The sequence below is a fragment of the Kogia breviceps genome, chromosome 2, assembly GCF_026419965.1.
Source record: "Kogia breviceps isolate mKogBre1 chromosome 2, mKogBre1 haplotype 1, whole genome shotgun sequence".
Classification (NCBI taxonomy): Eukaryota; Metazoa; Chordata; class Mammalia; order Artiodactyla; family Physeteridae; genus Kogia; species Kogia breviceps.
In genome coordinates, this window is record NC_081311.1 from 135,666,994 (window position 1) to 135,739,082 (window position 72,089).

General features: G+C 38.0%; 1 protein-coding gene across 2 annotated transcripts; it reads right to left on the minus strand.

Moving 5' to 3' along the window:
- Positions 1-480: 480 nt before the first annotated feature.
- On the minus strand, positions 481-47,968 carry GALNT3 (polypeptide N-acetylgalactosaminyltransferase 3). 2 transcript variants are annotated; one of them, XM_067027523.1, is made up of 11 exons: positions 47,446-47,968; positions 22,178-22,801; positions 18,014-18,186; positions 13,962-14,111; positions 11,866-12,100; positions 11,124-11,241; positions 9,505-9,705; positions 7,365-7,496; positions 7,055-7,156; positions 2,822-2,974; positions 481-1,996 (listed from the first exon to the last, which is right to left on the minus strand). In XM_067027523.1, the coding sequence occupies exons 2-11, from the start codon at positions 22,690-22,692 to the stop codon at positions 1,874-1,876; spliced, it is 1,902 nt and encodes a 633-aa protein (XP_066883624.1). In that variant the 5' UTR covers positions 22,693-22,801; positions 47,446-47,968; the 3' UTR covers positions 481-1,873. The 2 variants fall into 2 exon arrangements, with proteins under 2 accessions (XP_066883624.1, XP_058908378.1); XM_059052395.2 differs by lacking the exon at positions 47,446-47,968 and adding an exon at positions 47,138-47,386.
- Between the last annotated feature and the right edge of the window lie 24,121 nt (positions 47,969-72,089).

The following is a 72,089-nucleotide window of genomic DNA, read 5'->3' on the forward strand; positions in this document are numbered from 1 at the left end:
CACAGAGGGAGCTCAGATTTGTTTTTTTGGTTTTTTTAAAATATGCTTGACTTAAGCTCATAATTTATAAAATACCTTTGGGGATTTGTTTTGTTTTGTGAGATACAATGAACTCTAAGAGCAATATTTGCTCCTGGATGTTCACTCTAGTTAATGAATTGAGAAACAGAAATTATACATGTATGTGGGCTCTAGTGTATATTTCAGAATACATATTAGTATTAGAAAAAGTAATAAAGAAATACCTTTACTTACTAAAGAAATATTCAATATGAATAGTGAACTGTCATTTGCATCATAAAATATAACATCATAATGTCACTCACTGTGCTATTTCAAAATTATTTGTCTTTCTGCTCCATAAGACCTAAGCTCAAAGGCAATATAAGTCTTACTAGGCCTACCATAACTTCTGGCACAAAGTTAGACACACAATAAATATCAGTTGAATTAAAATAAAAGTTGGCATTGTAATAAATTAAAGAGTGCAGAGTTTTTTTAAATGTAAGTACAAACAATGAGAAGATGTAGCCAATAATTTTAAAATATTTTCTTTGTACAACTGAAGCCAGGTTTAAAACATAAAGCCGATCATACATTACTTCTTCAATAAGTATAGATCTATATATAAAATGACCAAAAATTGTTAAATCTTCTCAGTAAGCATCACATTTTAAAAAAATTACTCTAGCATATGCTCAAGGAAAGTTATCAGAAATTGGTACAAAATTTTCTAAATATCTAACACAGAATCTTCTCCATTCCCCACTTTTTATGCCATTACTATTAAATGTTTTTTCCCCTTCAGAAATATCTGATGACTCTGCAGTTGGTGCTTAGAAAATCAGGATACAAAATTAATGCTCCCCCTAGCTATTATCAATTATATATTTTATCCAAAAAATAAAAAACTTAAATCATTACAATAGTGATAAGAATTTGTTTTATTGTGTTTTCCATAGATAGTAATACGGTTTTTTGGTGAAAAACTTCATTACAAAGACAATCTATAATTGAATCAGTAACAAAAAAAATTTTGCTTTAAATGAGTCAAGTATTCTGCATTTGAAATTCAATTTCATAAACATTCAAGATCAGTGAATTTTGATAGGAAAAAAGACTAACAGAAAGGAAAAAGACACCTTTTTAACAGATAGTGACTTAGAGGTTTTTTAAAAATTTCTTTGGGAAAACACACAGTATAGTTATTTTTTTAAGTCTTTTGCTTCAAGTCAAGTGAACTTTAAGAAATATTTTTAAATTTGCCAAGAAATTGAAGTGTTAAAAATAGTCTTCTCCTTATTCATTTAATTTCATGTTTAAGGAAATATTTGACAGATAAGTTAACAAAATGCAAAAGAAGTTTACCTGTATTTTTATATAATAAATTCTAGCTCTATAAAAATTTCCTGGTTTTACACAAAGGCCAATTTTTGACCTTCACTGATCCATTTCTATGTAGTTAAAAAAATACAGTATCAAATCTTTCTCCCTCCCCCCAAAAAAACTAGAAGAAAAATTTTAAATTGTGAGTGTGTGAATGTAGCTATGCATATTCTCAAGTGTACAAAGCACACAAACATCGCTTTACTTGGAAAATTATTTTCATCATTCTGTAAACATTTTTTCCTCTGCATCTGGACATTTCAAAATAGTCTTTGGTATTACTAGCTATTGTGCTTTGAAGTGGAAAGTTAAGGGATTTCTGTAGCGGTGCTACATAGACATTTTAAGATATAAATAAGAAAAATGCACTTGGAATAAGTTACAATTAGCTGCTTTTGCATAATTTTCAAAAACTACAGTGTATGCCTAGTCACAGTTTTATAAGAAAGAATATCTCCTTTTTCAACTCCTTAATTTTAAGGAACACTTAACCATTTTGGCTAAAAATCCATTTTTGGAGTGGATCTGATGGATTGCATGACACTAAGCTTGGATGCTCTCCACTTGCTGAAAGGCACATTTTAAAGAATGGATTATATAGAAGTTGGTCCTAGAATAAAAAGAAATACAACAGACATTAAGTTTCAAAACTCAAAGTTAACAGAGAAATATAAAAACACTTTATGGTCTCATGGAAGCCAAAGGGAGACTTACACAACAAATATACACCATTCTTAACTTTTAATCTTTCGTCTGATAAAATCTTGCCACCACTGTTCAATTCACAGAAGGTGTTATGTAAATGAAGAGAGGTATGCAGAAAAAGGTCTCAATCAAGTTCTCAAATAACAAATATTTCATTGATATAAGTGATAAACTCTAAAAAATCCTGTCATAAAAGTCAGTCTTATAGTGTTCTAGAATTGCACAAAACAATATTCAGGTAAGAACTGCTAATTTCCAGCTAAGTTTTAAAACATATGTTTAAAAACAGAAAAAAACCTTTCACATATTCTCTCAATTCTAGATTCATGAAAAAGTACTAAAATAGGGAAGGAAAGAATTAATTACTTTAGGTAAGAAAAAATAATTATTTTTCTCTTCTCTGCCAGGAAAACAAAAGTTATGACTGTCACAAGAAGCATCATAAGAAATTCTAAAACATATACAAACAAGTATTACTAATAATCCACAGACATGTTGAACTGCATAAATCATGCTCTAAGATATTTTACAACTATTTTGCTCCTAAGAGTATTTAATTTATAGATACCTTCTTTCTTACCACATGGGTAGACACACATAATGACAAAGTTAACAAAGACAGAAATTCTGACAGATATCAATATAGTATGTTTCATGTATTTTCCCAGATAAGCAATAAGAGCTAATCAAAATAATTACATAAAGGGGTAAATTAATTGTACTGAGGTACCTTCTGGATCTTCCATATCTGTTCTCCAGTGACAAATGTCTTGTGACCTTTGTAAGCACATGCCTTCAGCTGAACAACACCTTGAGCAGCATGAAGACATAATTCCTTCTGGATGTTATGCCGAATTTCATTTTGAACAGAGTATTCAAAGTACTGTGAAAGGAAGAATGCTGTTACTGACGAGAGCACTCTATATCCTCAGTTGCAAAATTGTCGGCCAAAAAAATCAGCAACTCGCTGAATAACGGAGTCATGTGTACTTCACCAAAATAATACAATGAAGTATCAGAATCGTAACCTGAGTTTTGGGGACAGAAGATATTATAGCCTTTCTCCAGCCTATCACCAACAGATAGTTACTTAATTAAGAAGGTATTGTGGGCTTCCCTGGTGGCGCAGTGGTTGAGCGTCCGCCTGCCGATGCAGGGGACACGGGTTCGTGCCCCGGTCCGGGAGGATCCCACATGCCGCGGAGTGGCTGGGCCCGTGAGCCGTGGCCGCTGAGCCTGCGTGTCCGGAGCCTGTGCTCTGCAACGGAAGGGGCCACAACAGTGGGAGGCCCGCGTACCGAAAAAAAAAAAAAAAGAAAGAAAAAGAAGGTACTGTCTTCCTTCCCATGTCAGAACTTGGAAGCTATCAGGTAGGATGGAGGCTAGAATAGGTTTGCCACAGAAAAGAGCCTGGAAACGTTTAGCAAGCCCGTTAACTACCTCTTTCTCTCCACAAGTGTTTCTTCTCTTTTATTCATCTCAATTAATGGCATTTTCATTTAAACTAGAAACATTTGAACAGGGTACTCTTGGGAATTCCCTGGTGGTCCAGTGGTTAGGACTCATCCTTTCACTGCCATGGCCCAGGTTCAGTCCCTGGTTGGGGAATTAAGATCCTGCAAGTCGCATGAAGGTGGGGGGCGGGGGGCACACGATGACACTTTCCCTGCCTCAGTTTCCTTGCCTGTAAAATGGGTAATTTAATAACTCTTACCTCATAGGGTTATGAAGACAAATGGTTTAATACATGTAAAACATTTAGACCAATAACTGGTACATGGTAAGCATTCAATACATTTTTAGCTATTGTTACTATTATTGATGCTTCTCTCTCCCCACATGTCCAGTTAAGTAGCCCCTTAGTCTTACTGAATTTTCCTCTCAGATGTTACCATCCCACCCATCCTTACTTCCACATCATCACTTCTTTTGTTCAGGCACTCAAAATCTCTACTGCAATACCTCCAGGTACTTCCAATTTCTGCTCCTATAATTCAGTCCACTCTGTTGCCAGTTAGTCTTTTGTAACATTGATTTGATCCCTTACATTCCCTGCTTAGTGATTCACAATCACTACTGTTGCTAAGATAAAGTCCACACTTCTTAACTGGTACGTGAAATCTTCCACTTTCAGTCTAACATCAACCATTGTCCCAATTATACACTATGCTCCTTTCACACAATTCTACCAATGCAGAACATATGTATCCATAACTCCACTTTGCTTTACTCTCTAGAATATCTTTCTGGATCCTTTTCTGCCTAGCTAACTCCTTTTGATCCTTCAAAAGCCAATTCAAGTATTACCTTCCTTCTTTAGTTTCCCCTGAATTTGTCCTATGCACAAAATTACACTCTTCTCAGGCTTCCCATAGTCCATCAGAGATAACTTTCATAGCACTCTGTTGGAATTGTGTGTGTAGCTAGCTGACTTCACCATAGACCAAAGTCAGGCAGTGTATCTAGTAATAACATCCATTATACATCAAATATTTCATAATGTTGACATTCCAAAGAAGAAATGAGTGAACATAATTGATTTTCAATAGTGAAATTATTAGTCTTAGCATTAATATTTATTGAGCCCTTATTATGTGCTAGGTGGGGACTGTTCTAAACCCTTTATGTGTATTGGAGTAGGCACTCCACAAACATTAGCTGAATTAATCTTGAGTTCCCCTGGTCTTAGCCTCATGCTTAATTTATCTCATTCCACAAATATAATATCATTTTTATAACTAATAGCGCTTCAGATGGAGACATTGAAAAAAAATCAGTTTAGATCATGAAAACAGCACTCTGGCTGTACTTCTTTAAGAAAGATAAACCTTAGGATTTCAAAGATGATAAGAAAGGCTGACCAGAACTTTAAATCACTCATATTATTTTTTAAAAACCATTAAAACGATATTTATAAGGAATGGAGAATAGTTGAAGATACTCAGACAACCAAAGAGTATGGTATTATCTAGCTGAGAACACTGGAGAGAATTTTAACTTAGAACCAGGACAACTACACTGGAAGAGAAAAAGGGGAAGAGGCAAAGCATTGTGTTACAAAGCCATAATGCATTAAACTGCACTGCACCAGTATATTAGTCAATTTAGTCACATTATCAAAATACTTATTTTCATTTGGCATAGTGCAATACTGTTACAATGGAGTTTTATGCTATAAAAAAATATTATCTGGTCAAAACAGTAGAAGGGAACATGAGGAAATGATCGAGTTAGATGATATCTCAAAAACATCTAGCACTCAAGGAACTACAATTCCCAAACTAGTTTAAATGCAATGCTTGATTGAAAATAACATTTAAAGGAAATAAATCAAAATAAAATCAATGGCTATGTCAGGGATGATAGAAGCCAGAGGTATCTTCTTTTTTTTTTTTTTTTTTTGGTATGTGGGCCTCTCACTGTTGTGGCCTCTCCCGTTGCGGAGCACCACGGGCCCAGCCGCTCTGCGGCATGTGGGATCTTCCCGGACCGCGGGGCACGAACCCGTGTCCCCCGCATTGGCAGGCGGACCCTCAACCACTGCGCCACCAGGGAAGCCGTATCTTCTTAAAGTATAAACTAGAAAATATAATCCTTTAGGTCAAAATCCTCAGGTGGCTTCTGTCACACTTGGAATTAAATTCAAGTTCCTTAACGAGGCCAGCAAAGCCTTATATGACCTGGCCCCTAATTCATGTCTCTGACCTCATTTTCCACCCCTTTCTTCCTGGACCACTCTGCTCCAGCCACACTGGTTTTATGCTTGCTCCTTTTACCTGCCGCTGGGCCTCTGGGCTTGTGTCCTCTGCCAAGATGTTCTCCTCCTGGAACATGGTTCCTCTCCCAACTCCTCAGGCCTCCACTCTAAGGTCACCTTCTCAAAAACGTCTTCCTGAACCTCCAAAAATAACTACCCCCCCCTTGCACACACATTATCCCCCTACTCTGCTTTATTTTTCTTTACACCTAAAATTACATATTTATTTTTTCCTTTCCTTCTAGAACACAAGCTCCACAAGATAGACTTTGTCTTTTTCACTACTATAAGAGTGTGAGTTACATTATAGGCGCCAAACAAATACTTGTTGAAGGAATATGTGAATTGTTTCAGCATCCCCAAATTTCTAAAAGATGGCTATATGCTATTTATAATTTAAAAATTATTTTAGAGACAGAACTATAAAAACATCTTTATGGCAATGGTAGGAGAAAAACAGAACAATGTATAAAATATATCTTCAACTTTTACGATAAAATAGATGAAATGCAACAGGAAGCCTGAAATAAATTTATAAATATTTACATTTACTGATAAGATTTTTACAAATGAGGAAATATTTCTCATTGCTCAAAACCTTAATTTTTACTAGGATAGTCCAGTGGTATTTCTAAAAGAATGTAACTATTTATATAATTATTTTTTCTTCAAATATATAGTATGTAAGGAAAATTTTAAGATATGAATATATATACACATCATCGACATATATGTACATATATGTATATGTATCTGTATATATCTGTGTGTGTGTGTATCTCCATCAAACTTTTAATATAATGGACCACAAAAATGCAGCATGAACATGATGTCATTTGCCATCAAATCCAGTTAAATATAGCCTTTACGTATAATTTAGCAAAATCACCATGCTAATTGTCATGCAACATCAAAGATTCACATAGAAGATCCTGTTTTTCATTTCAAATGGCATTATTCTATTATTTTCTCATTTGCCTTTCTACTAAATGGGTAAGCAACCTCAAACTGCTTTCAGAGGCAGAATAAAAGTCAAAATAAAGTACTCTGCAACTTCTATATGAATTGTCAAACTTAATCTAAAAACATTTCACATGCCAGTTTACCGGAACATAAAATCGATTTAGGGATTCTGAAAAACGTGCAACAACTTACTTCTGTTTGTAGGTACTAAAGAGAAGGGAGGATTTTTAGTGCAGTGCTCACCTGGTTTCCCCCAAGTCCATGACACGTATACAAAATTAATGGTTTGCCTCCTTGATTATTTTCTCCAACATCCAGACATAGAGGCTGACCAAAACTCTTAATCTAAAGGGAAATTTTCAAGTTATAAATTTTTTTAAAAAATCCATGTGGTTTATATTTTTTCGCAATTAATTTCAGGAAGTGGTGTTAATAATAATAATGTAAAATCTCAAAAGCAATAAAACAGAAAATATTTCAGCAATTTTTCTGAACCACATAAATATTGGTGGAAGGGAGTATACCAAGAAAAAAGGAACAGGAAAATACTCACATATCCAGCTATAACAGGATTAAGGTCTGGCACATATGCTTCTGGATAAATATTGTTCAGATACCATGTAAAATTTTTACACTGAAGGCGGTGCTTTATTTCAAATCTTTTTGAAAGATCACCAAATGACTTCTGGAGAAAGATGAGAAGTGAAGGCGGATGCTTAATTAAAACAGCACTGATAAAGTATTTCGAATGCTACTATTTGTACTTACATTTAGGTCTTTAAAAAAAAAATTGTGGGCCAAAATGTAAGATGCGATTTAACTACAGTCACCATTCATTCAGGCAACAAGTATGCCTGGCTGCTCACTTCTGGCTTCAAAGAGAATCAAGGACCACCGCAGTGCCGACCTAGTGCTATTTTATTCTTCCTTTGTGCCACAAACCTCTGTCATGGGACAAAGATCCCTAGCGAAATGCTGAAGGCAAAAAATGGTAGTGGGGCCATCCAAAACTGATCCTAGTTTTATACACAAAAGTGGTCTTTATACGTAAAGTATGGTGTGAGAAAGCAGGTATAGAGAAACAGTGCCAACTGTGCATAATGTAACATATCTCTTCTCCAGTCAAGACCACAAAAAGCAACGCAGTTGGGAATCTTTTTTTTTTCTAGTTTTAAGGGTGTTGCTTACTCCTAACAATATTTTCTAATAATATCCTAACAATAACAATGTTTTAGTAGAGAAAGTCAAGTTTTTAATCAATTGTATCTTATTTTCCTTTACCTTATTTAAAAGGACTAAGAAAACTTAAAAAAAAAGCACTATTAAATTGAAAAGGTATTTGGTACAGGCAAAATTTTAAAGAAAAATTACAGTGGGTGCCTAAATATATGAAAAAGTAAATACTCAAGCTTATCAGTTCAACTAAGGAAAATATTTTCTCTGCCATCTTCAATATTTTGAACCCAGGTGTTTTAGCAAAAAGTATGAAACTCTGAAGGACTTCTGGGTAGCTTATGCATTTTACCGTACGGGTCTACTTGCCCTATGTTAAAAACAAGGGTTTGCTGGCTCACTTGCCCCTTTGTTGGTGACAAGAGAGCATAAGCTGTATTTAGCATCCACTTGCCTGGTTAGCCAAGTACTTTTGTGCAGTACACAATCTGCCCGATTTGTTTTGGTGGCCCTGGGTAAAAAGTTAGCAATCTGACCCAGCAGTGCTCTGACTTTGCATGGTACTGACATGTTACAGGGAGATACCAGAGACCAAAGAAAAAGCGAAATGAGTTAACCAGATCTTTCTTTATGACATTCGAAATGTTGATGCCCTTTAATCCCAATATATACCTGCTTGCAAATCGGCACCGTTTCTTACAAAGAGTTGGGTGCCATTTGTCGAAGCATGTCCTTAAACTGTCTAGTTTATTTACCATATCCAATATTGAAACTGTTGGGACTCAGTTCTAATGCATTAGGCATGATGATTCTGCAGAGCTTTGATCTAGGACAGGTCAATAACAACCACAGTGCCATGCATTTGTTAGCACTTGTTTCCTTATTTCACAGCTGCTCTGGGAGACAGGCAAGTATTTTATCTCAAGACAGGGAGGGAGAGAGAAGAAATGTGGTGGAGCGCATGCTCCATGTCTGGCCAATCTGTCAACCACCCTATGAAGCACCATAACCATTTCACAGTCTCAAGGGACTTTGCCAAAGTCACCTCTCCAGGGAGCAGTGGAACCAGAACTGGAAATAAGAAAGCTTGATACTTCTGGTTCATTCTCCTGCCCCATTCTGACACCGTCTAGCTCTCCCGTTCAAAATGCCACTTAGCACCTTGATTTAGGTGCTAATCACATCACCTAAAACCAGTTAAAAGCAGTTCCACTTAATCTTATTTTCTTTGAGTAAAATACTAAAGCAAAGCAGTTACAAAAACTAAATATCTTCCATATTAAAAGGGTAACATCAGGTAGAATGCCTCAACTTTTAAAATTCAGTTTACTTGACTTTTTCAAAAAAAACAGAAAAGAAAACTGACATCAATGAGTTACATATTTTTGAGTTCAAAAGCCCAGCTTTAAAAATAACTTTAAAAAAAAATGTTTTAGGCTTGAGTTGACTCAAACAGGTAAAAGGACATGTGAACTTGTTGTGGATTTTTACCGTAATTTAATTATTTAGGCCTAACTTACTTGTTTAACAATTTTTGCTGCATCTGTGTTTCTCCTATAAAATATTTCCTTATATTCATCCATCCAGACTTCTGCAAGGCGAACTTGGTTGCGAGCAATCACCTGAGTGCCTTTTGGAAAGGTATGAGGGCTTTTGCTGCGAAAAACATGTCCAACAACAGAGCAAGGCATAATCTCCAACTGCCCACCACATTGCCACACCTGATAATTAATGATATTTGTTTAAATTTACAGTATTTTAGGAAAATCAAAGTGTTGCTTTTAAGTTCACCTTTAAGATACTAATAAAAACAAAGAGATTTATTGCAGCTTTACCAATAGTCTCTGTTCACTGCCAGTTCAACTTAAGTTCTCAAAGATAAAGAACTATTATTAAATGGTACAGACACAAGAGAAAAAAAAACCCCACATTTTCAGAAATTACTTGAACAAAATAGTGATTTCAGATCTCTCAAAAAAGTAAAGTCCACAATTTCTTCTTTTTTGCAAAAATTATGCAAGCTCTCTAGTATCCACAGAAGACCAATGGCTCTTCTGCATTTGACTTCCACAGCAGACTTGGAGTAAGTGAGCCCAGACTCTATTTATCTCTTGTATATTCAATTTTGTGATCAAGAAACAAATTCAAGACAGTCATTATTACCAAAGCACAATCTATTAAACTTGATCATTATAAAAACTTCATACTATTTAGAGATAGAGGGTCAAAAAAACTTATTTGCATTAACTCTAAAATGGCAAATCACTAAATCAATACCTACTCACTTAAATATCTTGACAGTTTGTTCTGCCATAAATGAAAAATCTAAAAGTCATGTTTAATAATATGTGCTAATATTAGGGCAGTGGTTGTATTCTCTCTCTCTTTCTTTTTTGTTTAAACAAGTGAGAAAGCTTGGTGATATGTTCAGTTCAACAGACTGCTTGAGATCCAACATGTGCTGGGGGTTAGGAATACTTAAATGAATAAAACAAGACCCCTGCCCTTAAGCAGCTCAAACTTGACCAAGATCATCACTGCCATTATGTGATGAAGCCAGAGCCAAAACTTAAATCTTCCAACTCCTAGTTCAGTTCTTTTTCCACTACATTGCAGCCTAAGTGATAAGAAATGAATGACAAAATCATTGTAGAAAATGAACTCATGAAATCAAATACGTACACGTGGAGACCATCCAAAACCTTTCTTTTATTTCTCATATTAACTTTTAATATGTATAGGGAAAAAAAGCTTGTTTAATCCGACGAGTTAAGTTCAATGTCCTTTAAAATTATACATAAATGTTTTTCCATTCTGACTCGCTTGATAATCAACCAATTTCCTGAAGCACTAGATTTAATTGTATTTATCTTGGCTGGAATTCAGTAGCTACAAGTGCATTAATTGGTGTTACTGCCTGGACACAGGCGTTTAACTGATTCTTCTTGTTACACTGGCAGCAATAAATAAATATATTAAGTTACACTTTAAGAGGAAATATATTTATTCTAAAATTTCTAACAATTAAATTTTAGAAAGCACAAAAAGTAAAGACTACATTCATCCATGATAATCTGTATCAGCCAACTAGAAATATATATTTCATTGTTTAGTATGAGCGCTATATTTATAAACTTACTCTGAAAGACATTTCTATATTTTCACCTCCCCAAATTTCCATTTCTTCATCATAAGTTCCAATATATTCAAAATAGTCTTTTGATATGGAAAAAAGGCCTCCTGCAAAAGTGGGTGTTCTGAAAAATAATCCATTGTTAAACTTTGTTATAAAAACCAAATAAGAAAAAAAACATTTTAAGAGCAACTGAATCAAATGTACAAATAAATTAAAGAGAGATGACAATTTCAAGGCTTTATATAGATTAATAAAAACTAAAAATGCTATCTTCAAAGTCAAGTTTTGGAGGATGGGGAGGAAGTACTTTAAGTATCCTTCCCTAGCAGAACAAAATTATTGTGTCTTCTAACCAAACTTAAAAGATTCTCAAGGGAATTCCCTGGTGGTCAGTAGTTAGGACTCCGTGCTTCCACTGCTGGGGGCCCGGGTTCGATCCCTGGTAAGGAAACCAAGAATCTGGCCTCACGGCTAGGCCAAAAAAAAAAAAAAAAAAAAGATTCTTAAGTAATGATTGTAAGGAAGACATAAGAGCTCACTTAATTCTACTTCCTACTCAGTAACATTATGTATAAACAAGTACATAAATATATAAATGACTTTCCTGTTCCTTCCATGCAGAATATGCGTATTCTTTATTTTGTTAATGTGAATTACCTTTGCAGAAATTACTGTAAAAAGCAAAGAATGCATACATATTCAAATACTTGAACTGTATATAAGACTTTGAGAGCAATCATCTTACTTAATTGGATAAGTTTCATCCTTCCTTCTTTGCTTCTCATGATCGGGAAGTGACTCCCAGCCAAATGAAAGGCTCCAGTCAAAATTCCCACGATTGTGGTTACTTCCATAAGGAGAAGGTTTGTTGAATTCGAACGTGTTCAGATCTATGGATGCAATATCTGGGCTCACGACAGCAGTGTAGTTCTCAGCTATTCTGGCCAACAAAGGTTCTAACCAGCCATAGAAACACTCACCTAGAAGGAATACAATTTTAATTAATTCAATGAAAACACTCAGGGTTTTTTTTCCTTTTGTGTTTTGGAAGAGGGTTTATGGAGAAATGAGAATAACCAAGTCATTAGTGTTTTGAACATTTATATAGGGGAGATTTCTTAAAAGTTTCTTGTGAGATAAGGGTAGGATGAAAAATATAAGACAAAATTAAGCATAGTTAGGAAATGACTTTTTTAACCTTACAATGGAAGCAAAATGATACTGATATATTTAAGTTTCAGACTGTGTATTTTTCTTTAAAATGGGCTATGGGGCTTCCCTGGTGGCACAGTGGTTGAGAGTCCACCTGCCGATGCAGGGGACACGGGTTCGTGCCCCGGTCCGGGAACATCCCACATGCCGCGGAGCGGCTGGGCCCGTGAGCCATGGCCGCTGAGCCTGCGCGTCCGGAGCCTGTGCTCCGCAACGGTGAGAGGCCCGCGTACGGCAAAAAAAAAAAAAAAAAAAAAAAAGGGCTATGAATCAAGGATAATGTTTTGCTGATCCATACCACCTAGCTCCAGAAGTGTTCTGATTTACTTAAACTTGTCTCCCTGAGTAAGGTATAGTAACTGAAATCTTCATTTCTCTGATAGGGTCTTAAGAGAAAATAAGTAAAGGAGTCAGAATATTCTGATTTCAGCAGCTGCAGACAAAGCACCATTCAAACCTGCCCAGCCCTAACGAAAGAGAGTGGAGGAGTGGCATGAAAGGTCTGGGTTCTGGCCCCAGGCCAGGCTGTCTCACATCACACATAGAGTTCAGGAGATGTGGCATGTACAGTGCTACTCAGGGCTTCCCATCATTCAGTGGAGTTTGGCAGTCATGGTCCAGGAGGACCATCAGACACACTTGCTTGGAGAGGAAGAATGCCCAGTCTGACAGTATTGTAATTTTGGACCAGGAGAGGGAATGCTGGAGAAGCAGCCATTTCCTTTTGAAAACACCTCTCCTGGATTACCTTTAGACCTTTCTTAAATGCCGGGTATTAAGAGAATACTGAATGTGAAAGCTCTAAAGAGACTCAAGCAAATCCAAAAGCCCTTCTGTAACAATTAGCGTATGCTCAAAACCATTTGCTTGGTCAAACATAACCTAAAGGCTGGCCAATCCAAAGTTAAACACTCATACAAAGAGTAAAACTCACTAAACTTAGAGCTCGAGGGAATAAGTGACATTTTAGTAATACCTAACATGTACCTTAAACATTGACTCTAAAAATACTGTCTAAGTACTTTATTTAAAATCACTGACACTGAAAAAAAATTAAAATACAAAGAAAAAAATCCCAGCAGCAATAAAAACAAACAAAAACTAACAACATTCATGGGAAAGATACCAGAAGCTGTAAAGGGGCAGCCCTAACTTGGCACAAAAAGGAGTGTGTGAATCTTTGGGGGAAAAGAAAAGAACTGAAATATAAAAAGTAAAAGTGCTAGGACTAGGACAAAGTTTAATGCTAGGGTTGACTACACTTAAACAAACAAAACTTTCACTCACTTTAAAGTGTAGTAATCAAGAATAATAAGGAAAACCACATTTTTTTTGATGAAATGAGCATATGAAAAAATCCTAGGCATGGATAACTCGCTGGGGAAGCTGGTCACTGGAGGCCATAAAGTTAAAGGGCCTCAAACAAAAGGATGTAAGATCTTTGAATAAGTGAAAGGAATTTCCTACCCAGAGCTGTAATCTGCTTGGGCTGTCACTGCTATAATCACTAGCTGAAAATGATGTTAAAGAAAATGCAATTAGGTATTTAAAGAAAAGGCTTCCTTACATTTTAAATTAGAGGGAGGGGGAGGGAAAATGTTACAGCTATGCCCATACATGTATACTTACAGTGAGCATCTAAAAATGTGAGCGTTTCAGCTGTTGCTACTGTTGCTCCTAGCAACCTTGCAGTGATCAGACCTTTTCTCTCCTTTTGTCTGACTATTTTTACGATAGAAAATTGTTTCATATATTCCTCTAGTTTATCATGCAAGTACTCTGTAAGAAAAAAAAATCAAGATTAACTCCTTTCTAAGTATATTTTCATATATATGAAAGCTAATAAAGAAACCACAGGGCAATGAGTCCTCCACATGCAAAAATCTTAACAGTTGTACACATCCATCCTTAAGACAAAAATTATATCTTCTACTCTTATTGGAAAAAAAAATTATATATACAGATCTTAACTTCTGAACAATTATAATGCATGACATTACCACACATAGTTATCCTGCCCATGTCATATCAGTAAACACAATGTGTTTGGTGGGGAGACTTCCAAATTCATAGACACCAGGAGTTAAGAAGACTCATTTAGAGGCCAGAGAAAAGGGACAAAGGAGTGAAAGAAATTGAATTTGGCCAAAAAAGATATTTGATTCTTATTTAAATTGGCATTTAAATCTGCAAATGTATAGAAAAATAATTTAAGACCAAAATCTTGAGAGAAAGATGAGTAGGAAAATCCAGGGCTACAGCAGTTTGGGAATATTTCTACAAAGAGTCAGCAAAAAAATTTTGAAAGCTCTAGAGTCTCCTGACACAGAATTTTTTCCAGTAAAAATATGAAGGAAGAAAAGAGTATGTAAATCAGGAATGAGGTTAGAAACAGGCAAAATTTTAGTCATGGGTGTGTATAATTTAAGATACTCAATATTCCAATTTGGATGACATACATACTAAGCAAGAGTTAAAATAGCAGGTAAAAGAAAAACACATCAATCCAGTCAGTCAAGTGTTGTCCATATTTTTAAACAACGTCTTTTTTTTTTTTTTTTGTGGTACGTGGGCTTCTCACTGTTGCGGCCTCTCCCGTTGCAGAGCACAGGCTCCGGACGCGCAGGCTCAGTGGCCATGGCTCACGGGCCCAGTCACTCCGCGGCATGCGGGATCTTCCCGGACCGGGGCACGAACCCGTGTCCCCTGCATCGGCAGGCGGATCCTCAACCACTGCGCCACCAGGGAAGCCCTTAAACAACGTCTTAAGCCTGCTTGTTCACCATGGAATTCTTGACGCTTTATTGAGTATATAATGCAGTTCTTCAAGTGGCCTTCTTGGACCCATAACACAGACTCAAAAAGATTTGGGAATATTGAGAACGCCAGCAAACATCCTGGGTAGATGTTTGCTTCTGTCAGATTTCAGAAGCAATTGCAGGTGACTTTGACTTTATCTGTAATTACATATTTTTTAAAATTCTCCAGTGGTGCAGATAAGAGAGTTGCTTATTTAAAGCTTAAACATTCATGAAGGAGGTAAGAGTCCAGGAATAACTTTTGTGGAAAAATAAGCCTATCTAAACATTATCGTCTCAGAGTAACAGATTGACTTTTTTAACACCTTCTAAGTACCTCAGAATTAATACTCTGAAAGACAAACAGGATTCGTAATTTGTCTTAAAAATATAATCATAGCTATTTCTGCTTTAATCATAGACTTATAGAGCAGCAACTTATAAAATAGAAACATTTTAAAGGTCTTAATGGGAGTTGATTTTTAAAACGGAGTCACTGCAGATTCCTTCAATAAACCCTCCCACTGTTCATATGTTAAGAAATTTTTATTCACCCACAACTTCTGAACTTCTTATAAATTCTTACCTGCCCTTTAAATTTAGCCCCCATCCACACCCTAATTTTATGAAGTTAAAAACACAAAGCCATGAAATCAGATTTCCTGGGTTTGATTTATAGCACCATTACTTTTAGCTATGTGACCTTGGCAAGTTATTTTACCTGTACCTCGGTTTCTTTACCTATAAAGTGAGATGATAGAAAAAATGGGGCTAATAGGACTAACTCTCACAGGGAATTGTTAGGAGGATACAATGAAAGATTATTGTACAAATAAAACATTTAAGACAAGGACTAACTAGCACATGGTCTATGCTCTGAAAATCTTAATTATATTTTGTTTGCTACCATTGGGATTTAGCTATCTGTTAATTGATTACCTACATATTTATGCTGCTTTTCCTTAGGCAAATTGAAGTCAGGGACTATGGTTTCTACTTCACAAGCTCTTCTATGGTAATGAGGGACACATTTTCCACAGTGGTGACTCATTAGATAGGTCTTTGACTGATTCAATAAGACAAATTACACTACTATTCAAAGATAGCCCTTGCCAAGAAAACTTTTCCAAATCTATTGTTGATTGCTATAAAGAATTATAAAAAATACTCAGACCCTTTGACCAAGCAGTCCTACCTCTCCTAACTTATCTAAGGATATAATTCAAAAAAAGGAAAATAACGTAAGCACAAGGATATTTATTGTAGTATTACATATAGTAAGGCTAAGGGGTAAATAAAAGTGAATGGTTAAGTAAAATGTATCTAGTCCATTTTTGTCATTAAAACTAAAGTTTTGGGTACACGGGCCTCTCACTGTCGTGGCCTCTCTTGTTGCGGAGCACAGGCTCCAGACACGCAGGCTCAGTAGTTGTGGCACATGGGCCTTGTTACTCTGCAGCATGTGGGATCTTCCCAGACCTGGGCTCGAACCCATGTCCCCTGCCTTGGCAGGCGGACTCTCAACCACTGCGCCACCAGGGAAGCCCAAAACTAAAGTTTTGAAGGTAACAGAAAGAGGCTAATAATGTTATATGAAAATGTCAGATTTCAAAACTAGATTTCTAACATGTATATAATTAGATAAACATTATATGTTTATGTAGACAGTGATTAGGAAAGAAAAGGAGAAGATTAAAATGGTTGAAACATTAGGTTGAAACATTAGGTTAAAACTGTTATGCTTTATTCACTTACAACCACGTCTAAGGTCTGGATACATCTTATAATTAATTGAGGACATGTCACCTAATAGGTAGTGGGGTTTTTTTTCTCATGGTCTGTAAAGTAATGATTTACCTTACAGTAGACGGTGCTTTGGATTTGACGGAAGAGTGTTATCCTCAATTTACAGATATAAGGAAACTGCTCATTAGTGCTGGAGCTAGAATTTGACTTTAAGGAATCTAGTTCCAAACTTGGGCTCATTCAGGAATAAATTTTGCAATCATTGAAATAATCTGTATCTGTTTGGTACTTAAAATACTTGTAATGTTTGAAAACTCAGCAAATTATAGTATTTGTCTGATTATCCTTGTGAGTCCAATTTAAAATGTGTAACTTAGCAACTGATTACTGACATAAAATTAAGTGAAAATTCATTAAAGATTTTGGCTAGCTTTGTAAACAGTACTGGAATATTTAAAAGCGCCAAAATAAAACAGGATGTGGTAACTCTTCAGTAAGTTTTAACTACTCTTTGATATTATTTATTAATTAATATATTATTTATATTAATTCTTCTAACCTTTAAAACAACACTAGGAGTTATGTACTACTTATGTATTCCCTCATTTCTAAGCTATACAATTATATACTTCTTATAAGCAATGGCATGTTCGTTTAATTGGCTGTAAGGGTCTTTTATTCTACTGGTATGTAAACTAATGATGTATTATACAATAAATTTGATGAAATATGGCATTTCCCCCATTTTACAGATAACGAAACTGAGGTACAGGGGGATTAAGTAAGTTTCCCAAATTACATAGCTGGTTAGGACCAGAACTGGGATTCAGATCAAGGCAGCCTAACTCAAGGCTCAAGTGTGTGCTCTTAACCACTATGTCTTAAAATAAAAGTCTCATATTGAGGACTACAAAGTTATAAGTAATTGTGTTTCACACATTTCACACATTTCTGAACTCCAAAATATTTGAATATGGACTTCCTTGGATTCTCCCTTCACTCATCATATATAGCATCTGAGACACTACACTCAAGATCTGAGGTGGCACACAGAGAGCACAATATACCCAAGTAGACTTTGGACAACGCCACATGGATTTACTTAGGAAACAATCTAATTTACATGTGCTTTCTTACCATCTACACTAGCATCATCCACCAAAATGATCTCCTTCAGCAATATGGCAGGTGAAGAATAGAGCACGCTGTGGACAGTTCTAAGCAGTGTGGACCATGCTTCATTATGAAAAACTATTATGACACTGGTGGTAGGCAAGGGAGGACAGCGCTTAAATTTTTGTTCAATACATCTAGAAAAAGTCAAAGTAGAAGAACAATTATGAATTTTATTACTTTATTTCACAGCTATACCATTACTAAATTATCATTATTTAAACCTTTAAAACAATAGAAATGATAGTGGACACTTTATTTATATGTAAGATGATCTTAATGCTATATAAAGGCAAATAGATCAAAACAAAATTTCTTACAAATAGATCACTCACCCAGAGATTATGTCCACTGATACTGATCACATGTCACGAATTAAAACATGCTATTGTAAGCTTTCTCCATAATATAATTTTAAATACAAATAACATTTTAAATAAGAAAAATAACCTAGAAGTGAGACAACCTGTAAAAATAGCAAATACTTGTAACTGCTCAAATACAAACCAAGTTTTTTTCTTTCCTTGTAGAAATCATGCATTTTTCTTAACATTTGCAATTTTTAATCATTAAATGAATATTCATCTTTGTAGAGATTATCTTAAATTAGATACTTTCCTAGGAATGTAATATTTTCTAAGTTTAATCAATTTCCTTAACCTGTAACTGAACCAAAAGGGGAAAAAATTGCTTACTATAAAGTCTATTTCCTTCAGCAAAAACTTAAGTACCTACCATATGTCACGTGCCATGCTGTGTGAAAGATTTTGCTCCACTAAGGAGAGAGACCCTAAATAGTTTTTGACTGATTAGTGGTATTACTCATTCACTAAAAACTTTAGTTATAAATTTATCTTGAATTCATTTTGGTAGCAATGTCATCCTCAATGTAAATAATTTTCATATGAAGCCATTGGGGTGTGTGTGGGTCTGTACAATCTCCAGGCTTTGAGAAAGGAGATGACCACAGTCCCTCACCTGCTGAGTTGAGGTGAGGATCAAATGAAATAACATATAGGAGAGGGCTTCAAAACACTGTAACATCAGAGTGAAGCTGGGACATAAAACATGTGTGGTCTATGGTAAAGATAAATAAGTAAAATAACTGGATCTTTGATAACCATAAATAGTTGTACAATTTTAGACAACAGACTATGAAATCCTCCTACACAGTCAAAAGCCACTATAAGTAGTGTGTGAACAATCAAACAGTGCTGTTCAAACCCAAAGATAAGGAAGTAAATCATTCACTCATGGAGACAGGAGCCCAGCACACTTTGGTTGCCCTGCCAGGGCCAATGGGGAAACCAGAGCCCCCAAAATGGTGGCCTGGGAAAGGCACCCTAAAAGAGATATTCTACAAACTCTTATTAATTACTACTTTTACAGCCATACCTCAGTATGAATGTGTTTCAAATCCTTTCCTGAGAGGACGTCTTTAGGTTGAAATATTTGTAGTGATAAGAAAGGAATTAAATTAGGTATAAAATATTGAGAGGGTGTCAACACCACTGAGTAGGAAAATATGAGGAAGGTGAAACTGATTTTGCTCTCTAGGACCATCATGATTTTAAAGTGTAACATACATGCATAGCCAGAGGAAAATAATCACATTCATCCTCACTGGTAGAGGAAAGCAAATGATTTATTCTAAAGTGAATTTTGGATAAACTATCAATTAAAAATAAAGTCCAAACACAAACTACCTATTTATCTATCTTTGAGTTAAAATTACACGGAAACAAATGACTAAATGTAAGATTGTATTTTTAATACATAAAGTCTTATAAGCCAACATAAAAGTATAAGTAAAAATTATGAAAAACTCCACACTATAGTATTTCTTTTTTAGGAAAAAACTTTATAATTTTGTCTTATAAGCATTTGGGAGAGGGAGTTTTGGGATTAAAAAAAATATATTTCCAATATTTATTTAACACGTGACTAATTAATATAGTATTAATATAGAATTATAAAAAGGTTTTGAAGATTTAAAGTATGACACTTTAGGGCTTCCCTGGTGGCGCAGTGGTTGGGAGTCCACCTGCCGATGCGGGGGACGCGGGTTCGTGCCCCGGTCGGGGAGGATCCCACATGCCGCGGAGCGGCTGGGCCCGTGAGCCATGGCCGCTGAGCCTGAGCATCTGGAGCCTGTGCTCCGCAATGGGAGAGGCCACAACAGTGAGAGGCCCGCGTACCACCAAAAAAAAAAAAAAAAAAAGTATGACACTTTACAAAAATTCACACTAATAAAGTGTTATCTCTTTAATCTCACAAGGCTTTCCCTCAGTTTAAGCAAGGATTTATTTGCTTAACTGATAAGTACTAATATCAAGTAAAAGTGTCATGTTATATCAATGCAAGTGATAATAAAATTTCACAGTATGATTTCATAAACCCCATTTATTTTGAAACAATTAGCATGCTCAACTTATGTTTAAAAGTTGTTTCACATGTCATTTAAAGTAGTGAAATTCAAATAACTTGCCAAAGTGATTACAGATTCCCAGTCAAACCATTTGAAAAATTTGGCATATAGAAATGTGCTTAAATTATCAGTCATAAGACCATCTGGCTTCGGGAGAAACTGGATCTATATTTCTAATGAGCATGTAAAAGATTAGCAGTTCTTCAGAAAATGTGTTCCTTGATGATATAAGTTAAATTTAAAGTATGAAACTATTAAATCTTCACAGTTCTAGGTACACATTCCTGTCCAAAAAAAAAGGTTCTTTGTGTGCATAGCTATTTTGCAGTTAACATATTGATTAACATTATTGAATATTACTGCAGTTTCTCAAAGCTATATTGGAGAAAAGGCTTATCCTGAGCTCCCTTTGTCATGTCAAAGAATAAAAATCATGCTTCTTGATTTGTGATGGGGATTGCTTGTCAATCAAGACCTCTCCCCAAATCAGTAAAGGGCCATGTTGCATTTTAACCTATTAGCATAAAAAAGGAACTATACTATGCCCTGTCAGAACAACTAGACTATTTTACATTCATTTGTTTCTTCACACAATCATTTAAAATGATGAGCTATTTAACCTTGAATCACACAGATTAGAATAGAGCAACAGAAATCTAATTTACACAGCTTCAATATTGAGGAACTCATAGTTGGAGAGGTATTCATGATCATAAACCTAGAAAAATATGAAGGAAGCCATAGACCTAAGTCTACCGAAGTACTTTTCTTCAGGTTCACTTATAAATTTAATTCTCTTATAACTAGAAAGCAAAATATGTAAGCACTGTTTGCTTACAGTTTGTCTATCTTGCACTTTTAACTAATCTACAGATTGTTTGAAAGTGCTGAAATTCATTTTAGCTATTTCAGTTCAAATAGCACATTTGAACACTACCTCAAAGATAGCAAGATGGTTAACTAAGAACAAAGAGACAGCACAGTAGAATCGGGGGCTGGGGGGGATTTTAATCAAAATACTGTATATTTGAGATAAGCATGTAAACAAAGTGACAATGAAAAGCAATGTTGGCCTCTCAGAGGAGAAAGGGAGAAAACTCTATAAATACAAGAGCTTATTCAACAAAACTCCAGAGAAAGAATCACAGTTGAACTAGTAATTAAAACAATACTGTCTCTTAAAAGAAAGGTTACAAAACACAGGACATTCTGAAATGTAGTTATAGCACTAAAAGTAGCCACAAAGTCTATGACTTAGCTCATAAACTATCACAGCTCCAAAATCTTGGCACAGTTGTTAATATTTCTATTCTATAGCAATACACAGAAGAACAGAAACAACTCCTCCACCTCCCACATTTCCCAAAAAATCCACCCCGTATTTCCTCCTTAATGGATGAGAAAACTAAAGCATTTAAGAATAAAGGATTTCCTTGTGGTTCTATAGAGGTCGGATCTAGAATTCCATTTTCTAATTTCTAAGATGATAATTTTTCACATCTGCAATGCCTCACTAAACATCGATATAGAAATTTAGCCTCAATAACAATAAGCAAAAAGTAATTAAGACAGGTTAAGTAAATGGTATTTGCCGATTCTTTGCCTCAAAGTGGCTAAAGAACAAGCAACTTCCTTAACTAATGCCCCTCCCCTGAAAACCCTCCTGATAAACACGAAACAATGAATATTCTTCAACATACTCAGGAGGTCGAGTGTCTGGTCCAAGATCTCGGTGTAAAGAAATCCTGTCACTTGCAAAAGCGTTAAAACAGTGTTTTGCTTCTCCACGTTCTTTCTCCTTCTGCTCTTCATTACTTAAATTGGTTGTCTTGAATGCTTTGCCAGAAGCGCCAGGCGCATTAGAATCCTGAGGCGGACGGTCAAGAACGGGTTTCAGTTCTGCTGCTGTGTAATATCCTTGCAAGCAGGGTCTCTCACCAGCATCAATGTTTTGCCTGACAGGTGCTCCTATTTGCATTTTTGGCATTGCATCTTTAATATTGTTTACAGCTTCTAGCATTAAATCAAACATCTTGTTTTTGTTTTTCACGTTTCTTTCCATCCTTGATTCCTCTTTGGAATATTGAACACTTACTTCTCTTTGCATTAAAATCAAAAATATTATAAAGAAAAAAACTACTGCACCAAGCTTCCAGAACTTTTTATGGTAATGTCTTTTAAGATGTAGTTTTACTAGTCGTTTTAGGTGAGCCATTCTGACATTAAAAGCTTGTCACTCGACAAGTAACAGTTACAGTTTCCTCTGTTACATATATCTTTTATCATAGATTTGCTGGCAAGAAGGTTTCCTTAAATTGCAATACCTATAAACAGAAATGACAGGTTAGTAGCTATTCATCCTATAGGCATGGTTCACTTCATTCACTCAGCCAACAACTGAACATAAGCTATAAACAATGTACTCTTATGGTTAATAACAATACAAAAATATCTTGCCCTCAAGAAAATTACACTTTTGGAAGAACACAGTTGCTATCATTAACTATAATCTACTGGGGTTATAAAATATTAGAGACTTCTCTCCAGTAAAAAATACATTGTTAACTCTGCCTAATATCTGCCATATAATATGCATAAATGAGTTTTATAAATATATTTTGAGTTTTAAAAAAAATCTTAGCTCTGGGGCTTCCCTGGTGGCGCAGTGGGTGGGAATCTGCCTGCCAATGCAGAGGACACGGGTCCGATCCCTGGCCCGGTAAGCTTCCCGCATGACGCGGAGCAACTAAGTCCGTGTGCCACGACTACTGAGCCTGCGCTCTAGAGCCCCTGCTCTGCAACAAGAGAAGCCACGACAATGAGAAGCCCGCGCACCACTCTCTGCAAATAGAGAAAGCCCGCACACAGAACAATGACCCAACACAGCCAAAATAAAAATAAAAACAAACAAATAAATAAATATTTTTAAAAAATCTTAGCTCAATAACCAAGGGTCTAAAGAAGTTCATTGAGCTGATTGTAAAGAAAGGGGTAATCCATAAGAAAGCAAAGGTACACTGACAGGTACTGTCAGGCATACATCTCAAACTGTGGCGTGTGTGTGTGTGTGTGTGTGTGTGTGTGTGTGTGTGTGCGTGTGTGCTAGGCGGGCCTCTCACTGTTGTGGCCTCTCCCGTTGCGGAGCACAGGCTCCGGACGCGCAGGCTCAGCGGCCATGGCTCACGGGCCTAGCCGCTCCGCGGCATGTGGGATCTTCCCGGACCGGGGCACGAACCCGCGTCCCCTGCATCGGCAGGCGGACTCTCAACCACTGTGCCACCAGGGAAGCCCAAACTATGGCTTTTAAGAAGTTCACCATCAACCTATGAACTTCAACTAAATCAATTAAGATGATAAAGCAGCTTCATCACCAAGTAAACTGGCATTCTCCCAAATTTGCTCACCTGATAGCACTTGTTTAATTTAACAGAACCAATAAAGATTGGAAAATTAAGATAATGTGTTGTTATATAACAGCTATTTTCAATAGCTCACACAAATACAAAACAAAAATAAAAAATAGAAAAAAAAATGGCAGTGAGCATCACTTGGAAGTGTCTCTAAAGAGGCAACAGAGATCATTAAGTTATAAAAGCAGTATCTGGTGCAACAAAATGCTGCTTGCAGTTGATCCTAAGAACAGAGCAGCATGTTTACCAAACCCTAGTATGGGCCATCAGGAGCAAAAGAAACGAAAAGTTAAAGAGGACATTGACTACTGCCTGAATCACAGTGAAGATGGACTGTCTTCGTGATGCCTAAAAAAATGTAATGTGAAGGGTTCAGTACATGATTACATACCATGCACCATTATAGCCAGTCAAGTAATTAGCAGAGACAAAAGGGCAAGGAAATGCCTTTGCTCCCTAACCCTAAGCACATTTTAAGGAAAATGTCCTTTATAGGAGTAAAAATTAACACTTTATTTAACTTCTTTTCCAAAGTTATCACTAAATTTAAAATAAGAAAACCAAGTTCTAAGATGGATTCTCTAGTCTTCAGCAAAAAATTTGAAGCTGAATAAACAAAATAGGCAGAACTTAAAAACTTAGTTCTACATACTATTTCTAATTGGACTGCTCCATATGTGTTCAGTACAGACTGGACACTTTGGTTCCAACAGAGACCTCATTTATGATGTTTTGCCCATAAAAATGAGATTCCAATATTTCTGAGCTTTGGTTGCTTCAAGAGCCTCATGTAAGGATTAAAATGACCTCTTAAGATTTTAACATCATTTAAAGATATATTGTAAGGAGTTTCGGACCACACAATTGTGGTTACATCATTTCCTACGTGTCAAATGTTGTGCTAGGCTATGGCTATGAAGGTACCTTAAAGGTAAGCTTCCAGGAGCAGAGGTCAGTATGAACGATGGCACTTCAACAGACAACCACAAAGCAGCGTGATATGATGGAGACTACGAAAGCACATGGAGGATATGGAGAAATGTTAGGGAAAATTTCCCAGCAATGACACCATTGAGCAGAATCTTGACAGATAAGCAATTTTTAGGCTGGTGGACAAGACAGAGGAGAGAGAGGGAATGGTAGATGCAAAGGTATACGGCAAGAAAAGATGTGGTCAATCCTTGGGTACAGCAGAAGTGGAAGGCACAGGCAGGAAAGGGCAGGAGGTGAGGCTGAAAGGTCAGTTAAAGACCAGCTCACACAGTGAATTTGGAGTCTACCAATTTTGTCCTGAATGAATAGAATGGAAAGTACTGAATGATTTTAAGGAAGGATCGTAATCATATTTATGTTTTAGAAAAATCACAGGTTCCTTGGCGCCAGTACAGGTAATGTATACCAAAGAGTTAAGGGGAGCAGGAAGGATGGAGAGAGCTGACTCGAGAGTCCAAGAAATGAGATCGAATGGGACTTGGTGAGAGAAAGAGAAGAATGGGAGGTGGATGGGTAGAGTGATGACATTGACAAAGGCAGGGAATATAGGAAGAAAGATTTGGGATGGGATGTTCAGTTTTGGTCATGACAAATTTGAGGTGCTGGTAGGGTTTCCAAGGTGAGTTCCCATGAGCAAAAAGATACATAGGACTGAAAATTAGGGAAACGCTCTGTGCTAAAGATGAACTTTGACAGTCTTGGGGTACAAAAGAGTTCACCTACAGTATATAAAGTAAAGAAGGCCAGAGAAATAGCTACAATTAAGGGTTAGGGGAGGGAAAAAGAGAAACTGGAAAGAAAGAGCAAAAGGAATGAGAAAACAAAACAAAGAAGAATCAGTGGAGAATAGATTGTCAGATAATGTATCCATGTCAAGTGGATACAATCTACATCTTACCCTTGAGAGATGTTGTTTGACAGTGGTTGATCTTTAAAAGTAAATTTCACGAAATCTGGTCCAATGGGCTTTAGTGCAAACCAGAAATGAACTTTGGCAAAGAATCCAATAGGCTAGTTGTAGTCATGCTCCCAAGATACTAGGGCTTAGGATTCAGGACACTTTCAGACTAATTGGGCAACAATGATCTAAGAGGTTCCAGGGAGATAAGGATGGCCAAATTGAGTTTTCATAGGATAATGGTTCCCCAACCTATGAAATACAACCTGATCACCTTTCTCTCTTCTAATGGCCTCATTAGTTCCACCCTTCTTTCTAATTCCCCATCCTACCCACAAATATGATTTCTGGCATAAAATATTCATGCTTGACAACAGATAAATAGATATAAATTAACTTATGTTCATCCTTCTTTCTGTCTCTGAGACAACCATCAAATATCCCCTTCTCCAGTGCTATTTAGTGATACTAAATTTCTTCAGTAGCCAGGATAAGCTAGATTAGGAATTTGAGAAGGAATGAGGTGGTCTCCTTAGAATGTTTTAACACAATATGGAACAGGAAAGAGTCCCGGGAAAGTATAGAGTAGAAGGAGATGACAGAACGAGATCTTTCTCTTTTTTAAAAAAAAATTATTTATTTATTTATTTATTGGCTGCATTGGGTCTTCATTGCTGCATGAGGGCTTTCTCTAGTTGCAGCAAGGTGGGGCTACTCTTCATTGCGGTGTGTGGGCTTCTCATTGAGGTGGCTTCTCTTTGTTGCAGAGCACATTCTCTAGGGCACACGGGCTTCAGTAGTTGTGGCTCGTGGGCTCTAGAGCGCAGGCTCAGTAGCTGTGGCTCACGGGCTTAGTTGCTCCGTGGCTTGTGGGATCTTCCTGGACCAGGGATCGAACCCATTTTCCCTGCATTGGCAGGAGCATTCTCAACCACTGCGCCACCAGGGAAGCCCCAGAATGAGATCCTTCTACAATAGTGATGGGTTTTCCAAAACATTTTATGCCAGAAATCATATCTGTGGGTAGGATGGGGAATTGGAAAGAAGGATTGAATTAATGAGGCCAGTGGAAGAGAGTTCTTTTTTAAGGATGCATTATAAACTAGAGGAATTCATCAATAGGGTAATAATCCTATACTGTGTGCATGTTTATCTATTTAAGGGAGTCACTCAGTTAGGTTTTAGTATAGGTTATCTCTAATGAGAGAGTCAAGACAAGCTCATAAAGGACATGAATAGTATCTCCCTTACTCATGGTTGTTTTTTTTGGCACTTACCACAATGTTGGTGATGTAATGGGTACCCAGTAAACGTTTGTTGACTAGAAAAGGGATGAAAGAAGACCAAGATTTCATTTACTATCGGAAATAACAAATAGTTAACTTTTGTTAAATGTTGATTAGGTTCCTGATACTTTAACACTTACTACATAAGTTCTCTTTTAGTCTTTACAACAATCTTGCAAAGTTTATGTTATTCGCATTTTACCGACAAACATTGAGAGCCAAATAGATTGAGTGGCTTGGCCAAGGTCATTCAGTTTAAGTGAAAGACCAGTATTTCCCCAACTGTATTCCAACTCAGGTCTGATGTAAAATCCTGAGATTTTCACTGAAGTTTTCTGAAGTAAGGTCTTTATAAAGGAGTCAAGAATTGATGCTATAAATGTAAGGAAGTAAGGGGAAAACCTAGGAGAAAAAAATTACAGATAGCCTCACATCACCTCAAGTGAGGTTTTCTGGACAAATGAGTTAAAAAAAAAAAAACAACTATTTTCAGAGCATGTTTTTGGAAATAAAGATCGAGGAGGATGAGACTGTAGATTTTGACAATGGCGGGTTAAGAAAGTGAGACTGCTTAGTGGTAGAGTCTACTAAAGTAGGAACATGATGCTTTGCTTTATTCAGATTATTTCTAAGGGAATAATTTTCTTTTATTGATTGCTGATCAGTTGTAGATTCCAACATAGATCCCCCAGGGACTGAGTATGACTTTTCTTTGCTGCTAATGTACAATATCAGCCTTGCATTAATAATAAATTACACTCAACATTAAGCATCTCCATCAGTGGTCTTCAACTCTGGATACACATGAACAGAAAGCTCTTTAAAACTGCAGTGCCTTAGGCCCCATCTCTACAGAATTTTATTTTATTTATTTTTATTATGTATTTATTCATTTATTTTTGACAATCGTGGCTTTTATTGAGAGGAATGAACTCCAGCTGTTTGGATCACTATGTATTATTAAAAAGAGACTTTTAAAAACTTTTTTTTATAGCTTTACTGAAGTGTACATGATGCACAAGTTGTACATATTTAAAGTATATAATTATTTTTATTGTTCTAGGGATGGGGCTTAGGCCCTGCTTTTGTTGTTATTTTCAACTCTCCATATAATTCTAAAGGGTGGCAAGGGTTAAGCATCACTGGTTCAGGTAACAGGACTTTGGGCAAAATTAGCACCTGATAAGAAAAGGACTGCATCTGGATCTAGAGACTGTGATACAGAGTGAAGTAAGTCAGAAAGAGAAAAACAAATATCGTATATTAACGCATGTATGTGGAACCTAGAAAGGTGCTACAGATGAACCAGTTTGAAGGGCAGAAATTGAGACACAGATGTAGAAAACAAACATATGGACTCCAAGGGGGGGAAGTGGTGGGGTGGCGGGGTGGTGGTGTGATGAATTGGGCGATTGGGATTGACATGTGTACACTGATGTGTATAAAATGTATGACTAATAAGAACCTGCTGTATAAAAAAATAAATAAAATAAAATTAAAAATTTTTTAAAAGGGACTGCATCTGACCAAAGGCAACCACATTATTAATTTCTAATACTCCAAAGACAGGTTTTCAAAATAAACGCTTGATGTAAATTAAGCAAGTTATTTTGACACGGAGGGATAAGATTAAAAATCCAAAGCAAGAATGACCCAAGGATTCCTGAAAAGTCTAAGGGATTAACTGCTGATATAAATGAGGCATTGAGGTTATATTCCAAATTATGATGTTGTAAAATCATTTTTAAAATATTTTATTCCCATCATAAACATGGAAAAACTGAGACTCTGAACAATAAAAGACATAATCCGAATTAATTAATGAGATAATCCTAATTAATTAACTAGGATTCTTTATTTCTATTCCTGGGAATAATACCATGTTCCTAGACCACACTACTTGCCAAACTTGAAGACCAATATAAAAACAGCAGGAAGAGAAAAACAAATACCATATGCTAACACATATATATGAATCTAAAAAAAAATGGTCCTGAAGAACCTAGGGGCAGGACGGGAATATAGATGCAGACCTACTAGAGAAGGGACTGAGGATACGGGGAGGGGGAAGGGTAAGCTGAGATAAAGTGAGAGAGTGGCATGGACATACATACACTACCAAACGTAAAATAGCTAGCTAGTGGGAAGCAGCCGCATAGCACAGGGAGATCAGCTCAGTGCTTTGTGACCACCTAGAGGGGTGGGATAGGGAGGGTGTGAGGGAGGGAGACGCAAGAGGGAAGAGATATGGGAACATATGTATATGTATAGCTGATTCACTTTGTTATAAAGCAGAAACTAACACACCATTGTAAAGCAATTATACTCCAATAAAGATGTTAAAAGAAAAAAAGAAAAAAAAACAGCCAGTGAAACAAAACAAATCTCTCCAAGACCAACTTCTAATTGGATTATTAAGTTTGAGAATTTAAAAACTCAGCACAACAGCAAGCTCAGGATAGTTGCACATTAGAAATGTTGTATGTGCACATTAGAAATGATTAGCAGACAAAGGGTTTGTTCTTCTTGTACTCTTTCTAAAAATCTTTAAACACGCCTATCCAAAATGGTCAATTGTTAATTATAAAAGATCACATTTGCAGAAGAAGAGAAGGGAACACCATGAAATAGTTTTTTAAAACTAGAAAAAAAAATTAAAATTCGGAGATTTTCTAAATTCCAAATCCCTATAAATGTCTAAAGTTAGAAAAAAATTAAAATTCAGAGAACTTCTGGTCTTAAAAAATATTAATCTATATCTTAGTATATATGTAGACATTACAAAAAGGCATTAATAATAAATAAAGATATCCACAAAATGATACTTTGAAAGGTTAAAACAATATGCACAATTCTAACAGTCTGTGAAACTGGGTTAAAATCAATGAATTGTTCTCAGGAGTAAAAATATGCTTCCATCTGAACAGAAAAAACCCAAAATCTCATAAATTAAAATAATATAACTACAAAACTGTGCTTCCAGATATCTGGACCATGGCTTCTTAAATTATGATGTGGCAATAAATCATCTGGGGATATTGTTTAAATGAAGATTCAGGTGGGAAAACATCAAGATAAGATCCATCATCCATCATTATAGTCATGATTGTCCCTCCACATGAAAAAGCACACACTGCAAGATTAGTTGTTAGTTTAATTTTAAAATTCCACCTAAAAAACTCTTCTAAAGCAATGAAATGTAGAACTTCATAACTGCACATGAGAGTAACATTTAATAAAATAAGCAGACAGTGGTTCTTTCCATTTCTTGTTTCTGTGTTTGTGACAATAAACCTTTACAACTCCAGGGATTTAAGGTCTGGTTCCAGTTGAATTTAATTGGCACAAAGCCTAATTGTTATGTGAAACTTGCTTACAACTTGGGTTAAAGCATGCTTGCTGTAAAGACTTAAGAATTACACAAAGCAAGAAATTACAAAATTACACCCTCAAATCACAGTGTAGATTGTAGATTAACAAAAGTACGCTACTGTGAATTAATACTCATTGGATCTTTCCTATGTATTATCATCTGGATTTTCTAACTGAATTAAAAAAAAAAAAAACAACAACAAAACTTGCCTTGATAATAAACCCTTAAGTGCTTGGGCAGAAATTTTAAGTGCCCCTCATCTGCTGGTGAAAATATTAGGGAATGGAGGAGTGGTAGGAAGTCATTTCTGTTTGTATTTATTGGTGGGATGAAATTTCATGGTGATTTGCTACTGTGGTTTGTTAGTTTTGATTATGTTTTAGTCCACGTTCACATCCTCGCCAACAATTCTGAGAGGAAGTAACTTCCGGATGTATGACAACTGACAGACACTGACGCAAAGCAAACCGCATTGAGAAAGCCCTACGCAGCGGACATACCGCAAAGATCCCAGCTAAAGATCAAGCAAAGCTGCTCTGGGTGGCTGGAAAATGCCACCAGCAGCCAACTAAATGCATGCAATTGTCATAAAGTAGGATGACTTTTGTCATAAAGTAGGATGACTTCTGAACCTAGGTATCTTCAGGTTATGAGACAAAAAACCTACTGACAGATATGACTTCCAGCAACTGTAAGGCACAGGTTAATAAGGAAAAGAGCATGGTCTGACATCCAACTTCTCAGCCACACCTGGTCAGATAAATATCTCCATTAACTTTCTCTTAGGTGAAAGGCTGTAGACAGGATCTTGATTTGTGGACCAGCCAATCTATCTTTACAGTTTGGAACAAACAAGTAATTACAGAGCTACACTTACCCATGGGGGTAACAGGGTAGGTGGGGAGGGAGGCTCACATAATATCTCCTGCCACATCTGCACCTATGAATGAATTTCACATAGCATATAAAAGATATACTACATTATTTATGGCATACTAGAGGGTAGAGGAATTTTTCCTCTACTGGAGTGATTCCAGGGGTTCCACAGATTGTCAACTTAACTGATTTTTCCCCCAGGCAGAAGCACTGCATTTTGAAAGATCTGTCCGTCTAACTATTTACCTTGAAACATAGTTGATGGCTTTGGATTAGTAAGGAGACAGAAACTACATAGTGATTTGAACAAGGAAAGTTTTATCTATTATTAAGAGAGGACTGGAGTAACAGGGAATTGGCTAGTAAGAGTTAACAAGAATGCTAAAGAACATAGGAGTGGTAGATATAAGGGGCAACCACCGCCCCTAAGGCTGAGATGAAGGCCCAGGGAAGAATCATCCCCTCTTGAGGGCTGAGATCCAGAGATCTTAATGGAGATGGCAGAGCACTGGCTCCCTGATGGTGGAAGAGCCACAGAGATGCCTCACTGGTGATACTCCCTTCTGGATCCTGAAAGAAGCCATTCAGAGAGAGGTGTCAAACCCTGGAACTTGCTAGGTGCTGAGGAAAACTGCTGGCTGCTGATGGAGTTGAAAAGCTGTCCTCTGTAGGAGTCTAGTGCACTTTCATGTGCATCTTAGGCCAGTGTAGCTCCAGGCTGGTACCTGAGATAAAATCTGGGCAGCGGGCTCCCTAGACACCCAGTGCTGTGGGGCTCCCAGTGTGTACATGCATAGGGCTAAAGAAAGAGTATGGGGAGCGGTAACCTCGGCTGGGAATAGGTCCATGATGCCTGGGCTCCAGCCAGTACACAAGTCAATCTCTGGAGAAAAGTGCAGAGGGCCAGAAGGTGCCAACTCCAGAGAAAGCTGTGCCATGCAGTTACCTAGCACTGGAGAAAACCATGTGGTGCAGTAGAGGAAAAGTATGCCCAGCAAGAAGGTGACTAGTGAGCCACCCTGAAGCCAGGAAGAAAAGCTCCTTCTACCTTCAGTGTCCCTCCAGTGTCCTCTACTGAAAAGGCTCAGGAGAAATGTTTACAGGGCCCAGTCCATCATTACAAGCAGGCAAACAGAATGACTTTGGAGCTGAGAGGAAATAAATTGATAAGCAGCACAGTCTGCCCCTTTGATGACTCAGCCTCTCTGCCACACATCTGAACTCCTGGACAATAACAAAGTAACTGTTACTTACTATCTCCTGCCACATGTACGCCTATGAATGAATTTATATTCCACCTAACAAGACGCAAGCATCCTTCTCACCAGTGAAGGGGAGACCTCAAAATGAGGAGACACAGAGCGCCAACAGCCATTTTATACACTGTTGTGACTATGTGAATTACTTCTCAAATTCTGTCACAGTCCCACCTAATATTCTGTCACCTAAAGACTAAACTGTAACCTCTAACAACTTCTATGTAATATTTTTTAAAAAAGAAAATGGGGGGACTTCCCTGGTGGTGCAGTGGTTAAGAATCCACCTGCCAATTCAGGGGACATGGGTTCGAGCCCTGGTTCGGGAAGATCCCGCATGACGCGGGACAACTAAGCCTGTGCACCACAACTACTGAGTCCGCACTCTAGAGCCCGTGAACTGCAACTACTGAAGCCCGCGTGCCTAGAGCATGTGCTCGCAACAAGAGAAGCCACCGCAATGAGAAGCCCATGCACTGCAAGGAAGAGTAGCCCCTGCTCGCCACAACTAGAGAAAGCCTGCATGCAGCAACGAAGACCCAGTGCAGCCAAAAAAAAAAAAAAAAGAAAGAAAGAAAATGGGAAGGAAAGAATAAAATTAGTAGCATATACAAATAAACACATACATATAAAAAGCAAAGGAAAAATGTGCAAAGTTACTACAATCCTCATTTATCTAATTGGCCACAGGGCCATAACTGATATCTATGTCTTCCTTCTTCCACTACCCATTCTGAATTTACCCTGTCTTCAGGCATTCCATGCTGTTGATGGAATAAGGCAAATCCATATCCAGAATATTTGTCTATTTTAATGAGGAAAAATCTGCTCCCTCAATGATGGAAAATGTCATATATAATCAACCTGCCACCCAGTGGCTGGCTGGTGCCTGTAGGCACTCAATGTTGGTTTCTCATTGACTATGAGGAACTCAGCAGTAGTGCTAGCAAGGTCAACTTTAGAAAGAAGAAGTCCACGTTGCTTAATCCATGCACACATAGCCTCCACCTCTGCCACTATGGCCACTATTCATGGGCTCACTGAATAAGCATTGGAGTGGCTGGGAAAAAGGCTGACTGACATCCACAGAGTGTGTAATTTTGCCCACTTGATTATTAAGAGCAGTAGATGTCTTATGGTAGGCATTAAGATGGGACATGAATTTCTTCAGGGTCTACTCTTTTGAAAGGTCCATCCTCATACCTCTTCCTCAAAATTCCTTGTCACCAATCTTCCAACCCTGTTCCTCCCAAGTCCCTGACTATATAGTCAAACCATTAGGAACTGCCCATGGCCCACTACATATTTTTATTTCTAGCCCTCTCTCATTCCAGATATTGTATACAAATCATATCTACTATTCAAAATTCTGCTGACTGGGAGAATTTTCCTTCTCCACTGTCCTTCACGATTACTCATGAGTAGGGCTGTAGTGTTGCAGCTGTCCACTCTTGAATGGTACCAGCATAACCTGTAGACTCTTCTGTAAACCAGGCTTGAGGTTTTTCTTCTTCTATCAACTAGACTAAGGAAATCCTCAAGAGGCCAAAGGCATGGGTTGGAGGAAAAGAGGTAATACAACAGGAGTTTCTATCAAAGGAGTCTGAGTCATTTGCTCGTACAACTTACTTGTACTTTCCAGAGCTGCCCAAGCTCTGTCTCTTACATACTACTGGGGCCCAGGGCAGGTCTCCCCCAAAATATGCCTCAATGGCATACATACAATGCAAGAAGGGCACTTTGACCTTCCTGTCTCCCAGAAATCAGGAAATAAATCTCTCATGTGAACGGTGCACTCCCTGAATCTGGTGGTAGAAGGACACCTTTATCGCCAGAGACAGGGAATTTGGGGCCAAGAAGCCTGTATTTTTAAAAAAACCAAACACTTTGTTACTTCTTTAATTTACTACTCCAAGTCCAAACTCTGTTTAGATTCTTCACTAACTAAGCACCCAAAGCCTAAGTTTCTTTGTCCTGTCAATTCCTCACAAATTCATTGTTTGTCTAAAAAGTATAAAAACTGCCTGCTCTGGCCACTTCTTAGGTCCCATTTGCTATGAGAACTCCATGCACACGAATTAAAATGTGTTTCTTTTATTCCTATTAATCTCTCTTGTGTCAGTTTTATTATTAGTCCAGGCACAGAACTCAAGAGGAGTAGAGGGAGATATTTCCCCCTCCCCAACAATACCATGTTCACTTGTTGGCAGACTGCCGCTGGGCATGGCCAACCTTGTGGCCAGGTAGGTCAGACAACACCCAGTTAATGATGAGAAGCCTGGTCCACATGATAAACTGACACCCCATGGCGATGTATTCAGGATCTACCTGGTAGCAAGCCAAAAGCAGTTTGTCAAAGGGTGAATAGTTAGCTGAAGAAGTCAGAGATTTTCTTCAATATCTCAGAGATCTGCATTGTGATTCTGCTATTGGTTCTTGCCAGAGGCTCTGTACAGCATCCCTATTTGCTACAGACACTTAGATAATCATTGAATCTGCTATATCTTAAAGCCAAATTGGTAGCACAGCATGCACTGCGTCCTGGACTTGCTGCACAGCCTTCTCCTCCTCTGATCATCATTCAAAACTAGCAGTCCTATGGGTTACTCTGTAGAAAGGTTGAAGGGGCATGTTCAAATGTAGTACATGTCGCTTCCAAAATCCAAAAGGGCCTTCTGAGCATAGGGACCACTGAATATCCAGAAATGTTACTGAAGTGCTCTTGAATTTTTGTGGGGCTTGATTATTACCCTTTGGTTCTCATATGCTTTACTAAGACATCTAAAGTACTTGCTACTTTCTGCTCATTGGATACAATCAACATGATATCATCAATAGTAGACCAGTGTGATGTTTTGTGGAATGTTGGGATGATTAAGATTTCTAGAACAGAAGAACCAACCTGACCCTGAGGCAAAACTGTGACAATGTATGGTTGGCCCTGCTAAATAAAAGCAAATTGCTTTTAAAGAGGGGATATATGTATACATGTAACTGATTCACTTTTTGTTGTACAGCAGAAACTAACACAACATTGTAAAGCAACTATACTCCAATAATAATTAATTTTCAAAAAAGGCAAATTGCTCTTGGTAGTCCTAGTAAATTCATGAAGTCAATAGCCACACACCAAAAGCCAGGGGATGTGTTGATTTGATCAAGTAAAGACATTGTATCTGGGTCAGCAACTACAGTTGATCCTTGGACAACATGGCTTTGAACTACATGAGTCCACTTACACGTGTATTTTTTCAATAGTAAATACTACAGTATTATGTGATCTGAGTTTGGTTGAATCTGCAGATGCAGAACTGCCAATACAGAGAAACTACATAGCTGGAGGGCCGACTATAAATTATATTCAGATTTTCAACTGCTCGGAGGGTTGGTGCCCCTAATCCCCACATTGTTTAAAGGTCAGCTGTATAGTATTTGGAATCAGCCAATGATTAGGTTTATGATAGTCCAGTCATTCTCTAAGATCCATCCAACTTCTACACAGGCCAAATAAGTGAGGTAAATGGAGACATGACAAACATCACAAGTCTTATTTCAAATCTTTGATGGTGGCATTAATCTCATCAATTCCCTCCAGGATATGGCATTACTTCTGATCTACTGTCTTAGAAGGGAGAATTTCTAAGGTCTTCCACTTAGCTCTCTTTCCACAATGGTCCTAGATCCATGATTTAGAGAGCAAATATAGGGATTCTGCAAATTATCTTATATGTCTATTCCAATTATACTTTAAGGAACTGGGGAAATAAGCACAGAGTGGATCTTCTGACCACCTGGGCACACTGTGAGTCAGGCTTGAGCTAAGACTCCATCTATTCCTTGGCCACTCTAAATCCCCATTTTGACTGGTGGACCACAAGGATACTTTGGGTCCTCAGGAATAAAGTATGAAAGGTCTGATTATTTCCTTTACCCCAAAGTGCAATCTAACAAATGGCTACAGGTCCCTTTGGGGAAGGCTTAAAGGAGGGTTTATGGTGTATGCTTCAGGCAGTGATGCAGTGTTCTTCCTCAAGGGGAACAGGCCTCCACTTCAACAAATGACTCTGGATCTGTGAACTGACTTGGGTTTGGAAACTGGATGAAAGGTCATGACTCTCAACTGTGGCAACTAAAGTCAACTTTCTTGCTACCAGACCTAGATTTTTTCCTGTTATATACACAAAGTGACACTGGAGACGGCCATCTATTTCATTCATTACCTGCCACGAGAAGTCTGCTGATGAATTTACCTTAGACTTTACCCACAGAACCATCTGTGGGCCAATGCCTTCTGATTACACCTATGTCTCTGCTTTCCATTATTGTACAGACAACCTACTTCATCTGTGTTGGTTAAGTGCTGCCACTTGGTTTCTGCTACTATGGGATCCCACCATCTCCACCGAAATCAGGAAGCCAATCTCAATGGGCTACCAAGGAGAGCAGCTACATAATTTTTTCACCAATGCAGGGGCTCCTTCATTGTTTTTTCTCAATACTTTAATGAGGGAAGTGTGTACTGGGCCTTGTCATGGAATATAGTTGGAAGGTGGATGTGCAAGTTGCATACAATAAATCCAGTCAAACATTCCTTTTTTGAAGGAGTCCCAAAACTCACAAGTAGTAGACAATGTCTGTCCACTCATTCTCCTTTTGAGGCCTCATAGCATTAAGGGATAGGGGAGCAGGGGAGTAAGATTGCTTGCTCAAATTGCTATCACTTTGCATTCACCTTTCTATAGGTTTATGCACAGCTCATTGAGTAAATGCTCATTCTCCACCTCTCAACTTGCATTCCCCTCTAGAAAGTGTCAGCAAACTTCCTGTAAAGAGCCAAACAGTAAATATTTTTTGTTCTGTGGGCCATATGGTCTCTATCGCAACTGCTCAACTCTATTTTTGTGGTGCAAAAGCAGCTATAGACAATACATAAATGAAAAGGCGGGAGCTTCCCTGGTGGCACAGTGGTTAAGAATCCGCCTGCCAATGCAGAGGTCACGGGTTCGAGCCCTGGTCCGGGAAGATCCCACATGCCACGGAGCAACTAAGCCCGTGCACCACAACTACTGAGCCTGAGCTCTAGAGCCCGTGAGCCACAACTACTGAGCCCGTGTGCCGCAACTACTGAAGCCCGCGCACCTAGAGCCCGTGTTCCACAACAAGAGAAGCCACCGCAATGAGAAGCCAGCACACCGCAACAAAGAGTAGCCCCCGCTCACCGAAACTAGAGGAAGCCCGCGTGCAGCAACAAAGACCCAATGCATCCAAAAATAAATTAATTAATTAAATAAATTTATTTAAAAAAAAAAAAAAAAAAGGGCTTCCCTGGTGGCGCAGTGGTTGAGGGTCCGCCTGCCGATGCGGGGGATGCGGGTGTGTGCCCCGGTCTGGGAGGATCCCACATGCCGCGGAGCGGCTGGGCCCGTGAGCCATGGCCGCTGGGCCTGCGCGTCCGGAGCCTGTGCTCCGCAAGGGGAGAGGCCACAACAGTGAGAGTCCCGCGTACCACAAAAAAAAAAAAAAAAAGGCATAGCTGGTTCTAATAAAATTTTGTTTACAAAAACAGGTGGTAGACTGAATTTGGCCCAAGGGCTGTAGTTGCCAATCCCCCAGTCTAGAAATTCAAAAAGACTCCCATCTCAACATTTATATATTTCCCTTACTTATCCGTTCTCCATTAGCTGCCACATCCCCAGATGTAAAAGAACAAAATATACTCTCCACAAATCCATAACATTATTTTTTTATTTATGCACAAAAGCAATGTCTGCCTTTAAGATTAGGGTAGACATGTGCCTAATTTGAAGCACACAATATCCTGCCACTGATCCAGTTACCATCTGAAATTTCTGCATTACCCACTCCTCATGGTTAAAGCATGAAAAGACCCTTTTAATATATGTTTCAGTTGGAAATAAACCAATGTCAGGCTAAACTTTAATTTTTCTTTCAACAGCTGGGCTCAAGTAGGATAATTTTCATCAGGACCATACCTAGACAATTACCACACACTGAGGCCTATGAGACACATGCTGAATGCCAAGCTCCACATAGGGAAGGGAGGGGTACCTAATTCTGTGGGATTTGTACTTAATTCTTTAGGCAAAGGGGAGAGGCCTTAATGGATTTTAAGCAGGGTGATGACCTATCAGAACTGAAATTTAAAATGATTGTTCTTGAAGCTGTGCTGAATATGGACTTTTTTTTTCCTGGGGGATGGGGGTGGGAACACCAGAGAGGAGCCTAGAGGTGATTAGGAAGCTATTAAGAGCAATCCAGGTGAGAGACGAGTAGAAGGGGTGTGGAGGCTTGGGATATGATTTGGAAGGTAGAGTTAGCTGAACTCAACAAATAAATCATGTGGAGGTTGGGAATGCTGTTAAATTATAAAGTGTGTTAAATATGGGTTCTTGACTTGTTGAAAAAGACCAGCTAATGACATGCTCTCTACTCTGAATTATCTGCAGAGGTAGACCTGGAGCTAAAATAATGGAGCAAGAAGCCATGAACACTAAAGGAGGTGATGACAAAGTTCAAAAAGATGGGTCATTTCTGAAAAAACAAAGGTCATGGTCAAGAGCTCAAAGACAGCAATTTGCATTAGAAACCCTCTCTGCACTATCAATTGTCCTCCAGAAGGGCCCACTTACTACCAGGTGTTCTTTTACCCTTTACTCTTATCCCATTTGATGCAGAATTATCAAACATGCAAGGTCTCACACTACTCCAGTCTCCATCAAGGTATCAATCAGGTATGAGAATAACTTCTAGAAATTTATCCCACTGATATGCTAGTACTCAAGTGAAATGACAACGTGTAAGCCTGCACATTAAAGCATTTTTTGTTAATATCAAAAGGTTGAAACAGCCTACAACTCTACCAAAAGGGAACTAGATAAATAAATTATGATAGAGTCCTATGATGGAATAGTATGCCAAGTTAAAAACAAAGAAGCAACTCTATATACTGATATGGTGTTAATTCCATAATAATTAAATGAAAAAAAAAGCAAGATTTATTTGCATTTCAAAAACAGAGAAAATATATACATATTGTTTTTGTTTAAAAAACAAACAAACAAACTTTGGTCGCCTCCAGAGAGGAAAACAGTGTATCAGAGGGCAACAAGGAAAGGAAAAGGGCTACTGGGGGGTGGAGAAGGGTTGTTCCATACACATTAGGGAGTAAATAAACACCAGAAGTCAAGGTATCTAAGAGATACGAACTCCCTAAGAAATGTCAGCAAAGAAAAATCCCAAACAATTGCTGTGGAACAGGACTAGAAAGCAATAGTCCAAATAGAAACAAGAGGACAGAGAGCTCCAGGAAGGGACCCATAAATCTGATAGGTCTGATTATGTGGAAAAATCTTACTGAGAAAGGGTTGGATTATATAGAAATAGAAATTCATATATGGAAAAACTAAGCACATTCTTTTTTCTTAAGTGAGTTTATTATTAACTCCATGATTTTAAAAAATCCTACAAGTAAGGAACCATGTTCATAATACACATGCTTGGCTCAGCAGTGAACAAGATTTACACAATAATAAATACATACTAAAATGCAAACGAAATGTGAGAATTATATTGCGACATCTATTGGGAAGTCAAGAAAGGGAGGGCAAGGGGTATGTGCGTGAAAAAGCTTAATATTTATCTACCATAATGGACAGTCAGTAGGTAATGTCAAATATTGATACATTAAGAAATAGCAGTATAAGCATATTATTTCAAAAGGTAAATATGGAAAGAAACATCTAAAAGAGGTGAAAGTGATTGCCTTTACGTAGCAGGACTGGGGGAGATGAGGGTTGAGTGGATTTTTGTTGCTGCTGTAAAATGTTTAATAGTCTTACTTAATTTTATTTACATATAAGTCAGGGGGAAGTACAGGATTTGGAATGAGACTGTTTAGATTTGAATCTTGGCTCTGACACTTCACTAGCCTTGTAGATAGAGGCAAATTACTTACTCTTTCAATTTTCCTGTTTCTAAAGTAGGGGAAAAATAATATGCACCTCACAGAGCAGCTTTGAAAATTAAATGATTAATTCATGTAAGTTGCTTAAAATATGCCTGGCACATAACTGCTCAGTAGTAAAACAGTAACTAAGGACTAATACTTACTAAGACAATAAAAATTAACTTCTGTTACTTGATAAAAATATAAAGGTGTTAATAACTAAAACCAATTTTTTTAAACATATGAGCCACATATTGAAGTCTGCTCCTTTTTGTGAGGAAACTTTTTTTTTTTTAAGTTAATACTCCCAGGTACTAAGTAGGACTTTATTTCTTTAGGCTACAATCTTCACTTTAATCCATAGTTGGAAGGGGGAGAAGACCCAGGAAAAATTCCAGTCACAGTAAGAGCTTAAATTGGAATCTGAAGATAAATTTTAGTTAGATTGGTCAAAATGGGAGGGAAGAGAGTTCCAGGCAGGGAGAATGACGCTTACAGAGACCTAGAGGCAGGAGGAACTTGGCAATTTAAAAAAAGGCTAATAGAACTAGAACAGAGAGTGATGATGTGAGAGGTGTGCTCTGGGAAGGAACTAAATCATGCCAGGCCTTTAGGCCATATTAAGGAGTTTGACTTATCCTGTTAAGCAGGGGGTAACAAGACCAAATATTTTGAGAAGATCCCTCTGGGTGCAGTGTGAAGAATCAATTAGAAAGAAGTTCAGATAGGCAACAGGGAGGACCTTGTGAAAGTATAGGCAAAAGATGATGATAGTGCTAGGAATAAAGAAAAGTAAATGGATTTGAGAAATATTAATTAAGAGGTAAAACTGACAGAACTTGGAGAAGGAAGACTCCTAGGAAGGAATCTTTTGCCTTTTTTTTTTTTGGTCTAGTCTAATTAAATTATATCCTTCAGGTAAAAGCTGACCTCCTAAACTTCTCACCAATACTAATGTACTCAACCGTAGAATATTTGCATATAAAAGCTGTAAGACATTTCAATTACAAAGTTAGCTTTTCACGTAAAATCCAGATCTTGGAACAGAGGCACATAAATAACATCACAAAGGAATGAGATGGAAATAACAGCAACCTAAATTAAATAGCCTAATTAGTTAAGTACAGTGAAACAAGTTTCCTACTTCCCAGTTTCTGCAGTTGTTGCCCATATAAAAGGCAAATATACTGCTGACCAATGCCTCTCCCCTTCCTGTGCCACTTTTACTCTAATATTTTTACTCTACAATAGTCTTAGAGGAAAGAGAAATTTTACATGCTCTGCAAATAATCTACAAGTTGTGTGTGTACACAGATGAAAAAGCAGACTGTATTATATCACATATGTAAGTCACATGATAAAAGGACACCTCACCCAGCTCAGGTGTATGTGGAGGAATGTTGGTTGGGTTGTGCAGTGTCCTCAATGAGGTGAGACCTCAGTTGACTCTTAAGAACCGTTAAAAGTTATAGAGATAAAGATAAGAGGAAAGGAGCTCTCAGCAGTGGAGAGTAATAACAACAACAATAGAAAAAAACAATGAAATCTGTTGCTGGAATAAAAAATTTTGGTTTACGGAGTATCAATTCGTAGTTAAACAAGGGTCATATACTGTGGGACCATTTTAAGGGCCATAGGTTCTCTATCCTGTGAGCTATGAAAAGTCACTACATGACTTGAAGCAGAGGAGAGAGAAGTTCAGGTTTACATTTTTAAAGAGATCCACCACCTCAGGGGTTCTGCTGAGGATGGATTTAAGCTTAACACTATCCACTGATATATCAGGTAGCAGGTGACTGTGGTACCAAAGTCAAAAGTTGATGAAACCCTGAACTAGGGCAATAGAAGGAGAGGAATTTGTGAAAATAGGTGGAAAACCTTGAGCAGATCCGGTGATCTGATAGCTGTGGAAGTTAAGAAAAGAGTAAGAAATGACCTCTGGATTTCTGGCATGACACCTGGATGGTAGTACAGATCCATTACGCATTCTCCAACATCCCAGGAGCCTAATGTGTTTCAAAATTCAGAATATTTTGGATGTTAGAAAGGAGATATGGTTTACATGCCCAATATAACAGTGTACCCCCCAGCAGGGCCTGGGACGGTACCATGTAATCAAACACAGAACTATTTCTGCAGCAAGACACATCCTCCAAGCAGAGTAGATGATAAATAGCTTCCTGACAGTTCTCTCAGGTTTTACAGCAAATGCATTCAAGTTTTGCTGAAAAATGAGTTAACCAAAAAAATTTTTGCTATCAGAGATTTTTTGGTTTTGGAATTGTGGATAAGAAACAGTAAATGTTGGGGCTTCCCTGGTGGTGCAGTGGTTGAGAGTCCGCCTGCCAATGCAGGGGACACGGGTTCGTGCCCCGGTCCGGGAGGATCCCACGTGCCGCGGAGCGGCTGGGCCCGTGAGCCATGGCCGCTGAGCCTGCGCGTCCGGAGCCTGTGCTCCGCAACGGGAGAGGCCACAACAGTGAGAGGCCCGCGTACCACAAAAAAAAAAAAAAAAAAAAAAAAGAAACAGTAAATGTACTAATACTCATAAATAAAATACAGGAAGTAAAACGTTATTTTTTGTTGTTGTTGTTGCTGTTTTGATGGGATAAAGTTTCTGGTTTACACATGTAGAATCTCAGGTAATTATGATATCTTAAAGATGTCCAGCAGGCAATGGGATAGATGAGATGAGCAAACTAGTTTGGGCAGTTTGAAACAATTATAGGGAAAAAAGTGTGGCTGAGAAAATAGTCTCTATTTAGTGCCAAAAAATATGAGCCCAAACCAGAGAATGACTGAAGGAGACTTCACCTAATTGCCAGTAGTCACTAATGACCTAGAATTCAGAATCCTACTTGTCTCTGCTTTGCCATAAGTTAATGCACTTTGGTCTTTTGCCTTTGCTGGCATTGATTTGAATTCGTTTTTGCTATTGGCAGTATATTAATTGTGTTAAGATTATCCATATCATATAAAACTAATTATTCTGATACTAACTAGATGCATAATTAGATTGGTGATTGAAAATACTTCCTTCTCAATCAGATTTTATAATCATAAAAGATCTGGCATACCAAATGTATTTTTACACTTTATGGACCAGAAAATTGAATATGTGTGAAGCTGATTTGGGCATTGATCATTTCCAAAATATTAAATACATCAATATTTTCTTTTGGAGAAAAATTCCTTTTACCAGTAATCTGAAGGCATGTTAAAATTAAAAGCTTCTATGGAAGGCTTAATCATCCAATCAGAGCTTCCAAGCCTACATCCCTACAGGTCCAAGGGATATAATTTCTTAATTTCTCAATCTTTTTTGGGGGGTGAGTGGTATGATTCCCACAATATATCTCATATTTGTCTCATAGTGAAAGAAAAATATATATTAACAGACTACAAACCAAGTAATAAACTTGCCTGTTTAATGATTTTTTTCAGACTCCACCCAGCATTATAACTCAGCCATAAAATTTAGAACTTATAATACAGCTGGACAGAATTCTTTTTCTCTCTCAAACTCTCACTTGATAATATTTGGTATTATCAAGATTATACTTGGTAACTTCAATAGTTACCATCAAAATCCCTTCAGAAAAACCTTTTCAGTTTTTCCTATCCCCAAACATACTACAATATGCTGAGAACCCATTTAAGATACAATAATGTACAATAAGATTTCACACAGTTCTTAATATTTGAGAGTTTTAGTCTAGCACCAGATCCTAGAGTCTCAAGCCCTCCAATAAAAGTTTAATACAGATTATAGTATAATTTTATATATTTTTTAAAGTACAGTTTGATTTTCTATCCTGTGAATGCATGTGTGTGTGTGTGTGTGTGTGTGTGTGTGTGTGTGTGTGTAAGACACAGTAAACTGGTAGAAAACTCAGCCTTAAAAAAAATGTAAATTCATTAGGATACCACTATTTTTATTGTAGGTTCCAGCCCATTGTGGTCAGAAAATCGATGAAAATCAATGTAGTGTTTTAAGACCAACGTTTTTTAAAAGTAAATAATAGAGAACATCCATGCTGTAGGATTAAGTATTGTTTTGTAAACCTTGTTTCATTTATATGCACACACACTTGAGTGTATTGTGTTGAGGAATAGGATGCATTTCTGAGGATTGCAGTCCAAAAAAAAAAAAAAAGTTTAAAAAACTTTTAAGCCAATATACTAAAAGAGCAGATCAGAAGACTAAATTATGTTGTCCGAGTTGACTCAGAAAATTAACTGTGGCTCTGAAATACCAAGAAAGGATTAAAAATCTCCGTCCACATGGCATGTTCAAAACACATGTGATCCACAGTGACAGGTGAAGAATGATGGCCTCACTCAATCTCCCTGGAGTCAGGCATCATCTGGACACGTAGAAATTAGGGTAAATCAGAGTTGGACAAAGAACAATTGACTATTCTGTAATTACAAAGGCCTTACAAACTATATGAAAGACAACAAGCTAACACCTTATGATAAATGAGAATGTAGGTGGTGAAAAGTACAGATAACATGAGTCGTGAGTCAAGCCACTCAAATAATAATGCCATGCCTACCACTAACTTGTTGGGTGAACTGAAGTTAGAATAGCTCTCTCAGCTTCAGTTTATCACAAACTGGATGGGTTGACTAGATATCCAAAGTGAGAAGGGGATCCTAAGAATGCTAGGGCTAGAAGAGATTCCTGATTTAAGTCCTCATTATCTTAATCTAGGAAAGTATTATTTTTCCTATTTTACAGATAGTTTAACTGAGACACCCTGTTACTCTAGCTAATGCAAATATGTTACATTTCTCCCTAAAATTAAGGGTAAAGGTAATCTAATAACATCTGGCCCAATAATCAGTGAAGATTAAATTAATACCCTACACTCAGAGAGCAATACCTACATCTAATTTTTAAATAGTATTTAGCACATATATCTCTCCGTATGGAGACACGATTAAGAGGACAAGTGAGGCTCTTTTAAGAAAAACAGAAAGCACTGGTTAAAGGCATCATAAATAATTATGTCCTATTGTGCTGCGGTTGACTTTTTAACTTTGATTGCACCTTTAAAAAAAAACAACTATATGTGTTTCCTAAGGCATTTTATGCTGTGTGCAATTTAAAATATATTTTTAAAAATTAGCAAAGACAGAACTAAACAAATATAGGCAGTGAGATTGCTATTATTAAAATTTCTATGTAAAAATGTTAGTTACAGCATTGCAAAAAGAAAGATGCTTGGTACAAACTCTTCAGAATGTTTTAACTAATATGTATGTTAGACTTCAGATATTAAAAGTTAAATTTAAAGAAGTCTATTTGTAGGGTGTGACTTTAACCTCATGTATTTTAGACACAAACTCAAAGAAATATTTATACGGTAAAAGAAGCAACAGATTTTCCCACAACCAGAAATTCTCAAATAAATGAATTTTTAACAATACAATTTGAATTTAAATGTCTTCATTATGTAGTATAACTTTTACAGCAGTTATGTTCACTTAATAAGGTTTTCTGAAAACCAGAAAAATTGGTAACTCCATGGAGTTCTAAAAACAGAAATAGTTATTTGATAAATTTGAAGTGAGATGTTTGGATGAATATTTGAGAGAGAAGGATGGGCTTTGAAAGAAAAGGAAATAAAGTCTAAGGTAAGCACCAGTTTCACCCTCAATTCTTAGGCTTCAGAAAAGCCTAATTAGGCAGGGAAAGGAATGTGGGCCTGGCACACCCAGGTTCAGACGTGGCAGGTTCCTGAAACAAAGTTTTTTTGAACCTTTGACTCATATGCCACAGGCAGACCAAAGCCGCGATAGGCAGGTCGTTTAGTCAACAGGTCCCTCAACGCGATGGTGTGCGGTTGGTGAGTGGCAGTTAGATTTCCTCCTGCCACGAAGAAAATAACTTCTCGATCAAACCGGAAAGTGGGCGCAGCTCTGGCTTAGGGAGCGCACCCGGAAAAGTACAGAGACCAGAAAAAAAAAAAGAGAGAGAGAGAGAAGGATGTCCGCGTCCCGACCGCAGAGCGCCTTCCAAACCACTCGGAAACCATTTGAACGGCTCGGGCGGCCGCGGTTTCCAGCCTATAGGGCAGTCTGGGGTCCGGTTGGGAAAGTTGCCTGGACAAGCCGTGCCCTTCTCGCCGCGGGCTCGCCCCTCCGGCCCCCGCACCGGGGCTGCAGGAGACCAGCAACCTGTGAGCCCGAGAGGAAGCCCGCAGCCTCGCGCCCGGCCCTGCCTCTCCCACCCCCCACTCGGCCACCATCGCAGGGACCAGCTCGGGGCCCCCAGGACTTCAGCCCGGGTCCGGCTCTTCTGAAGCCTCCTTACAGAGACCGACAGGGGGCACTGCGAGTGACAGGCAGGACAGGGCAACCCCCGGAGCGCCACCTCCTCCCCGGTCTCGGGAGTCCCTTTCGGCCTCTCCCGAGGGCCGAATGAAACATCGCTCTTGAGACCATCTCCAACCGGCCACCGGGACCTTCCCCGGCTCTCCGCCACGTGAGCCTCCGCGTCTGTCCGACCCCCCCCCCCAAACACACACACCTCCGACGCTGCCCAGGGGCAACGGGTCCCCCGCCCCGACCCGAGCGCCGGCCCGCCGAGTTACCTGGCGGGTGGGCAGGGCAAGGCGGCGGGAAGCGGCGGCCGGGCGGGCGCTGGACGTGGACCGGGCGCCAGGTGCAGGTGGCGGCGGCGGCTCCGGTGGCTGTCGCTACAGTTGCCGATTAGTCCAGCTCCTCCTCCGCCGCCGCCTCCTGCCTTCCCGCGGGGCCTCCGGCGTTGCCAGGGAGAGGCCGAACCGAGGCTCGGCTTCCTCTTGGAGTCTCCCAGGTGAGCTCCAGCCTGCGACGTCGGCAGGGGCGAGGCCCCCGTCCCGCGCCTGCGCGCCAGCCTCCCGCCCCGCCCAAGCCCTACCTGAGCGCTCCAGGTGAGGACCGAGGACCACGCGCGGGGCAAGGGCGCCGTCCCGGGCTGGGCGCGGCCGCTCTGCGGCTCCTCTCTCCGCGGGAGGCGAGGCTGGTCCTCGGCGCGAGGAGAGCCTCAGCCCGTCTGCCCTGGGGAGTCCCGCGCTGACCTGGTGGTAGGGGTCACCTTGTAACCAGAACACGGTCTGGGTCCTTAGGGAACCAGAGGGTCTAGGTTTCCCTCACACACACTTCCCTTCCTCTGCGTTTTGCCAAAGTGAAGGGGTGCGCTGCCCGGAGATCCGGGGGCCCCGTGCCTCCGAGGACCACCTCATGACGGCAGCAGTGGTTGGCTCGTAGGGTTTCCACGAGCAGGGTTCAGCAGCGTCTGTCACCACTTAGGTTCGTGAGCTATTGGGCAAGCCTCCTTCCCATGCAGTCTTGATTTCATCGCTTGACTCACTTCAGCGCAGCTAGTGGTTTCCGTTTCTGCAAGCGCGCGCTCTGGTAGGGGCGCCTCACGTCCAAAGGAGGAGCCTCCCTCTTCCAGAGAAGAGCCTCTGGTATTTGGCAGAGCCTCGCGAATTTGGGGCGCACCACCCCTTCCTGAGTTGCTATCTAAGGACAAACCAATTCCCAGATGAGAGGGAAAGCAGCGACAATAGAGAAAAACCCGCTGTCCTTGTTTGAAAAGACAGTGGCTTCCTAGAGAGGGCTTGCTTCTGCTGGTGTGCTTAAACCCAACATCTATTGGCAAGGTGAGAACGCAGACTCTAGGGAGATGGTGGGGCTTGCCGTTGTTTCTAAGACAAAAAAAAATTTTAATTCCTTTCTGTTTGTCTTCCTTCTGCTGTTCTGAACAAACACTGACACACTCAAAACCAGGACTTAAAATGACCTTTCTACTTTCCTATGAACTTATTCATTTATTTGGCTCTATCTTCAATGTTCACAGGAATATAAATACGAAAAGAGCTGCAAATGTTTTAGTGGCATGCTTAATTACATGTTGGCAGATTTTCCATAAAGTTTGCCTGTGGCCTTCCTCCTGTATTTTGACACATACTCTTATGGTTCCCATTTATTGGTATATTAGTATTATGTGTGACCTAAAGTTAAGGTTTGGAAATACTGGTTAGTACAGTATCAACAGGTGTAGCTTTAGGACTCAGCTAGTCTGACATTGATTTTAGCATCCACAGTACTATTTTATATTACACTCATGAATTGAATTTAAAACTTTAGTTAGTTGTTTGTTTTGTATATTATGGTTACTTTGCAAGCATCAAGGAACTATTATATGTTTATGACATTTTAATATCAGTACTTACCTGCAATGTTTAAGCTCTCTCTCTCTTCCCCCCAAAAGTTCAGGAGCTACTTATGTGCATTACCATACCAACTAGATAATATTTGTCCTTAGAGCCGTAGCTAAAAACACTACCTAAATTCTACACCACCCTCCTCCTTCTTAAAAAAAATTCTGCCACTTTCTTTGTTGTTTGCTTTTAAATGGAGATTAGAGTGTTAGTCTTTGGGAAATTTGGGAGAAATCCTAAATGTATAACCAAGGAGTATCTGTATCTCTTTTTTGTACTACTCATCCCTAAATGAAGCAGGAGCCAAAGCCTATCAGATTTTTGATGTCCCACCAAGCAAAGAGCCAGAATTTTCACTGACAGAGCAGAACAGAGCAGATGAATATAGAATAGCAATCTGGAATCCAAGGACTGAAATGCATTGACAGCAAGACTAGTAAAGCCAAATAATAACTGAAAAGAGAAGCTAGGGGAGACATATAAAAAGACAGAACAAGCAAATAAGACCAAAATGCTGCATGAGTGAAAAAAGAACAGGAAAAATATAAAAATCGGAAATTACTAAAAATTGACTGTCAGTTTTATGATGAAGACAGATAACTTAAATAAGGAAAATAATATTTCTGTGTCTGGCATACCTATTAGCGTTACATGTACTATCTCATTTCATTCTGAAAGCAAAGTCTTAAAATTAATGAAAGTTATTTACTTAATAATAAAATTTAAATGCTGCAGGCCCAGAGAAAAATATTGTCATGCTGAAATGTTTAATGTCCTAAATGCCATCAGTTGAAAGTATCATCCTATTCAAAATTATGGGATAAAGAATTTGTTTTATAAAGGGGAAATTAGTATTTCATCATAAAATAAAACCCAGGAGACTCAGACATGCTTCTCAGAAACAAGTTTATTTTAATACTACATGCTTGGCATAAAATGGCAGTTAAGATAGAAAACCAAACAGATTTTATACAGGAAGGAAGACAGACATTCTCTCTCCCCCTGGCCCCCCGCAGGAAAACACACACACACACACACACACACACACACACACACACACACAGAGGACTAACCACAAATGCTCATTTTTATGGGTTTAAAATAATACTCACTGTTTAATAATTTCTGTTAACATGTAAATTAATGCCAAGAAGACCAGTATCTGACACCTAGTAGGTACTGAATAAATATTTGTTAAATGAATAAATAATCCATTAAATACAATGAAAAAACCAATATGCAGTGTCTTGAGCACAGTACAAGTCTAATGCTTTAAACAGTATGGAGAAATAATCTGGGCAAGTAAGAGTAATGGACTAGGAATCTGAGGGACAAGCTTCTAATAACAGTAGTTACCAGTTATCATATACTTATGTTTCAAAAAGCACTATGCAAAGAAACTTACACCCCTATGAGTTACTTCTGGGCTTACATTTTCTCTTCCACAAAATAAGATAATGGTATAATGTAATTGCCAATTCCTTTACACACTGATTCATGTAAATGCCATGATAATTGTCAGGGGAAAAAAAAAAACCTCTAGGTAAAGGAATAGTAATGGAAAACAAATATGAGGATATGTCAATTACTTAACTGAGATTGAAATTTTAATTCAAAAAATTATAATATATAATGTAACTAGTGAAATTGTTCAGATTCACTAAGTCCAACTTTAAATGTTTTGGATTTGTTAATTGTTTAATTTATGGTCACCCAGGGTTTAGCAACTTTAGTTTGAAATGTACTGCCTGATTTAACTTTTAAAAACAATTTTGCCTTATGTGGGAACTGAAGTCTCCAGTTCAGGATCTCAAAGTCAAATTGAGAGTTTTGGCTCAAAGACTAAACAGATTGAAATAATTTCTACTAAAAGAATTGAAAAGCTATTGATTTAAAAGGAGAATGATGCTGGTATCATAATGAAGAGCCACAAATATGTGGGTAGTTTTTTAAAATAATGATTCAGCATAATTCTACATTGTGCTTAAAATATTATGAGTGAAAACATGGCTAGATTATTTTTAGTATGAACTCTCTTGGACATTGTCTTGTATGAGGTTTGCTTATGATTTCTTTCCCCTGTAGGCTATCATCAGAACAACCATCTAGGACTTTCCAAGATGTACAAATTCTATGACACACTATTGACTTAAACTGCAACAGAATTATGTCTTGTTAATCTTGTATCCTTAATGTTTGGCACATAGTAGGTGCTCAATAAATGTTTGATGAAATGGATTGAGTGCAGAGTTTCAAGCTTTTAAGCATTAGCATAAGAGCAAAAAAAAAAAAAAAACCAATACTATGCTGAGTCAGGCTATATTCAATCTAGCCAGCTCTAAATTCTGACAGTGGCACCAAAGGATATTCTATGGGAAAAGATGGGGACAGTCCTGCATGATGTTGACCTCAGAGAAGTACTCCAGGTATCCCTGACTCACTTTTTCCCTCAACTTATCTCTCTATTTTCTGTAAAATGATTGTTTAAACTGTAAAGCAATTCATGTTCATTATAGAAAAATCAGAAAATGCAGACGAATTTTGAAACATCCAAAATTTCTCCCATGAGGATAAATCAGTACTAATTTCCAGACCCTTTTCTGTTATGTATCTTTCCAGATATCTTTTTTTATTGGAAAAAGTTGGGGGAGAGGAATGTGAGATATGAAGGGAGACAGAGACAGGTTTTTAAAATAAAAAGTACATCATTGGGCTTCCCTGGTGGCGCAGTGGTTGAGAGTCCGCCTGCCCATGCAGGCGACATGGGTTCGTGCCCTGGTCCGGGAAGATTCCACATGCCGCGGAGCGGCTGGGCCGGTGAGCCATGGCCGCTGAGCCTGCGTGTCCTGAGCCTGTGCTCCGCAATGGGAGGGGCCCCAACAGTGAGAGGCCCGCGTACCATACACACACAAAAAAAGTATATCATTTGGGGGTCTTGTTTTGTATCCAAAGTTTTCTACTTAACATATATTTCCACATCAATAAATTCATTTTTTTACAGATTATTTTTAAATTACTGCATGGTTTCTTTTTGTATAGATGTGTTTAATCAGTCATTTATTATGGATAATAAAGATTGTCTCCAAATTTTGCTATTGCAAACCATCCTGTGATGATCAAGCTCTTCATCTGTTGAACCATTTGTAATGATTTCCTTCTGACTTGTATTAAGCCACTTTGTATCAATCATTCAAGATCCTAAACAATGATGATATCACTTGAAGAATCATATCACAAACAGTAAAAAAATAAACTAGCATTTTCTATTTGGAAGAATCTTAGATACCAAACCTTTATGTAAAGGATGTTCATTATGATTAAAACCTTACTTCAGAAATATGTAAGTAGAGTGCCCCCTTATTTTAGAAAAGTCAGATTTTTACCATCTCCTGATCATGCCACACTCAGCTACCCACCTCTGAAAATCCATATATCTTTTGATACAATATTCTTCCCTCTCTTCACTTCTCCAAAACCTCTTTAGCCCAGCTGAAGACCCTAGTCTCCTACAGAGCCTCCAAGATCAGCCCAAATCACCTTGATACTTTTTTTTTTTTTTTTTTTTTTTGCGGTTCGCGGGCCTCTCACTGTTGTGGCCTCTCCCGTTGCGGAGCACAAGCTCCAGACACGCAGGCTCGGCGGCCATGGCTCACGGGCCCAGCCGCTCCGCAGCATGTGGGATCTTCCCGGACCGGGGCACGAACCCGCGTCCCCTGCATCGGCAGGCGGACTCTCAACCACTGCACCACCAGGAAAGCCCCCACTTTGATACTTTTAAATTCCGGTGCAATGGCATAAAATAAACTACCCTCCTCCCTTACTCCAGTATCATGCAGGGAGAATTGTGGAGAGACACTACCTGGGCGTGGTATCATTTATTGCCAAACAGGTTATGAAATTTGTTAAATAACTTACATCATAGAAGACAGGGATGCTCTTTTAGCAAAATAGGTCTAAGGTATTATACCAAAAGAAATAGCATCATTGTAATTAAGTTAAAGAGAGAAATATTGATTTTTCATGCATACTAGAAGGCAAACTTTGAAGGAAATTATATTTTTAAGTGGCTTTGTTTTTAGTTGATTAACAGAAAAGTCATTTGCTCCTTCCCTACATCTAATCACAGAATAAGAATGCACCTGTTCTCTATTCCCAAGGGAGTCAGCAGACAGACCACAGCCCACTCCTCCCCTTTGCAAAGCTTCAAGAATTGGAGTCCCTGACCAGCAGCTGACATTTGCAGCCACACACACAAAATCACTGCTAGGGAAGGAAATGTGCTTATTTCTGTTAGAAGGGTTGATGGACCACAGAGAAAAGGGGAGGGGGGAAGGAGATATTGCAAAAAGGGGTTAAAGGGCTTAGAAATGATAAAGAAGGAGAAGAGTAGAGGACAAAGGACTCTTTCATGTGGGACATCCTCTGAAGGCTTAAGAGCAGTCTTGGGAACACATCCCTTCCAAGGCCTGGTAACATGGCTTCACTCCTGGTATTGAATAGGGAGCAAAGGAGGTAAACTAGGAACGACATCCAATCTCTTTCCCTCTTCCCTTCTCCCCCCACTGCAAACTCTATGCAGCTTTGTAATAACTACCTAAATCCTGTGGGAAAGACCTTAGCCTTCATCGAGATCCAGTGTGTATTTGATTCACACTAAGATGATATTCAGTGGGGCCTCTGCTAGCCTAAACAGTGTTTTGTGTGAATTAGAAAATGTCACTAATAGACAGAGGCAGTTCATGGGCTCATGGCTTGGCAAGGGGGCGACCCCATCCTCCCAGCAGGTATAAATTCACTCCAAGGCATCCAGTTGGCTGAATGGAGCCCAGAATGCATTTCAGCCCTTCTTGTCCTTTGACAGGATACCGTTAGGCAGGCAGGGCACAGCACACACAACCTGGTGTCCACCAAGTAAAGCCTGTTTCCTCACCCTTTGAATATGGAGTGTTTTGCCACCTGTGTTGACCAATAGAATATGGTGGAGGTGATGTTATGTGACTTCCAAGGCCAGGCCTTAAGAGACTTTTTACCTTCTGTGTTTAGCCTCTTGGAATGTTGCTATGCCATGAAGAAGCCCAGGGTGAAAGACCATGGAGAGAGGCCCAGCTACCCCAGATGTTCAGCTGAGCTCAGACTCCAGCCGACCACCAGTTGAATGCAACTTTGTGACTGAGCCCAGGCAGATAACAGCAGAAGAGCCACCTGGCCAACCCAGAAAATCATGAGAAGTATTAATTTGTTGTTGTTTTAAGCCACTACATTTGGGGGAGTTTTTTTAAGTTATTTAACAGTTTCATCTAAATTTGATCTCTCAACAGGAACAAGCACCTTTTATATTTCTGCTCCCTTTGTACTCTCCCAGTTCATACAGAGAAAACTTTTGAAATTCAAAAGTTTAGATTTATTGGAATTTTGAAGTCTAAACTTTGAATGTGCAAAACAGATACCATAAACCCTATGTTTTGAAGAATATGTGCTCAGTTAGAGCTAGTTTTCTCTTCCCACCCCAGATCTTAATAAAATGAGTGCAGAATGAGGAAAGAGAAGAGAGGCGAGGTGGGCTGGGAGTGAGGGCATTGGGAGAATGCCTGAGAAGAAGCCCTGTAACCTGGCTGAGCAGATGTGCCATATTGCACAACTGCATGTGCCACCATTCACAGAATGGTGTGCAGAATAAGATGTGCAGAAATGCAAACTTGACGCTAAGAGCCAGACTGGTGAGGCGACTCTGAGAGCAGAAAAGAAGCTGGCTTCATAGACCCTAACCTGGAGAACAGAAAGACCCCCAAGTTTATTCCTTACCTATTGTTAAGTAAGAACAGAAAACACTTCTAAAAGGCATCTTGAGGCAGACGGGCCCGGTACAGCCCCAAAGCCCTCTTGGGCCCCAGGAAGACTCAGGGAGGCCCCAAAATGTTTTTCAATACAAGTTAGAATAGATGTGAGAAAGAAATTACCCTTAGGTATAGATATGGAGAAATAATTTTACATTAAGTTTGTTGTACATCTGATTCTGTCTTCAGAGCTAACACCCACTGCAAGGCCTTCCATAGTAATAAGCACAAAATGATGCAAGAGAAATCTATATTGAATGTTCAGCCTCCGTAGGATTTTCTTTGGTCTCTTATCTTACAAAAGCTCATTCTGTCATTGACATTTCATATAGAAAGTATGATATTCACAACTCATGTCTTCTATAAGCTTTCTTCAATGAAGATGGTAATGATGATTCACATTCTTTTTTAGTTCCATCCCATCCCATCCCTCCACGGTAAGTTTTTCCATTCCCTGAGACACCCTTTCTCTCCCTTATCCCAAACCCCTCAAATGAAAAAGCATGATAGATAGGAAAACATGTATGATGTGAGTGGGAGGAGACAGTGGGGCAGGAATCCAGAAGTCTGTGGTTTATGTCACAAAAAAACACTGGTAAGTGCTTTGTATGATAAGGAATTTGCTTATAAACTGTTGCAATGACTTGATATTCTTGTACCGAAAAAATTTTACTTCCTACTTTGACCTGTGATGTGGGGCAGGGAGAACATTTACTGAGTAATATCTTTGTACGAGGAATTATCCCTGCGTTATCTAATTTAGTCTCCATAAAAAAAATCCCTGTCATCTTTCAGGTGAGGAGATCTCAGTAAATAGCTCAAAGATGCACAGCTGATAGAGCTGGAATGTAAAAGCAGGTCTGTCAGACCCAAATACCTATGTTCTGTAAAGTACGTCATGTCAGAGAAGTTGTAAAATCATTTTGCCTTGAATCCGAGGGTGAATAATTTGGCATCTTCAGCTTGTCTTTAAGCATTTGTTGACAATTTCTATTTTCACAGTTTCTATTCCATTCATGTAATGATAACATGTGGAAAAATTAAGCAGTAAGATTTTTTTCACATATAAATCTTAAAATATCTTCAAATATAATAAAACCAAAATTGTTAATTTTGTTTCATATGAATCTTTCTTTAAATATAAGATGCTATGAAACAATGTCATACCAAAAAGCAAACACACTGATTTCTACAATCAAAACATTGAGGATTGCAGTATCCTCTAGATAACTCAGGAGGATAAAAGAAGGCATAAAACTAACTCAGTACAGTGCTCCATTTAAGCATAGGAGCATGAGTTGTTCATTTAGTACTTTAAGTACAACAAAGATTCCCAAAAAATGAATTGTTAACATTTTGGTGTAATTTTAAACCATAAACTGGTAACATATTTAAAAACATAAACAAAATTCTCCAAAGTAATGCTTCATCATATTTAACAGTATAGTTTTATCCATTTAATTATAACTAGAAGAGTAGAAATAAAATACCTCCAAATTGATATTTTGACATTAAAAATAATAGTCTCTTACTTTTAAGTGATACATATACTTTAGTTGAAAGTGAAATACTTATAAAGACTTTTGGGCCCATTGGTCCAAATCTATCTCTTGACAAAGTAAAAACATAAAGTGAGAAGTACAATAAAGTTCATTACTATAAAAAATGAAATTGTGAGTTTTGTAATTTAATTGTATTGGAGCCCATACAAACACACTAGATAGATGGAATTGCAGTGATGGATTGTGTTTAAGGAATCATTCTAGAAGTGTATAATATAAAACTATTCAGTGAAAAGGTAGAACGAAATAAAAATCCTCATGCAAAATGTATTTTATAAAATCTCAGTGCATTTTCAAAATAACTTTTCATTTTTAAAGATTGTCCAAAGCAAAAGTCTTAGGACAGCCTGTCAATTAGTTTTATGGAATTTGACCTTTTGTAGCATCACAGAACATAAAGAACTAGACTGACTAGTTTTGCCATTTTTTTTCTTAACAGCATTTAAACACTTCCATAGTCTCATAGAAATCAGGAAATAATGTCCCAGACCACACACAAGTAGATGAATTATAAAGGACTGAAAATTATATTATTTTAAAAATATTTTGCTTAGGTGTAATAATGGCAGTAATTGTGTAGCACCTTTTGCTTTTTATTGTTTTTACCAAATATTGAGCAGTTTCAAAAGAACATTTATTAAATATGTGCAAAATATAAAGAATCACAATGAAATGAACAGCTCTCTACCCACCACCTACTTAAAAAGGAAGAATATTATTCTGATATTCCCCGTGGGACCCTATCAGGTCCTAATCCTTCTCAACTTTGAATTTTGTGCTAATTATTGTCCTGCTTTTCTTTAGTTTTGCCACATATGTTTGTATGCCTAAACAAAATAATGGTTAATTTTGTACATTTTCGAACTTTATATATTATGGAAATGTATGTGTAAAAGTCTGCTACTTGACTTTTTCGCTGTGTAGACAATATTCATACATATTTTTTCATGTAGCTGTAAATAATTTATTTTCACACCGTATCAGGATTCTGCTCTTGATGAACACTGGAAAAATCTCCAGGTGCATGTGTGAGAGAGAAAGAGATCACAAACAGTACTGCTAAAAACATTTTTATACTTGCCTTCTGGTACATCTGAAAGATCTACTCTTGGATAAACACCCAGGAGTAAAATAGCTGGGTTATAGAAAATTTACCATATAGGACCCAGTTGTTTCTCAAAGTGGTTATATAATACATCCCCATGGTTTTGATGGCATGCTCCTTGACTGAACTATACATATGCATATAATTATATATGTATAAATAACTTTTTATATATGTATTACTTCTTTTCTGAAAATAATTTTATATACTAGAAATCTAAACACTATTAGTGCTGCTTTTTCAAAGAACCAAGAATTGTGAAAGATGTGGTTGATTGGGAATTTTTGTTATTTGTTGCCAGGAAACAAAATATTATGGAAAAAATGAGAAGAATGTTTCAGTTATGTCTTAACAGATGGAAAAACAAATGTATTTATCTTTCACTTGCCTTCTATTACACTACGGATGTCTTCGTTTCTAGGATGAAATAGGCATTCACTCTATTCTCAATCTTGGTCTTTGGTCTAAATAAGTGCAAGGGCTTATTGCTGACATTCAAAATAATGTGTTATACAAGAAACCAATTTCAGGGATGGAAGGAAAGCTGTACTTCTTTAGCTATAACTTCTAAGAATCATCAAAATGGGAACACTGGAAAAGATTTCAATATCTTTTGGTCTCCTCCATAACTTTTTTGGTACATTTTTTTTCTCTTGTAACAGTTCTCTACTTTTTATTTATTTATTTATTTATTTATTGGGAATTACATAAGTAATTACATAAGTAATTTATGGTTTTTTTTTCATTAATTTTTATTGGAGTATGCTTGCTTTACAATGTTGTGTTAGCCTCCACTGAACAACAAAATGAATTAGTCATACACATTCAGATATCCCCTCCCTTTTGGACTTCCCTCCCATTTAGGTTACCACAGTGCATTAGGTAGAGTTCCCTGTGCTATACAGTAAGTTCCCATCAGTTGTCTGTTTTATAACAGTTCTCTACTTTAAGTTGAAGAGTGTTCATTAACTGCCCAACTGGGTATATTTCAAATACTCTAAAAGTTTGGACTTTACTTAGCTAAAATCCTCTGGGTACAATACCACCAGAAGCACATGCTTCTCATTTACATCTAATAAGGTTTCTTTAATCAGTGCAGGCCTATAAAAACATGTTGTTTTTTAGAAGGAACATTTTGTAAATGCCAAAAAAAAGTTTTCTTTTTTACTCTCTTTGGTCAACATTCTACTCTTCAAAGCTTCCTAATCTTATAAGAACTCCAAATTATTTAAATTAGAATCAAGCAAATGGTAATATTATCCTGAAAATTCCTTGAGTGGTACTCTCCCAGATCTTGTGCTTAGTTGGTTAATGTGTGTACCCCTGATGGTCTCTTGCACTAGGACAAGAAAGCTGCAAAACCCTATTATGAAATTAAGGTACAGTGGCCTAGATATTTCATGATGTGTTCATTCCAATGGGGCAATGTACTCACTAATATATATTACTCACTAAGGTACTCAATAAAAAGCATTTATAATATGCTTTATAAATACTAATTAAGTAACCAGAGTTATTTATAAGAAATCATTGCTAGTAACCTAATGAAAGAATAATTGGACATTAAATATCATGATAAGTATATCACAGGTATCTACAAAAATTAAATGGAGAATTGCAGAAAGTTTTATTGAGATTTCCAAGCGAAATATATATGGGCCCTAAATTATTTGGTCACTCTTATTCCTTGGATGATCAAGGGCTACTCAGTGCAGAGATGCTTTCTAACCTACTATCAAATATTGCAATGCAAGCATATCAGCCATTAAAAAATCAAACTTCTTAAGCTCAAAAAATAATGATACTAAGAGTGGATAGTAATGAGTGTGTGTTACATGCACTAAGCATTTTATGCACCTTATTTCATTTAATTTGCACAAAAGCCCTACGAGGTAGGTAGTAGTATTACCATGTTTCAGGTGAGGAAACTGATATTGAGAAGATTATGTAAGCTACCCAAGGCTACAAAGCTATCGAGCAGCAGAGGATTCAGCCCATGCAGGCTGTTACAGAAGCTTGTGTCCTTAATCACTGTATAATTCGGAACACTCTAATACTATGAGTTTTCCATTAGTAGCTTCCTTCTTACAGCTAAGAACTCTGATGGTCCAAACACTAGGTGTATATACTTATGTTTGAATGAAATGCCTACTTTGTACACTATGCTGTGGGGAGTGATATAAGGACTTACTATCCCTCTCCCCAAGGAGCTTACATTGTTGATGGGGGGATAAAATGTAAACACAATACATATAATCAAAAGCAAAATATGGCAAGTGCCATAGCGACATACTGTGGTGATGCACAAAGGAAAGAAATCCTGTTGGCTAGAGGGACAAGAAGTGTCTTTGTAAAGCAGGTGATATGAATCTTTTGAGGAGCAGGGAAGTAGAAAGTCGGAATTTTGGACAAAGTAGGCCCTGCAGCTAAAAGCTTAAGGCATGTTGTAGGCTAGACCTGTTCTATTTTAACCTGGTTGGGCTAGGACAGGTTATGTATAAAGAAGACCTAGATGTTGGGGTGAAGAATTTGTGCTAAATTATTAGACAGGGAGAGCCATTGAGGGTTTGAAGCAGGAAGGATATCATTCATTCAACAAATATTTTAGGAGTGTCAGTATGTGCCAGGCACTATGCTAGATGCTATGGTGAACAAGACCAGCCCATTCCTTGCCCCATAGCTCCTACAGGCCAATGGCGGAGAAAGAGGCTAATTTTCACTCTCACTGAAAAAGTGATGTCTTTGTACAAAACAGGAGCAAAGACTCTGAGTAGAAACGAGTTTTAATGCTTTGGTTTGTATTTTCACTATTACCTTCTTAAAAAAAAAAGTTTTGTTTTAGAATAATTTTATATTCTATTAAAATTTATTTTAAAATAGTATTATGTAATGATCTTTTTCTGTTTTTGAAATGTGCTTATATAATTCATCTGAACTTCACTGAGTATATTCACAGATGGGCAAAATATTTTCTTGAGAATGATTTCTAATAAAGTTTTTTTTTTTTTTGCTCATAAAAGATTTTCAAAATCCATCTCTATTTTTCACTATTAAAATTGCTATTTGATCATTTAAAGGATATCATTCCATGTCAGAACTCTGTGGGATAAATTTCAGAAAGACTAAAGCCACTTTTTACAGATCAATTTGTTGCACAATACAAACTGCTACTGTGACTAAATAGATATACATGTTGAAGGGATGTCTTTGGACCTTTTAAATTTGACTCTGATCCCTCTGAATATAGCAAATCACAAGGTTCCATTTGAGTTGGAAATTTTTGTAATGACCAAAAATGTATTACAAATATAGGAAAGTCAGTTTAAAAAGAGGTCCACAGGAAAGGTATATAAACTAACTGCCCAACTATGATCAAACACCTTCAAGAAAAAAATTTTATGGTAAGACCTACTTGTATTAGTAGTTTTTATAGGCTTAGAAATGTAAAACTCAGTTGTTTTTGAAATTGAGAAAGTAAAGAAGATTACTGAATTTATCCTGAGGTAATAATGTCTCAGGAGAAAATTGCAGTAAGGTGCTTGTGGATACAGACTGACATGTGGTGGCAGTGGTGAGGAGGGTTCATTAAGAGGAAGAAATCAGATTGCAGGCGAACTTTGAAAAAATGTAAATGGGATATACTGATGCTTAGTTTCCTTTAAACATCTCAACACATGATACTGACAAATGTGGAGACAGCTGGCGAAACTGTATGTGTTAATTGCCAACATTATATAACTAATATTTACTATAAAAAAGTTCCCCCAAATAATTTTCTTTCATCATCAGATAGCCATATACATCTAGCATTCTTTATGTTTTGAAATGTATATCTTTTCTTTCTCCCTTCAGGATCAAAATATAAAGTTTTATGTTCCCTACTATACCTTCTTTAAGAATAGTATAAGTGAGCTTCCTTGGTGGCACAGTGGTTGAGAGTCCGCCTGCCGATGCAGGAGATACGGGTTCGTGCCCCGGTCCGGGAAGATACCACATGCCGCGGAGCGGCTGGGCCCGTGAGCCATGGCCGCTGAGCCTGTGCCTCCGGAGCCTGTGCGTCTGGAGCCTGTGCTCCGCCACAACAGTAAGAGGCCCGCGTACCACACACACAACAACAACAACAAACAAACAAGGATAGTATAAGTATTGAAGATTTTGTTTATGCAAATAAATCATATCCTCATGAGAGAAAGAGCTCCTTAGAAAAGCCTTCCTTTTTTCATTGTTTCCATGCCAATGATATTTCATTCCATTGTTTACTTGTCCTGAAATTTCACAGCAGCAGAAATTCTACTATACATTATACTTTTATCTGGTATCGATTAAGAATATCTTTGGTTGCAATTTACCAAAAATATCTGACTAATAGTGACTTAACAAATAGAGGTTTATTTTCTCGTGTAACAAGTCTAGAAGTAGATGGTTCCTGCCTTTGGATTAGTTACTCAGCAATATAATCAGTAACTTCATTCTATTTTTCTGCACCACTATCTTTGGCATGTTGACTTTTTTCCCCCTGGTTGTCATTTCAGGGTCACAAAGTGGTCACTGCCGGCCAGCAATATATACATGCTTAAGTCAGGACAGGATGAAGAGAAGGGCTCCCAGCTACTTGTCTCTTTCTGTCAAAAAGGCAAAAGCTTCCCCAGAAGCCCCCTTAGTGACTTCTCCTTACATCTCAAGGCCACTACAAGTTTCAAAGGGGTCTGGGAAAGCAAGAAACAAGATTCTCATGAATGACTTAGACCGTTGCAGGGATGGATACACTGACGTTTTAAAGAAAATCATTACTTCTGTCAGCAAAGAAGACAGGTGAATGGATATTTGGTAGGGAGTAAAAAGGGTCTGTCTAAATGCCCTAGGTCATTTGAAATAATGTAAAATTCTTAAAGACTGGGATTGTGTCTATTCTCTTCCTTCTGTATAGGACTTAGATCATAACAAAAATAGCTGAACCTAAATCCTGTATTAGATATAGATGTAGATATGATATATATACTATATTCTATATACTAAGGCAATATCTCCAAATCTCACTCAGTTGTACAAATAGGAGAGGTACTATACAAAACTAGAGGGTTATATATAGATGTGTATGTATACATATATATATATATATATATATATATATATATATATATAGTCTTAGCTCAGGCTGCTATAACAAAGTACCATAGACTGGGTGACTTAAATAGCAGCCATTTATTTCTCACAGTTCTGGAGGCAGGAATTCCAAGATCAAGGTGCCGCTGGATTCAGTTCCTCGTGAGAATGCATTTCCTGGTTGCAAATGACCTGCTACCTTCTTGCTGTGTCCTCATGTAATGGGTAGAGAGTGCTCTGGTCTCTCTTCCTCTTCTTATAAGGACACTGATCCCAATGTGAGTGCCCCATTTCATGACCTCACCTAAACCTAATTACCTCCCAAAGGCCCTACTTCCAAATTTCATCACACTGGAGGTTAGGGCTCCAAATATGAATTTTGTGGGAGGGATTAAAAACATTCCCTCCATAACATGTATTATATATGTAATGTACAATATTACATATATATAATATTACATATATATGCAGATTTTGGTTCTAAGTCTTCGGGTACTTATTATACATTCTTGTGACCAACAAAACTGTAGACACTGAAAAATACTGACAGAAAATGGTTCCAGCTTTTAAGGCATTTAACCTGAGATTAATTAAATAAATAAACAAACTATAAACTCAGATCCAAGCTGAACTAAAGTGTTATGTAATTTATATCAGCCTTTTACCTGGTGTCTATTATGTATTTGCAACATATGTATTATGTAACATATTTTACTTTATTTAATCTTCTCAACAACCCTGCTTGGTGATTATTGACCTGATTTTAAAGATTAGGAACTGAGAACATTGAGAGTTTAAGTAACTTGTTCAAGGTCCCCCATGTCATAAGCAATGGATCTGAAATTTGGAATAGATGTCCTTTTTCCCCAAAGCCATGGTTGCATATAGTACACACACCTCCACATCCTGCTTAATTCATTGAATGAATGAAAGCTTTCCTCATTTTATAATGTTGCGTTGTTTTACCCTGTTTCATTTCTAGCTTTCTCACTGGGGACTTAGGTAAATAAATGATAGGTGGAAACAAGAGCAGATTATAGAGAGATGATAAAATAATGACAGGTCAGATTCCTAAGAGAGACAATGTTAAGCATGAGGGGGAATCAAAGGGTAGAAGAAGAGCCAAGAGAAAAACTTGGGATTATGAAGGGACCAAACAGGAAAGGGGAGAGGGAAGGGAGTTAACACCAACTGGCGTTTCTCTGGGCTGCGGATTGATGGAACGGCAGTATCCCACGCCATGTCCCTGTTTTCTCTGATCACTGGCCAAGCGTGTGGCTTGGCATTGTGCATCTAACAGTTAGCAGGGCTCTGGGAGAGGCCCATGTTAGTGACTGAATTACACTTTCCGGAGCTATTCTTGTGTTCTAAGCCTCCCCTGAAGGTCTTTTATGGTTAATTTCAAACCACATAAATAGTTAACTCTTCTTTTAGTTACATTCCAGAAGCCTGTTCTCAAACAAGCACAAGTTAATACTCTAAATTTCAGTAACCACGAACTGATATTAATCTGCCCTAATGTCAATGTGTTCCTCCTCTTCAAGTGTATTTAAAACATGGCTATGCAAAAGGCCTTGCCCATTTCGTGGTGACTTTTACCTTACTATTCTTGTAGCACAGACTCAGATATGACAAGGAGTTTAAAGGTCTTTACAACTCAGCCAATACTTCAATCCACCTCTCCACTCCTCCACCAACCCCCCCTTTTTTAAACATCCTTCAAAGTTGTCTTTAGCTATATTTGAATACTTCTAGTCCAGGAACCTCACCACAGAATTCTCCAGGTAGTCCTTTCCATCTTTGGACGACTCTGACTTCTAGAGAGTGCTTTCTTATTTTGCCTGTCAGCATAAGTGAGGTATTTCACAGTAATAAAAGGCCCGAAATTGTCAGTGACTTTTTTTTTTTTTTTTTTTTTTAACAACAGAGGCTTACTTCTTGCTTAACACTGTGTGCCTAACACAGGTCAGATGGCTCTGCCCCTCATCAGTTTCCATCTGGGATCTGGGCTGATGGAGAAGCCCCTCTCTGGGACATTGCAGATCTCATGGCAGAGGAGAAGAGATAGTGGGGAATCCATGCTGGACCTTAACGTTTTCACATTTTGTTAGCCAACACAAATCATATGGAATCCTCCCCCAGAGAGGGACAAGACGGGAAGAGAGACACCCCAGAGAAAAGCAGCAAATATTTTGAATTGTAATGCACTCTACCACATAAATTGAGTCAAAATCCTTTTCCTACTAACATCTAACCTATGGTCCTTGCTTACTGCCTTTCCCTCCTACCAGTTCTACAAATGTTAGAAAACCGCAGCCAGGGTTTCTTTGAGTTGTCTCCTTTCTAGTCTAATCAGCTCCAATTCCTTCATCAGCCTACTCCCTGTATTTAGTGGCCTGCCCTAACATCATCTTCAGAGCCTATTCAACCATCTTAGGTCCCCTGCTGAGAAAATTATTGGTTTATGCTCCAAAGGAGAGCATCCCCTGACACACTGCCCTTTAGGATGATGGGTTTTGGCTAGTGCTGAGCATTCCAGACCAAAAAAAAAAAATTGTCTTATACAATACCTTATCTAATGGCTCTCCAGTTTTTTCATCGGCTCAGACCCTTAAGCTTTTCACAAACTTCCAAGCCTTTTTGCTACTATACATCAGAAGGTGGAGATCTTGGTGTACTTCTAGAGAGCAGATGTCACATTCCTGACTATATTTTAGTTAACTTAGCAATCTGAAGAAAGCTGCAAATGGGAGGAAAAAAAGAGTTGCACTGGCAAAGTTGTCCAAACTTCCTATCATTGCATAGGACTGGTTCAAAATGTGGGCTGTGGAAACAATTGATCTTAGATCAAACCTGATGCCACTATATACTACTTATGTGACCTTGGGCAAGTTACTTAACCCTGAGCTTTTATTTCCTCATCTAAAGAGATAGAAATAATAATAGTTATCCTCTTCTTGTGGTTTTTGAGAGGACTTAATGACACAACAGCGGAGCTCAGTAAATACCTTCTCTTGTTACCACACTGTGGTCCCAGCGCTCGGACTTATCTCTGCTGTCACTCAAGGACCAGGTCCTCCAGCATCCCCTAAGCACACTACACATACCTTTCTCCTCTCCCCAATATGTCCTCCTGGCCTCTTGAAACCTCTCATTCCCGAGTTGGCATTATCCAAGCTTAACCTGTATCTCTCAAAATGTTGGCTCGGAATAAGCTGCACTGGAATCTTCTGGAGGATCACTTGGCCCTATTTCAGATTTTACTGACAAAATTAGAATATGGAATTGGTGAGTCTACATTTTAACAAGCTCCAGGTAGTGCTGCCAGATAAAATACAGAATTTTCAATTAACTTTGAAGTTCAGATAAACAATGAGTAAATTTTTTTAGTATAAGCATGTCCCATGCAATATTTTGGACATATTTATAGCAAAATTATTTTTTATTTAACTGAAATTTAAAATGAATTGCATGTTCTGTATTTTTAATTGCTAAATCTGGCAGACCTATCCCAGGGATTCTGATGTTTACTAAATTTGAGGACCACTGGTTTAAGAGATTTGGAAAAAATGTCAAATTCAACTTTGTAAGTTCCCCCTTAAGGGAAAAAAAAAATAAGAAAAAAACAAGCCCACAGAAATAATCTAGGTATCTCACAAGTCCCCAAAACAAATATGCAGAAGAGCAAGGGTACAGTTTTTTCTTCTTCAGAATATGTTGCCTTCTGTTCCAGCAGCCACAATAAGCAAAAGTAGACAACCCAGCAGCCAAAGATTCCACATCTTTATTTCTCTCATACTATTCTGTATGTAGCTTTGGGCTGGGCTTTAACTATCTCCTCTCTCTCTCTCTTTTGTTTTTTTTGGTTTTTTTTTTTTTTTTTGGTTGTTTTGGGGGGTTTTTTTTTGCTCTAAGGTCCCCATACTTATCTTCCATTGGGCACTTCTTTCATGTTCCCAGAAGGCATCTTGGGTGCCTCTTCCTCTGTCTGTCCCAACTTTCCAAATATCAGAATACTTCACCACATAGCCAATTTTCTCCTAATATTTTAGTATGGTCTCTCTCAATTTCAGTCCTCTGATGAGAACTTCCTAACTCACAATCCATTCTCTTTTATGTGCAATATAGTAATGCATTGTGTTTGTATGGTTTGTATTTATAAAGTCCTTAAAGTAAACATTATCTTAGTTGATTTTTCACAATAACCTCATAACCTAAGTAGATGAAGCACTGAGGCTCAGAAAGTTTAAGAAAAGCTAGGACAACAGTCTGGGGCTTTTAATTCCTAGAACAAGAACCTTTTCATTCATTGGTCATTTTAGGACAGTGATTAAAGCATAGCCGTGGGACCTTGGACAAGTTTGTTTATTTTAACTTCTCTAAGCCTCCATTTTCTCATCTGTAAACCTAGGTTAACAATAGTACCTACATCGGGGAAACTTGATTGAGTGAGATGATCCAAGTCTTAGCACGGTGACTACATGTTGTCAACACTTAGGAAATATTAGCCATTATTAAAACTATACTTTGGGCTACTTCCTTTCCAGACCCAGCTCTTCTCAGTGTTGTGTTTCAGTAAATAGACAGAAAATGGGAAATTTAGACTAAAATTGGCACAAAGAGAAGTATCGATAGCTGTGAAAGGAGGTAATGATGATCTATGCCACATTTTCTCTTAGCAAATACTTCTTCTTTCATACTAACCCCCTCCCTGAACTCCAACAGTTTTATGTTTATGTATGGTTAAAAATATAGCCTTTAGAAACTAGACTTGACAATTCAGAGAATAACTGGTTGAAATATTAGGGTCTTTAGTCAAGAGCAGGAGCTAGAGCGTAGTACCAAGAAGATTAATTTTAATTATTTGCATCTTGTCTAACTTTTGCATTTATACTAGCCTCCTTCACTTCTCTTTTGTTCCACAGTAATTATGGTATCCAGGGCCAGCTGTTTGGAGACACAATATTGTTACTATGTTCATCTTTTTCTCCCATTAGGACCTTTTTATGTTAATAGGCAATGTGATATCTTGATATCCCCAATGGATGAATTAGAATGCCCCATACATGGGTGAACTCAAAGTAGTTTTTTGCATTGCCTCTATTAAAACTATTTTCTTCAGAAAATACTCAGGCAATGCTGCTGTGGGTAATGGGAAGTAAATGGTGGGTTTTGCACAAGAATAATGCACATCAAACTATTGAACAAGGAAAAGAGAGGCTACCTAGACCAGTAGGTCTCAAGTTAGGGTCACCGTACAAAGCAAAGAAGTTCTCTTTTCATGACTGGATCAGCACTTGCATTACTGTTGCCTTCATCTTTAGGGGCAGCACACAACTATCCCAAAGAAAAACAAACAGCATGCTTGAGGCACAACAGAGCAGACTCCTCCAAAAACTTTTTTGAAAGAATTTGATATCTGATCCCTTTTGGAAAGCCTAAAAGTGATCATCAGTGGGAAAAATTAGAATTCTATAAGACTTTGTTATGTTTATTTTTGGCTTATAGTTTATAGTTTTGTTTTGAACTATAGTTTTAGAAAGGTAGAGGATAGGTGGATATCATAATCTTTGTTTGTTTGTTTAGAAACTCTAAAGGTCTTAATCAAATTTAGATTAATGCTGCAGAGAGATTACTTGCCTTTTGCCATTGAGACATAGGTATCATGATCCCTTTACTCCCCTATCTGGAGAATGCTGAATTTTTTCTTCTAAGACATGGAATTTGTCAGCTGCATTGCTCCTTCATGTCTAACAGGTTAGATTATGCTCAAGAATTCTGCATGGGCTCTCCCATGAAAACCACCTTGGAAACCTCCAGTGATTCAAATGCTCTGTCTTTGAATGGTGCCAGGAAGTAGAATATACCTGGGGCATATCCTTGACCTTCCTCTGCCTCCTGGAATTCTAACACTTTGGTGAGGCCCATTTTATTTGCTCTCTTATCAAACAGTCCAATTTCACAAATAGTGAGTAAGCAAGTACCATGTGCAAGGTATTCATTCAGCAAATATTTTCAGCCTCTGCTAGGTATCGTGCATGTGAGATGTACTTACAAGAAAAAGAAGAGAAAGAGATAAAGTAGAAGAGGGAGGAGGAAGAGGAAGAAGAAGAAACTATTCCGGCTTTCAAGGAACTTCAAACCTTCCTGAGGAGAAGACATGTGACCATAACAGGAATGCAATTCATGTGTTGCCTCCATGTGCTGAGGGTGAGAGGGGGTAGATCCTTGAAGGAAGAACATGGTGCTACTAGAAAAAAGGAAAATGGATGCTGGGCAGGCAAAAACTACTGCTGAAAGATACAATCTGAGATGTTACCCTAGGGAAAGGTAGGACTTTTATTCACGTTGAAGCACAGGCAGTAGAAAATATATGGATTGGGGAATTAAACATAATTTTGATTCTGTTTTTGCCAACAAGCTGTGTGACCTTGAACACGCTATTTTGCCTCTCTGAGCCTCATCTCCAAAACAGAAATTGTGATGCCTAGCTCTAAGTGTTAATGTAAACATCTGCTCAAGCCTCTAGTCAATCTCAAATAATGACCCAGAGTGTTTGGTGCCAACACTTAGCAATGAACTTGGACAAGATACTGAACCTGTCAGTGCCTCAGTTTCCACACCTGACAATGGGAATGCTAATACCAGCAAACCTACCTCCCATGGTTGCTGTGAGAATTAAATAAGTTAATTATGTAAAGTGCTTGAAAGAGTGCCTACACATGGTAAGCCCTGTGATCATTTGCTATTATTACCAAGTGTTTAATGATGCAATATGAGCCATTAAATTAGCATCCTGCCCGGATAAAAGACACCCAGTAAGCTTTTTTAAAATGAAATATAGAGCACTGTGCTAAACGTTGTGAGAGATATAAACTTGTATTTTTAGAGAAGACAAAGAAAGAAATGATAGCCTAGTTGTAAATAATATTCGTAAGTAACCATGACAAAAACAGCATGTGATAATATTTCAAGAAAGAACACATAGTTCAGAAATACAGAAGGTCAGGAAGAAAACAACACAAATGAAGGAATTCCCTGGTGGTCTTGTGGTTAAGACCTGGCACTTTCACTGCCGTGGACCTGGGTTTGATCCCTGGTTGGAGAACTAAGATTGCACAAGGTGCGTGGTGTGGCCAAAAAAATTAAAATAAAAAATATATATTTTTTAAAAATTTTATATATATATATACTTACATATATGTGTATATGTATTATATATATAAACTATGATGGAGATATTCCCTAGAAGCATGGGAGCATAGGGGAAGGAAAGGATGTATTTTCCTGGGTGGAAAGAAAAAATAATGATCCGTGAGTCAGCAATGCAAGGATAAATAGGCTATTGCTGGGTGGACTAATATAAGGAAGACATTCAAAGGCATTGAAACAGTAGAGGGTTGTGTGTGTTACAGAGAAAAGCAAATCATTCTTGGAAGATGGGTCATAAGGTGTGAACTTGGGGCTATCACTTGACTGATGGAGATACAAAGATGAATAAGACGTGTAAGAAGTCTTTTTGGATGATGCAGGCTGGAGATTGTTTTTCATGTTCCTTTTTCCTTGCCTTCCTCCTATCCTTCCTCCATTCTTTCTTCTTTTTTTTTTTTTTTTTGCGGTATGCGGGCCTCTCACTGTTGTGGCCTCTCCCATTGCGGAGCACAGGCTCCGGACGCGCAGGCCCAGCGGCCATGGCTCACGGGCTTAGTTGCTCCGCGGCATGTGGGATCTTCCCGGACCAGGGCACGAACCCGTGTCTCCTGCATCGGCAGGCGGATTCTCAACCACTGCGCCACCAGGGAAGCCCTCTTTCTTCTTTTGAAATAATATTTATTAATACCTGTAATATGCTAGAGAAATGTGTCTTCTCTTATATCACTGCTTACTTGACATAGCTTTGGCATGTGAGAAGTGACATGATAAAGATTTTTCCAAGTTACAATGAGCCCTCCTTCCCCCCAGATGAGTCTCTTTTACTAAATACCTTGCTTGTGCAGTTATCTTCTCTCACTCTCATGTCCCTGGCCCTGGCCAGCCGGGACAATATACAATTCTTTTTACAGTCCATTGGGTTTTATAAGGAGTAGGCAGGCAATAAATACTTGCAGCATTGAATTAAATTGCTTTGAGACCTTAAATGCTCTAGAAGTTATCCTCTTCACAACTTGGTGGCAAATTCTTTCAGCAGCTGAAAGTTGGCTTTTTTTTTTTAAGGAAATGTAAGCTTGTAGAGATTCTTTCTCTCTGGTTTAGTAGCATCCACATGCTGATTTTTGGGGGGCATTGAACATTCAAAACTGAGTGTTTTATTGACCTTAAATCAACAATCATCACTGTTTCTATTTTATATAGTAAATTCCTTTTTTTTTTCCACATTTTCATTGTGAAATGATTCAAGTGAAAAGACAAAGTTTTGTCAAATCTACTAAACAGGGAGAATTTAAAATAAGCTACAGACTTTGACCTAGCAACTCTACTTCTAGAACTTACCTACGCATACTTACACATACATGCAAAGATGTATACATCTGAATGTTTATTGAAGCGTTGTTTGTAGGAAAAAAGAAAGAAGCAAGTAACAGCGTTCTGTCCTGCAACAGATAACTGATTAAATTAATTATGGTATAGCCATATAATTGAATATTGTATTATATTTTGCAGTCATTAGAAAGAATAATGTAGACCTGTGTAAGCTTATTTGGATCATCTCTAAGGATATATGTTTAAATTTTTTTTTAATATAAAAGAAATAAAGAAAGAAAAAATAAAACTAGGTAAAAGGAAGAAAGTTCCCATTTGTGAGACATACAAATATCTCTGTGTATGTTTTATATATTAATTTATTACATGCACATGCTGTGTGTGCACAGAAAATTTCTAAAAAGATAAGCAAGAAAGTACAAATAATGATTACTTCTGGATGGGAATCTGGACTGTGCAGCAGGTATACTTTTCATTGCATATCCTTTGTATTCTGCATTTTTGCAATTCCAATGTATTTTTCATTAAAAATTAATTAATTGAAGAAAGAAAACTAATGGAAAGAGCCATTTTTGGTCAATTCTATGGTAGCTTGCTGGAGACTAAGTAACATAAAATCTTGATATGAATGTCCATATTTATATGCTAATATTTTCCAGCCCTGGCTTTATTACAAGGACATTTCCAAATAGCTCAAGTATATATAGTATTATTTTAAAGATATCAAAATAAAAATAAATAGTACTTTACTTTTGTTTTAAAAGGAAACAAATTTTACTTTGGGAAAGAGAGGGAGGTATTGTTTTCCAAAAAAGAGCAGTGCCCTAAAGAACAATCCATTTGCATTTCTGTGTATTGTTAAACTGAGTACAAACTAAGAAAAATTGTTCTTCCAGACCACACAGTAAAATTGCTTTAATTTTCCTATATTCAAAGGTCAAAAACACCAGAGAGCCTATTGTTCTTCACTTCAGCTCATTTGAGTACTATTTCTCCTTGCTCTGGAACACAGTTAGCTCCTGGGGAAAGAGGCCAACTTTTCAGTTTCTGCTTTTCATGGTTTCTGTCCTCCCCTGGGCTTCAGTGCAGGTCACTCACACAGATAAGCATTATGCCCAGAATAAGACTGGCTTTGTTTATCTGGACTAATAAATGAATGGAACCAGTTATTTTCATTGGCTTGGTCTGGAAGGAAACCAAACTAATTTCCACAGACCTTAAACTGGACCTAAACCAAGCTCCTTGTCCTC

Excerpts from the sequence above, each read along its gene's own strand:
- GALNT3 (XM_067027523.1), bottom strand. The coding sequence starts at position 22,692 with ATGGCTCACCTAAAACGACTAGTAAAACTACATCTTAAAAGACATTAC. Across the intron at positions 11,242-11,865 it reads GATGAAACTTATCCAATTAA|AACACCCACTTTTGCAGGAG; the intron begins GTAAGATGATTG and ends ATTATTTTTCAG. Across the intron at positions 9,706-11,123 it reads ATATAGAAATGTCTTTCAGA|GTGTGGCAATGTGGTGGGCA; the intron begins GTAAGTTTATAA and ends ATTAATTATCAG.